Consider the following 72,089-nt stretch of genomic DNA (forward strand, 5'->3'; position numbering starts at 1 on the left):
GCAGAAATTCAAGAAATGCTGTGAGTTGTGGTTCTCTCCAAAGGCAAAAGGATTGTAGTCAACCACATGTGACATAAATGGCCCCTATGGGATCTTCAAGGGTTTGTTCAGCGCCGCTTACTTCCATACTGGGAGGTGACATCACGTCTACAGATACATGATGGGACGGTGTAAGTGTGGCCGCCATCATGCCTGTGACTTGGTAGGTTCCTCAGACGGCAGCTCACTCACCTCCCAATGTGGAAGGAAGCGGCCGGAGAACACTTTTAATCTATAAAAGAAATCAAGATTCCACCAAATCCGTGTAGAATATTTTTTGTTCTTTTCACTACACAAAAAAAAAATGATGAAAACATCTCATGTACCGCGCACTGTTACCCATAAATATTGTAGCTCGTTCCATTAAAAAAAGCTCTTGCCTAAATCTAAGCAGAAAAATGAAAGTTATGGGTCAATGATTAAAAAAGCAAAATAAACTGGATATCTGTGTAATTGTATCAACCTGCAGAATAAAGATAATTTGTCTACAGTGAGCGGCAAAAAAGAAGGAAAATAAAAAAGTGATGGAAGATTTATTTATTTATTCATCGTCACTCATATCATACCATTAAAAAGAAAGAAACTGTAGTGGTGGTGAATTCTGATGTCATAATAGCGGTGATGTCATCATGGAATCTTGTGAGGGAATCATATATGGAGCTTCTCACCTTATAAGGAAGTTGCCTAGCAACAGTGAAGATGGTAAAACCATAGGGTGAGCATCAGTGCTTGCATGTAAGAAGGAGCTGTGGGCACCGGGCTCTTCTCATCAGTGAGGGGATTTATAAATATATTTATTAATATCTGTATACACAATAAAAATCATAATTACGTATTTATAAGAAATCCGGATTCAGGATCTAAAAGAAGTATCTTTATCTGGGGGGTCCAGGGACTGAAAGTCAGAAGCCCACGCCTCACCACCCCCCAATCTCCCAAGATGGGGGTCTCTATTACGAATATGACCCTGCCTGCACTCCTTATTAAAGAAATAGAAGAACTGGGAGGACTATTGAGTTACACCTTAGATATAGACAAAACTGAGACCTTATTATTAAGAAGCCCTTCAAAGCCACTATGGACAAAGAGATTCCAGTTCTGCTGGATTGAAACAGCGCTGAAATATTTGGGGATATACAGTGACATGTTAAAGTTTGGGCACCCCTGGTCAAAATTAATGTTATAGTGAACAGCTAAGCAAGTTGAAGATGAATTGATCTCTAAAAGGCCTAAAGTTAAAGATGACGCATTTCCTTTGTATTTTAGGCAATATATATATATATATATATATATATATATATACAGTGCCTACAAGTAGTATTCAACCCCCTGCAGATTTAGCTGGTTGACACATGCGGAATTAACTTGGCATTGTGACATTTGTACTGTAGATCAGCCTGGAAGTGGGAAATGCACTGCAGCAAATTTTGTTTTTGTTTTTTTTTTTTGTTTTTTTTTAAAACGTTAAAAGTTAATTCAGAGTGTCATTTATTATTCAACCCCTCAAACCACAAGAATTCTGTTTGGTCCCCCTAAAGTATTAAGAAGTAGTTCAGGCACCAAGAATAATGAGCTTCACATGTGTGGATTAAAGATCTCTTTTGCCAGCCTTTTCTGACTATTTAAGACCCTCCCCAAACTTGTGAACAGCACTCAGACATGGTCAACATGGGAAAGACAAAGGAGCATTCCAAGGCCATCAGAGACAAGATCGTGGAGGGTCACAAGGCTGGCAAGGGGTACAAAACCCTTTCCAAGGAGTTGGGCCTACCTGTCTCCACTGTTGGGAGCATCATCCGTAAGTGGAAGGCTTATGGAACTACTGTTAGCCTTCCACAGCCTGGACAGCCTTTGAAAGTGTCCTCCCGTGCCGAGGCCAGGCTTGTCCGAAGAGTCAAGGCTAACCCAAGGACAACAAGGAAGGAGCTCCGGGAAGATCTCATGGCAGTGGGGACATTGGTTTCAGTCAATACCATAAGTAACGTACTCCACCGCAATGGTCTCCGTTCCAGACGAGCCCGTAAGGTACCTTTACTTTCAAAGCGTCATGTTAAAGGCTCGTCTACAGTTTGCTCATGATCACTTGGAGGACTCTGAGACAGACTGGTTCAAGGTTCTATGGTCTGATGAGACCAAGATCGAGATCTTTGGTGCCAACCACACACATGACGTTTGGAGACTGGATGGCACTGCATACGACCCCAAGAATACCATCCCTACAGTCAAGCATAGTGGTGGCAGCATCATGCTGTGGGGCTGTTTCTCTGCCAAGGGGCCTGGCCATCTGCTCCGCATCCATGGGAAGATGGATAGCACGGCCTACCTGGAGATTTTGGCCAAGAACCTCCGCTCCTCCATCAAGGATCTTAAGATGGGTCGTAATTTAATCTTCCAACAAGACAACGACCCAAAGCACACAGCCAAGAAAACCAAGGCCTGGTTCAAGAGGGAAAAAGTCAAGGTGTTGGAGTGGCCTAGTCAGTCTCCTGACCTTAACCCAATTGAAAACTTGTGGAAGGAGCTCAAGAATAAAGTCCACATGAGACACCCAAAGAACCTAGATAACTTGGAGAAGATCTGCATGGAGGAGTGGGCCAAGATAACTCCACAGACCTGTGCCGGCCTGATCAGGTCTTATAAAAGACGATTATTAGCTGTAATTGCAAACAAGGGTTATTCCACAAAATATTAAACATAGGGGTTGAATAATAATTGACCCACACTTTTATGTTTAAAATTTAATAAAATTCAACTGAGCAACATAACTTTTTGGTTTGTAAGATTTATGCTTCTGTTCATAAATCCTACTCTCGTTTGCAGTTTGAAGGCTCTAACTTATTTGCATCTTATCAAACCAGCTAAATCTACAGGGGGTTGAATACTACTTGTAGGCACTGTATATATATATATATATATATATAGTCAGTTTTTACTTTTTAAAAATTACAAAAAGGAAAATGGGCCGATGCAAAACTTTGGGCACCCTTGGAGATTTGTGTGCTCAGATACCTTTGTTGACCAAGATTTCAGACCTTAATTAGCCTGTTAGGGTTATGGCTTGTTCATTATCATGGTTAGGAAAGTCCAGGTGATGCAAATTTCCCAGCTTTATAAAAACCCAACCTCCTCTAAGCTTGTGACAAAAACCAGCAGCCATGGGTTCTTCTAAGAAGCTGCCTAGCACTCTGAAAATGAAAATGGTGGAGGCCCACAAAGCAGGAGAAGGCTATAAGAAGATAGCAAAGCGTTTTCAAGTTGCCCTTTCCTCAGTTTGAATTGTAATTAAAAAATGGCAGCTACCAGGAACATTGGAGGTCAAGATAAAGTCTGGAAAACCAAACAAAATTTCAGTAAGAGCCACTCGTACGGTTGCTAGAGAGGCAAATCAGAACCCTGACTGACTGCAAAAAAACTTCAGAAAGATTTAGCAGACTTTGGAGTTGTGATACATTGTTCTACTGATTAGAGACACCTGCACAAATATGGCCTTCATGGAAGAGTCATCAGAAGAAAACCTCTCCTGCGTCCGACTTCTCACCATAAAATTCAGCATCAAAAGTATGCAAAAGAGCATCTAAACAAGCCTGATGCATTTTGGAAACAAGTCCTGTGGACCGATGAGGTTAAAATAGAACTCTTTGGCCACAATGATCAAAGGTCTGTGTGGAGAAAAAAGGGCACGGAATTTCAGGAAAAGAACATCTTGCCAACCCTTAAGCATGGGGGTGGATCAATCATGCTTTGGGGCTGTGTTACAGCCAATGGCACGGGGATCATTTCACGGGTAGAGGGAAGAATGAATTAAATGAAATTTCAACAAATTCTTGATGCCAACATAACATCATCTGTAAAAAAGCTGAAGTTGAAAAGAGGATGGCTTCTACAAATTGATAATGATCCTAAGCACATGTCACAATCCACAATAGACTTCAACAGGAGCAAGCTGAAGGTTTTACAATGGCCCTCACAGTCCCCTGATCTGAACATCATTGAAAATCTTTGGCTCGACCTCAAAATAGCAGTGCATGCAAGACAACCCAGGAATCTCACAGAGCTGGAGTAAGGCTATTTGCCCACGATGCAGAAATGCTCCGGATTTTTTCCTGAGCATTTCTGTATCTCCCTGGCAGAAAAAACGCATGCGGATTGTACATGCGGATTGTACATGCGTTTTTTCTGCCAGGGACAAGCGTATGTCCCGCGTTTTTCACATGCGATTTGGCATGCGGGTTGTCAAGCGCTTTTCCAAGCAATTTTAGCATCACTTGGAAAAGTGCTTGACAACTTGTTCACACTTTATAAATCCATGTAACCGGCTTGGATTTATATAGTGTGACCAAGATAATAGTTAAAAAGAATGTTAAGGAGACCGGGGGCCATCAGAAGGTGAGTATAATGTTTATTTTTTATTTTAAATTCTTTTGCAGGTACCATGGTACCCGGGTCTGGATGAGAGTCTCCTCTTCTCCAGACCCGGGTACCATCCGCACATTGAGTCGCTTAATATCCTCATGTGCACATGTAGTCATGTGGATATTATGCGATTCAATGCAAGTCAATGGCGGTACGCAAAATTAATGGTAGTGCTGTGGATTTTTCCGCAATGATAATCCGCAGCGGTAATTTCCACAGCACGTGCATAGCACATGCGGATTATCATTGGGAACATTGCAGACCTTCTACCAAGCGTTTGTTAAGCGTTTTGCGGTGGAATTGCTGCTGCGGAAACGCTTAAAAAACGCATCGTGGGCACACAGCCTTATAATCCAAGGAAGAATGGATGAAAATCCCTCAAACAAGAATTGAAAGACTTTTGTCTGGTTACAAAAATTTACGAAATTATGGCAAAATATCCAAATATAAGCCAGTTATATCACATCTGTCATCATCACTAATCTAACAAAACAAGACTGGGACCCCAAATCATTCAATGGCTTTCCAAAGTGAATATAATGAAAGGACAAGTATCCTTGAATGATACATTTCTCCATGCCCTTATAGACAATACTAAACACAAACTCCAATGACAAAATATGGAATATGGATGATCCAAATCTAACTCATTCAAACATATTGGATTCTTTAGTTCAAGCACAAAAATATCTTCAATCATCCAGGTATCTAGAAAAGAGGCTAAAAGTTTGTCCCAGGTCGTACCGGACCCCCTCAAGGGGATATAGAATGGGACTATACACAACAAATAACTCCAAAAGCAAATCTTTATCATTGCTTATGGGGATGTCCAAGTATCCAAACTTTCATTTGCAATGACACACTTAACTAATTTTGTAGCACAAGGTCATCTATGGTTCTATCTTTTGTTACATGAACCCAGAAATGTATCAATATAAGAAAGGGGCGAATAAATTGTTACAGGAGTGAAATCTATTATTCACACCTAGGTCCAGAAACAACCACAGCCCTTCAAACTGTTTCTGTAAAAAATGTCATCATATCTATTCAAAACGGTCTGGGTAGAAGCTTCATTATCATTACATAAGGAAAATAAGCTTAAATATTAGAACAAATTCATAGACTGCACAAATGTTATTCAGTTTGTTTCTGTTGAAAACTGTTTTTGCTCCCACTTACTGCATAGTGCATTGCATGTTTACAATTTATTGACGCTTTTTTTATTTTAATGTTGTATTCCAATAAAAATATTTCAGGTTCTATAAAAAGAGCTTGATTATTGTATCATAATGATGATTAAAAGCCTGATGTTACCATTTTACTACAGTAAATTTATTACTTAAACATGAGCTATGTATGAGGGAGTTGGACCCAGGGAAATTGAGGAGTCGGACATTTCTCTTCTCGACTCCACAGCCCTGCTATAAACACTGGTATAAGTAATGATGGTAAATTCATGGAATCTTGTAGTAATGTCATCATGGAATCTTGAGATGTTACCTTATATAGAGCACCTCACCTTATAAAGAGGTTGCCTAGCAAGAAATAAGGCAGCAGTACTACAGGCTGAGCATCAGTACCAGATGCAGACATGGAGGAAAGAGCTGTGGGGGCTTTACTCCTCTGACCAGTGGGGGGATTTTTATGTTCTAAGATAAATCATTTATATCTGTTATACACAGTAAAATGTATATTATTACTAGTGATGATCAAGCACTAAAGTGCATGGGAGCTCGTTGCTCAAGTCAAGAAAATCATAATGCTTGGGTGCTCAACCCAAGTAGTGAGCCCAATGTGAGCCAATGGGAAACTTCAGCATTTTTTCGGCACCCCCCCCTCCCCGGGGTCTGGAGGGGGCCTATAAATTGGCCATGATATGGGAACAGCATGGGGAAGACCCCTGGAAGCATCTCTGTCTCCCAGGCCACTGCTGTGAACAATATTGTCAGAGTATTATGCCACTTTTTTACGGACTCACAATAAATCATACAATTACGAAACCAAAATGGATTTTCCTGCAAAACATGTTAAGGAACATCCTTTCCAGGGTAATGACTTATATATAAGGCAAAATAAATAACCAAAAACAAAAATGGCTCCTCCACACCTTGGGCTATGTTCACAAGTAGCGTTTTTGATGCATTTTTGCACTTTTGCATTGCTTTCAATGGTGGAAAATACATTTACTAGTAAAAGAAATTTTAACATTTTACTACCTTATCTTGTCATGTGGTGTGTGAGACATGATCGGACAAATCCTGTTATATTTATGAAGGAGGGACTGTCAAAAGTCACAAAGCCTATATTTACAAGGCCATTAGGCGGCTCTTACTATTGTTAGAGGGCCAGCAGTCGATCCTCACTATTGTTAGACAGCCATCAGCCGGCTATGCTTTGTTGTTCCCATTATAAAGGAGTGGGTCTCCTATACTGTTATTGCATATGCAGTGACTGCAATGGCTGCCAAAAATTAGGACACACTTCAATACCCCTTTGAAGAGACGTAGAGGAGGGCCTCATTAAAAAAATGTTCCCATTATAAAGTAGTGGGTCTCCTATACTGTTAATGCATGAGCAGTGACTGCAAGGGCTTACAAAAATTTGGACGCACTCCAATACCCCCTTTGAACAGACGTAGAAGAGGGCCACATTAAAAAAAAATTCCCATTATTAAGGAGCGGGTCTCCAATACTGGTAATGCCTATGCACTAAGTGCAAAGGCTGTCAAAATTTAGGACGCAACCAAATACCCCTTTGAAGAGACGTAGAGGAAGTCCTCATTAAAAAAATTGTTCCCATTATTAAGGAGTGGGTCTCCTACAGTGGTAATGCCCATGCACTAAGCGCATGGGCTGAAAAACATTTACCCATGGGGGGTATACATGACAATACTGTATAACATACAGAATGTTAGAGGTAGGCCTAAAAATATTTCCTACGGGCAACTTAAACACCTTTTAAAAAAATTATGTGGGTGTTGCATGATGGTCACCCTGTTGATATGGTGATGGATGATGAGGAGAAGGAGAAGGAGGAGGGTGACATAAAACAGACAAAATCAGGAAGCGTATACCCATGTCTGGGTGTGAAGAGGCGCATGGGAATAGACCCCCCCAACAAAAAACACTGAATTTGACTTTATGTTCTGCTGCTATCATCCAGTGGTGTTGAGAAGTCTGGCCTAATCCAGCCCTTGTTCATTTTGATAAGAGTCAACCCGCTCTGATAAAATGCTGGCGGCAGGGTAGGCCAGGACCTCCAAGGCGTAGAGAGACAGTTCATGCCTCATGTCCAGCTTGGATACCCAATAGTTATAAGGCACAGAGGAATCACAGAAGACGTTGGTACAGTTGGCAAGGTACTCCTTCAGCATCTTTCAAAACTTTCTCCTCCTTGTCAGAGTACCCCACGCATCAGGGCAGGGGCACTGGGAGTGTCTGAGAAAACTGTCCCAGACCTTTGACAGTGTTCCCCTACCTCTGCTACATCGTATTTGTGTCTCCCTCACCTGTACTCTTTGGTTGTCCAACAAACTGTGACCTTTGCTGCCAGCATTTTCAGATGGGAATTTTTTTAATAATTCTACAAGGGCCTTCAGGTACTGCAACATTTTATTAGACCGCTCTGCCCCGAGAAGGAGAGATAGAAAGATGTCCTTGTAGCGTGGATCCAGAAATGTGACAAACCAGTAATTATTGGTGGCCAAAATGCGTGGGTCACGGGAAAGGCAGTGGAACATAAAGTCAGCTATGTGTGCCAGACTGCCAACAGCCAAGACTTCCCTGTCCTGACCCAGAGGACCACTGTCCATGCTCTCCTCGTCCTCCTCCTTGTTCTCCCTCTCCTCAGGCCATCCACATTGAACAAACGGTATGACTGTTGTGTGCGTAGTACCGTCTGTAGTGCAGGAAAACAGCTCCTGTTCCTCCTCCTCTTCCTCATTATCACCCAATCCATGTTGAGATGAGATGAGGCTGGGCTTTGTGACATCACCTTGTATAGTTCCTTGCTCCATCTCATCGTGCTCCGCCTACAATGCCTCCTCTTTAATTGTGAGCACAGAGCATTTCAGTAGACAGAGAGGCAGGATGGTGATACTAATTATGGCGTCATCGCCGCTCATCATCTTGGTGGAGTCCTCAAAGTTTTAGAGTACGGCACAGATGTCAGACATCCAGGCCCACTCATCAGCTCTAATTTGCGGAGGCTGACCTGAATACCGATGGGGATGTTGAAGCTAGAACTCAACAACTGCCATCTGCTGCTCACAAATCCTTCCCAACATATGAAACATTGAGTTCCATCGTGTGGTGACATCGCACACGAGTCAGTGAGTTGGTATGGCTAGGGTGGGGGAAGCTGTAAGTGACTTCCTGAAATGGGCACACACGTGGCGTTCTTTCACAAGCAGGTCATGCAGATCCGTGTAGGTTTTGAGAAACCGCTGAACCATTAGATTGATCACATGGGCCAGGCACGGCATGTGTGCGAGTTTGCCAAGCCTCAGAGTCACAACCATGTTCCGGTCATTGTCAAACATGATCTTGCCTGGCTGTAAGTTTAACAGTGACAGCCACAGATCTGCCTGCTCTATTCCAGATGTCAACAACTTTGCAGCGGTGTGCAGTTTGTCACCTAAGCATATCAGCTTCAGCAGTGCCTGTTGACACTTGGCCGAAGCAGTGCTATAGTGCTTCCAGTCTCCGACTGAAGTGGTCATTTCGGAGATGGAGGCTGATGAGGAGGAGTTTCAGAAGCTGTAGAATCTGAGGGCAACCCTGGTTGACCCTGGGCCCGCAATCCGTTCTGGCCACAAGCACTTGTCCACGTGCCCGTGGTTAGGTGGACCTTCCCAGTGACTGTGTTGGTAAGGGCAGGTGAAATGTTCTGGGACACGTGCTTGTGTAAGGCGGGGACGGCACACTGGGAGAAATAGTGGTGGCTGGGGACCGAGTACCGAGGGGCACCCGCCGCCATGAATTTGCCGAAAGATTCTGTCTCCACGAGCCTAAAAGGCAACATTTCAAGTGCAAGCATTTGAAAAATGTGGCAGTTTAGTATTGTGGCCTGTGGGGCGTTAGCTGCATATTTGCCCTTGCATTCAAAGGACTGGGGTAGGGACAACTGAACACTGCGTTGTGACAAGGACGTGGACGTGGTTACTGATGGTGGTTGTTGCAAGTGTGCAAAAGAGGCATCTTTGCCTGCGCCATGGACAGGGGATTGGTGTGCACGCACAACAGCAGAACAGGCAGTGGTGTCCCCCGCAGAAACTGTTTCTGGACCCTAGCGTTTGGTCCAATTAGTCAGGTGCTTTGCTGTCATGTGCCTGATCATGCTGGTGGTCGTCAGGCTGGTAGTTTTGCAGCCCCTGCTGATGCTGGCATGGCAGATGTTGCAAATGGCCTGTTTGGAATTAACTTGACAGTCTTTAAAAAAGTGCCAGACTATGGAAGACCTAACAGTTGGACTGGCAACTTCCCTCGTGTTGGTGTTCCGGAGAACTGTTGCCCGCCTTGTGTCTGTGGCCACCCCACTGCTTGTTCCTGCCTGTTGTGGTGCTACACCTCCCTCCCCCTGTGTGCTGCTGTCCTCGCTATGCATGTCACCTTGCCAGGTTGGTCAGTGACTTCATTGTCCACCACCTTGTCTTCCAAGTACGCACCCTGGGCCTCCTGATGACTTGCTGGCAATTGTGTCTCATCATCATCCACCTCTTGCGACAGTAATTGCATTTTCCCACCATCGCCTTCATGTGACTGTAGCTGCTCAAATACATGGGCATCGCTACATGTGATCTCCTCTTGCCCCGCTTGAAGCGCGCCGGGCGAGAGTCCTGAATCCCTAAATGGAAATGTGAACAGCTCTTCAGAGTGTCCAAGTGTGGGATCAGTTGTCTCCAGGCACTCGGCATGGGGGGAGAAAGGAGGATCAGAGTGAGGAATATGCGGTCCAGGCTCACAGCTACTGAAACTGGACCATATGGAAGACAGGGTGGTGGTGGTGGCAAACTGACTGGAAACATTATCTGCTATCCAACCAACAACCTTTTCACACTGCTTTGGCTTCAATAGTGGTGTTTCGCGGCCCCCTTCAAAGTAGGGCAGGAAGGTAGGTCGACATGATATGGGTGCTTTAGTGCTCCCTCAGCAGGCATAATTTCAGCTTGCCCATGACCTCGGCCTCTGCGTGCACCATCAGCATCATGTCCTCTTTCCAGTCCCTTGCCACGTGCCTTGCCCATTTTAAATGGAGTATAATATTTGTCACGTTCCCAAAAATGTCAGGATTATTACAGCAGTAATATCGGATCAAGTCTGATGACCACGGTTTTAAGCAGTGGCCTTATAGTATGGTATTGGTTAGCGTCCAAGTGTGAATAGGTTTGAACAGCACACAACTGACAGACTTTAAATGGAGTATAATATTTGTCACATTTCCAAAAATGTCAGGATTATTACCGCAGTAACATCGTATCACCTGAGATGGACAAGTTTCTCTGCTTCCACAATACAGCAATGCTATTAAAATCAAACAAATCTGGCTGTATGCTGCTAACAAGCAAATGGAGCAGTAAAAGTGGTGTATTATATCGCTTTTCAACCAAATAATTAGGATTAAGCGCAAAAAGAATATTAAACCTGTTATCTAAGGCTGTGGATATGAGTAACAGCAGCAGACAGAACGTTCAATGGATTTATTGTGCTGTATACACTCTCCACAAACTCTGCCTAACTCCTGCTATCACCAGTAATATATGCATCTGGATTAGTCCTTAGCAGGACTGTTAGTATAGATGTATATTGCTGTGGAATACCTGACTAAATCAACCGCCAATTCTCTCCCTCGCTCAGCAGCAGCTCTCCCTACTCTGCCTGTCTGAAGGGTAGACTGTGACGAGCATAGGGTCCCGGGTCTGATATAGACCTGATGATGCTGTGTGGCCAGCCAATCACTGTAATGCCACAACCAACATGGCTGCAGCATTACAGTGACGAGTGGCGAGTACCGAGCAGTTGCGAGCACGCTCGCTCATCGCTAATTATTACTCACCACCACACCCAGGTCTCTATTATAAATAACCCTGCCTGACATTAGAGAAATTCTACATTTTAAGTTAATTCTTTTTAATTCTTTCTACAAAACAGAAAAAAGAGTCGAAATCAGTGGAGCTCAGGGATGTTTAGATATTTAGCTAATTTTTTTTGAGCAGGTGACAGATCCTCTATAATCTTGGGGAATGAAACACTTGTCCTAATAAATCTCCTCCTACGTTCTCCGATCACCACCATATTTGTATTCCAAGAGCCTCAAAGCACCGGAAAGAGAAAGTAAGTGAAGAATCAGGCGCATTCTAATCTGTAACCATGGAGACACATAGGCTGCATAAGAGCTGTATACACTACACAAGATTTACAAATTTGTTTCATTTTTTATTTTAAGGAACCAAGTAAAAAAAAATACTGTAAAAGATCTTCTAACAGCTAGAAATGATTCCAGGATTGTCTTTCCACTATATATACTGTATATACTCACAACACAAAGGTTAACTAATAGTTTTAATGATTTTCTGTAATAAATATTTGTATAAATATGAGAAACATTTATATAAAAATACAACAAATGATAATAAATATTTCAATTATAAAACAAGAAATACGTCTTATAATAATATTACTCAGCGATTTATAAAAGTAACAAAGTTCTTGTCGCTGCTGCTGCTGACGACCAATCAGATTTCTGCCGTTTTGCCTCTTGCAGTGCGGAATCGATGGCTGGAATCTGACTGGTTGCTACGGGCAACACTTTCATTATTCTCTACACTGTTTGTATAAATAATCCTTGAACTCTCGTTGCCGATAGCAACCGATTAGAATTCAGCTTTTACATTTGTAATTTACACGAGATAAATAAACGTGATTTCTGATTGGTCGCTAGGGCTAACAAAGACGCTACATGACAGCTGAGGCTCCGTGACAATGGCGTCTGTTACTCCAGGTACTGGATGATGGGCCGGACACAGGTGCAGCCCACCGTCACCAGCTGCTTCTCCAGCCTATAGGTGGGACACATCCTCTCATCTCACCACGCAGGACCAGGATCTCCTGTCTGATGGGGACTGAGTTCATGCTGAGGTCCACATGACCCTCCGGGTCCAAACATCCGCGGTGGAGACATCGGGCCTCGCTGATGACCGCAGGGAATCTGTTATTGTCCACATTAGAGCTGGTGGAAGGAGATGAGAGAAATCAGGACACAGCAGTAACCATGTTTAGTCCCCCATACTCCGGCCTGCTGACCCCCATATATCATTATTATTATTTCTGCCATTACTCCATGTACATTCACCTGTATTCCCATGGAGAGATGGAGCGGCTCCTCACACTGTCCGCCATTACTTGTGCAGAACTCCGACTTCCGACCTTCATATCCACCTTCACACGTGGAGGAAATGTGGTGTCCGGTGTGAAGAGACATCCCCCTCCGGACACTAGAGGGGCCTCCCAGCCATCAGCGCCAGGGACCTGCCCTTCTCTTCCATGGACACAAGAGATGAAGATCAGAAGAAGCAAAGTGGAGAAAACCTGAGGACAGAAGATGTCACACATGTGATAGGGGACATTGTGGAAGTGTCAACATTATGTAGTGATATAAGTAAGGGTTAAATAATGGATCAATAATATACACTAATAATATTCATACTCGTATGGACCTATCCCAAAGATATGCAACAGCGCTCAAGCCAAGAGCAACCAGATATGACTATATAACACATATAAGAAAGTCCAACATTCTAAGTGGAATTCATTCAACAATATATTATATTGTCATTGTATCATAACAGAGGATAACAAATAAAATGGTGGTGGCCCCATGCAAGTGCTGCACTCACTATTCTGCTGGTGCAGTCACTGTGTACATACATTACATTACTGATCCTGAGTTACATCCTGTATTATACTCCAGAGCTGAACTCACTATTCTGCTGGTGCAGTCACTATGTACATACATTACATTACTGATCCTGTACTGATTCTGAGTTACATCCTGTATTATACTCCAGAGCTGCACTCACTTTTCTGCAGGTGCAGTCACTGTGTACATACATTACATTACTGATCCTGAGTTCCATCCTGTATTATACTCCAGAGCTGCACTCACTTTTCTGCAGGTGCAGTCACTGTGTACATACATTACATTACTGATCCTGTACTGATCCTGAGTTATATCCTGAATTATACTCCAGAGCTGCACTCACTATTCTGCTGGTGCAGTCACTATGTACATACATTACATTACTGATCCTGTACTGATCCTGAGTTACATCCTGTATTATACTCCAGAGCTGCACTCACTATTCTGCAGGTGTAGACACTGTGTACATACATTACATTACTGATCCTGAGTTACATCCTGTATTATACTCCTGAGCTGCACTCACTATTCTGCTGGTGCAGTCACTGTGTACATACATTACATTACTGATCTTGAGTTACATCCTGTATTATACTCCAGAGCTGCACTCACTATTCTGCTGGCGCAGTCACAGTGTACATACATTACATTACTGATCTTGAGTTACATCCTGTATTATACTCCAGAGCTGCACTCACTATTCTGCTGGTGCAGTTACTGTGTACATACATTACATTACTGATCCTGTGTTACATCCTGTATTATACAGTCAGTCACTGTGTACATATATTACATTATTGATCCTGCACTGATCCTGAGTTACATCCTGTATTATACTCCAGAGCTGCACTCACTTTTCTGCAGGTGTAGACACTGTGTACATACATTACATTACTGATCCTGCACTGATCCTGTGTTACATCCTGTATTATACTCCATAGCTGCACTCACTATTCTGCTGGTGCAGTCACTGTGTACATACATTACATTGCTGATCCTGAGTTCCATCCTGTATTATACTCCAGAGATGCACTCACTTTTCTGCAGGTGCAGTCACTGTGTACATATATTACATTATTGATCCTGCACTGATCCTGAGTTCCATCCTGTATTATACTCCAGAGCTGCACTCACTATTCTGCTGGTGCAGTCACTGTGTACATACATTACATTACTGATCTTGAGTTACATCCTGTATTATACTCCAGAGCTGCACTCACTATTCTGCTGGCGCAGTCACTATGTACATGCATTACATTACTGATCCTGAGTTACATCCTGTATTATACTCCAGAGCTGCACTCACTATTCTGCTGGTGCAGTCACTGTGTACATACATTACATTGCTGATCCTGAGTTCCATCCTGTATTATACTCCAGAGCTGCACTCACTTTTCTGCAGGTGTAGACACTGTGTACATACATTGCATTACTGATCCTGAGTTCCATCCTGTATTATACTCCAGAGCTGCACTCACTATTCTGCTGGTGCAGTCACTGTGTACATATATTCCATTACTGATCCTGCACTGATCCTGAGTTACATCCTGTATTATACTCCAGAGCTGCACTCACTATTCTGCTGGTGCAGTCACTGTGTACTTACATTACATTACTGATCCTGTACTGATCCTGAGTTACATCCTGTATTATACTCCAGAGCTGCATTCACTATTCTGCTGGTGCAGTCACTGTGTACATACTTTACATTACTGATCCTGTACTGATCCTGAGTTACATCCTGTATTATACTCCAGAGCTGCGCTCACTATTCTGCTGGTGCAGTCACTGTGTACATACATTACATTACTGATCCTGAGCTACATCATGTATTATACCCCAGAGCTGCGCTCACTATTCTGCTGGTGCAGTCACTGTGTACATACATTACATTACTGATCCTATACTGATCCTGAGTTACATCCTGTATTATACTCCAGAGCTGCACTCACTTTTCTGCAGGTGTAGACACTGTGTACATACATTACATTACTGATCCTGAGTTCCATCCTGTATTATACTCCAGAGCTGCACTCACTATTCTGCTGGTGCAGTCACTGTGTACATATATTCCATTACTGATCCTGCACTGATCCTGAGTTACATCCTGTATTATACTCCAGAGCTGCACTCACTATTCTGCTGGTGCAGTCACTGTGTACTTACATTACATTACTGATCCTGTACTGATCCTGAGTTACATCCTGTATTATACTCCAGAGCTGCATTCACTATTCTGCTGGTGCAGTCACTGTGTACAGACATTACATTGCTGATCCTGTACTGATCCGGAGTTACATCCTGTATTATACTCCAGAGCTGCACTCACTATTCTGCTGGTGCAGTCACTGTGTACATACATTACATTACTGATCCTGAGTTACATCCTGTAGTATACCCCAGAGCTGCACTCACTATTCTGCTGGTGCAGCCACTGTGTACATATTTTACATTACTGATCCTGTACTCATCCTGAGTTATATCCTGTATTATACTCCAGAGCTGCACTCACTATTCTGCAGGTGTAGACACTGTGTACATCCATTACATTACTGATCCTGAGTTCCATCCTGTATTATACTCCAGAGCTGCACTCACTATTCTGCTGGTCCAGTCACTGTGTACATACATTACATTACTGATCCTGTGTTACATCCTGTATTATACTCCAGAGCTGCACTCACTATTCTGCTAGTGCAGTCACTGTGTACATACATTACTGATCCGGTGTTACATCCTGTATTATACTCCAGAGCTGCACTCGCTATTCTGCTGGTGCAGTCACTGTGTACATACATTACATTGCTGATCCTGAGTTCCATCCTATATTATACTCCAGAGCTGCACTCACTTTTCTGCAGGTGCAGTCACTGTGTACATATATTACATTATTGATCCTGTACTGATCCTGAGTTACATCTTGTATTATACTGCAGAGCTGCACTCACTATTCTGCTGGTACAGTCACTGTGTACATACATTACATTACTGATCCTTTACTGATCCTGAGTTACATCCTGTATTACACTGCAGAGCTGCAGTCACTATTCTGCTGCTGCAGTCACTGTGTTCATACATTACATTGCTGATCCTTAGTTCCATCCTGTATTATACTCCAGAGCTGCACTCACTTTTCTGCAGGTGCAGTCACTGTGTACATATATTACATTATTGATCCTGAGTTCCATCCTGTATTATACTCCAGAGCTGCACTCACTATTCTGCTGGTCCAGTCACTGTGTACATACATTGCATTACTGATCCTGAGTTCCATCCTGTATTATACTCCAGAGCTGCACTCACTATTCTGCTGGTGCAGTCACTGTGTACATACATTACATTACTGATCTTGAGTTACATCCTGTATTATACTCCAGAGCTGCACTCACTATTCTGCTGGTGCAGTCACTTTGTACATACATTACATTACTGATCCTGTGTTACATCCTGTATTATACTCCAGAGCTGCACTCACTATTCTGCTGGTGCAGTCACTGTGTACATACATTACATTACTGATCCTGAGTTCCATCCTGTATTATACTCCAGAGCTGCACTCACTTTTCTGCAGGTGCAGTCACTGTGTACATATATTACATTATTGATCCTGTACTGATCCTGATTTAGATCTTGTATTATACTGCTGAGCTGCACTCACTATTCTGCTGGTGCAGTCACTGTGTACATACATTACATTACTGATCCTTTACTGATCCTGAGTTACATCCTGTATTACACTGCAGAGCTGCACTCACTATTCTGCTGCTGCAGTCACTGTGTTCATACATTACATTGCTGATCCTCAGTTCCATCCTGTATTATACTCCAGAGCTGCACTCACTTTTCTGCAGGTGCAGTCACTGTGTACATATATTACATTATTGATCCTGCACTGATACTGAGTTACATCCTTTATTATACTCCAGAGCTGCACTCACTTTTCTGCTGGAGCAGTCACTGTGTACATACATTACATTACTAATCCTGCACTGATCCTGAGTTACATCCTGTATTATACTCCAGAGCTGCACTCACTATTCTACTGGTGAAGTCACTGTGTACATACATTACATTACTGATCCTGAGTTACATCCTGTATTATACTCCAGAGCTGCACTCACTATTCTACTGGTACAGTCACTGTGTACATACATTACATTACTGATCCTGAGTTACATCCTGTATTATACTCCAGAGCTGCACTAACTATTCTGCCAGTGCAGTCACTGTGCACATGCATTACATTACTGATCCTGAGTTACATCCAGTATTATACTCCAGAGCTGCACTCACTTTTCTGCAGGTGCAGTCACTGTGTACATATATTACATTACTGATCCTGCACTGATCCTGAGTTCCATCCTGTATTATACTCCAGAGCAGCACTCACTTTTCTGCAGGTGCAGTCACTGTGTACTTACATTACATTACTGATCCTGTACTGATCCTGAGTTACATCCTGTATTATACTCCAGAGCTGCATTCACTATTCTGCTGGTGCAGTCACTGTGTACATACATTACATTACTGATCCTGTACTGATCCTGAGTTACATCCTGTATTATACTCCAGAGCTGCACTCACTATTCTGCTGGTGCAGTCACTGTGCACATACATTACATTACTGATCCTGAGTTCCATCCTGTATTATACTCCAGAGCAGCACTCACTTTTCTGCAGGTGCAGTCACTGTGTACATACATTACATTACTGATCCTGAGCTACATCATGTATTATACCCCAGAGCTGCGCTCACTATTCTGCTGGTGCAGTCACTGTGTACATACATTACATTACTGATCCTTTACTGATCCTGAGTTACATCCTGTATTATACTCCAGAGCTGCACTCACTATTCTGCTGGTGCATTCACTGTGTACATACATTACATTACTGATCCTGAGTTACATCCTGTATTATACTCCAGAGCTGCACTCACTATTCTGCTGGTGCAGTCACTGTGTACATACATTACATTACTGATCCTGAGTTACATCCTGTATTATACTCCAGAGCTGCACTCACTTTTCTGCAGGTGCAGTCACTGTGTACATACATTACATTACTGATCCTGAGCTACATCATGTATTATACCCCAGAGCTGCGCTCACTATTCTGCTGGTGCAGTCACTGTGTACATACATTACATTACTGATCCTTTACTGATCCTGAGTTACATCCTGTATTATACTCCAGAGCTGCACTCACTATTCTGCTGGTGCATTCACTGTGTACATACATTACATTACTGATCCTGAGTTACATCCTGTATTATACTCCAGAGCTGCACTCACTATTCTGCTGGTGCAGTCACTGTGTACATACATTACATTACTGATCCTGAGTTACATCCTGTATTATACTCCAGAGCTGCACTCACTTTTCTGCAGGTGCAGTCACTGTGTACATATATTACATTACTGATCCTGCACTGATCCTGAGTTACATCCTGTATTATACTCCAGAGCTGCACTCACTTTTCTGCTGGTGCAGTCACTGTGCACATACATTACATTACTGATCCTGAGTTCCATCCTGTATTATACTCCAGAGCAGCACTCACTTTTCTGCAGGTGCAGTCACTGTGTACTTACATTACATTACTGATCCTGTATTGATCCTGAGTTACATCCTGTATTATACTCCAGAGCTGCATTCACTATTCTGCTGGTGCAGTCACTGTGTACATACATTACATTACTGATCCTGTACTGATCCTGAGTTACATCCTGTATTATACTCCAGAGCTGCGCTCACTATTCTGCTGGTGCATTCACTGTGTACATACATTACATTACTGATCCTGAGCTACATCATGTATTATACCCCAGAGCTGCGCTCACTATTCTGCTGGTGCAGTCACTGTGTACATACATTACATTACTGATCCTGTACTGATCCTGAGTTAGATCCTGTATTATACTCCAGAGCTGCACTCACTATTCTGCTGGTGTAGTCACTGTGTACATACATTACATTACTGATCCTGAGCTACATCATGTATTATACCCCAGAGCTGCACTCACTATTCTGCTGGTGCAGTCATTGTGTACATATATTGCATTACTGATCCTGTACTGATCCTGAGTTACATCCTGTATTATACCCCAGAGCTGCGCTCACTATTCTGCTGGTGCAGTCACTGTGTACAGACATTACATTGCTGATCCTGTACTGATCCTGAGTTACAGCCTGTATTATGCTGCAGAGCTGCACTCACTTTTCTGCAGGTGCAGTCACTGTGTACATACACTACATTACAGATCCTGTACTTATCCTGAGTTACCTCCTGTATTATACTCCTGAGCTGCACTCACTATTCTGCTGGTGGAGTCACTGTGTTCATACATTACATTACTGATCCTGTACTGATCCTGAGTTACATCCTGTATTATACTCCAGAGCTGCACTCACTATTCTGCTGGTGCAGTCACTGTGTACATACATTACTTTATTGATCCTGTACTGATCCTGAGTTACATCCTGTATTATACTCCAGAGCTGCACTCACTATTCTGCTGGTGCAGTCACTGTGTACATACATTACATTACTGATCCTGAGTTGCATTCTGTATTATACTCCAGAGCTGCATTCACTATTCTGCTTGTGCAGTCACTGTGTACATACATTATATTTCTGATCCTGTACTGATCCTGAGTTACATCCTGTATTATACTCCAGTGCTGCGCTCACTATTCTGCTGGTGCAGTCACTGTGTACAGACATTACATTGCTGATCCTGTACTGATCCTGAGTTACATCCTGTATTATACTCCAGAGCTGCACTCACTATTCTGCTGGTGCAGTCACTGTGTACATACATTACATTACTGATCCTGTACTGATCCTGAGTTACATCCTGTATTATACTCCAGAGCTGCGCTCACTATTCTGCTGGTGCATTCACTGTGTACATACATTACATTACTGATCCTGAGCTACATCATGTATTATACCCCAGAGCTGCGCTCACTATTCTGCTGGTGCAGTCATTGTGTACATATATTACATTACTGATCCGGTACTGATCCTGAGTTACATCCTGTATTTTACTCCAGAGCTGCACTCACTATTCTGCTGGTGTAGTCACTGTGTACATACATTACATTACTGATCCTGAGCTACATCATGTATTATACCCCAGAGCTGCACTCACTATTCTGCTGGTGCAGTCATTGTGTACATATATTACATTACTGATCCTGTACTGATCCTGAGTTACATCCTGTATTATACCCCAGAGCTGCGCTCACTATTCTGCTGGTGCAGTCACTGTGTACAGACATTACATTGCTGATCCTGTACTGATCCTGAGTTACAGCCTGTATTATACTCCAGAGCTCCACTCACTTTTCTGCAGGTGCAGTCACTGTGTACATACATTACATTACAGATCCTGTACTTATCCTGAGTTACCTCCTGTATTATACTCCTGAGCTGCACTCACTATTCTGCTGGTGCATTCACTGTGTACATACATTACATTACTGATCCTGCGCTACATCATGTATTATACCCCAGAGCTGCGCTCACTATTCTGCTGGTGCAGTCACTGTGTACATACATTACATTACTGATCCTGTACTGATCCTGAGTTACATCCTGTATTATACTCCAGAGCTGCACTCACTATTCTGCTGGTGTAGTCAATGTGTACATACATTATATTACTGATCCTGAGCTACATCATGTATTATACCCCAGAGCTGAACTCACTATTCTGCTGGTGCAGTCATTGTGTACATATATTACATTACTGATCCTGTACTGATCCTGAGTTACATCCTGTATTATACCCCAGAGCTGCGCTCACTATTCTGCTGGTGCAGTCACTGTGTACATACATTATATTTCTGATCCTGTACTGATCCTGAGTTACATTCTGTATTATACTCCAGAGCTGCATTCACTATTCTGCTTGTGCAGTCACTGTGTACATACATTATATTTCTGATCCTGTACTGATCCTGAGTTACATTCTGTATTATACTCCAGAGCTGCGCTCACTATTCTGCTGGTGCAGTCACTGTGTACAGACATTACATTGCTGATCCTGTACTGATCCTGAGTTACATCCAGTATTATACTCCAGAGCTGCACTCACTATTCTGCTGGTGCAGTCACTGTGTACATACATTACATTACTGATCCTGTACTGATCCTGAGTTACATCCTGTATTATACTCCAGAGCTGCGCTCACTATTCTGCTGGTGCATTCACTGTGTACATACATTACATTATTGATCCTGCGCTACATCATGTATTATACCCCAGTGCTGCGCTCACTATTCTGCTGGTGCAGTCACTGTGTACATACATTACATTACTGATCCTGTACTGATCCTGAGTTACATCCTGTATTATACTCCAGAGCTGCACTCACTATTCTGCTGGTGTAGTCAATGTGTACATACATTATATTACTGATCCTGAGCTACATCATGTATTATACCCCAGAGCTGAACTCACTATTCTGCTGGTGCAGTCATTGTGTACATATATTACATTACTGATCCTGTACTGATCCTGAGTTACATCCTGTATTATACCCCAGAGCTGCGCTCACTATTCTGCTGGTGCAGTCACTGTGTACAGACATTACATTGCTGATCCTGTACTGATCCTGAGTTACAGCCTGTATTATGCTGCAGAGCTGCACTCACTTTTCTGCAGGTGCAGTCACTGTGTACATACATTACATTACAGATCCTGTACTTATCCTGAGTTACCTCCTGTATTATACTCCTGAGCTGCACTCACTATTCTGCTGGTGGAGTCACTGTGTACATACATTACATTACTGATCCTGTACTGATCCTGAGTTACATCCTGTATTATACTCCAGAGCTGCACTCACTATTCTGCTGGTGCAGTCACTGTGTACATACATTACTTTATTGATCCTGTACTGATCCTGAGTTACATCCTGTATTATACTCCAGAGCTGCACTCACTTTTCTGCTGGTGCAGTCACTGTGTACATACATTACATTACTGATCCTGAGTTACATTCTGTATTATACTCCAGAGCTGCGCTCACTATTCTGCTGGTGCAGTCACTGTGTACAGACATTACATTGCTGATCCTGTACTGATCCTGAGTTACATCCTGTATTATACTCCAGAGCTGCACTCACTATTCTGCTGGTGCAGTCACTGTGTACATACATTACATTACTGATCCTGACTTACATCCTGTATTATACTCCAGAGCTGCATTCACTATTCTGCTGGTGCAGTCACTGTGTACAGACATTACATTACTGATCCTGTACTGATCCTGAGTTACATCCTGTATTATACTCCAGAGCTGCACTCACTATTCTGCTGGTGCAGTCACTGTGTACATACATTACATTACTGATCCTGACTTACATCCTGTAGTATACCCCAGAGCTGCACTCACTATTCTGCTGGTGCAGTCACTGTGTACATATTTTACATTACTGATCCTGTACTGATCCTGAGTTACATCTTGTATTATACTCCAGAGCTGCACTCACTATTCTGCTGGTGTAGTCAATGTGTACATACATTATATTACTGATCCTGAGCTACATCATGTATTATACCCCAGAGCTGAACTCACTATTCTGCTGGTGCAGTCATTGTGTACATATATTACATTACTGATCCTGTACTGATCCTGAGTTACATCCTGTATTATACCCCAGAGCTGCGCTCACTATTCTGCTGGTGCAGTCACTGTGTACATACATTATATTTCTGATCCTGTACTGATCCTGAGTTACATTCTGTATTATACTCCAGAGCTGCATTCACTATTCTGCTTGTGCAGTCACTGTGTACATACATTATATTTCTGATCCTGTACTGATCCTGAGTTACATTCTGTATTATACTCCAGAGCTGCGCTCACTATTCTGCTGGTGCAGTCACTGTGTACAGACATTACATTGCTGATCCTGTACTGATCCTGAGTTACATCCAGTATTATACTCCAGAGCTGCACTCACTATTCTGCTGGTGCAGTCACTGTGTACATACATTACATTACTGATCCTGTACTGATCCTGAGTTACATCCTGTATTATACTCCAGAGCTGCGCTCACTATTCTGCTGGTGCATTCACTGTGTACATACATTACATTACTGATCCTGCGCTACATCATGTATTATACCCCAGTGCTGCGCTCACTATTCTGCTGGTGCAGTCACTGTGTACATACATTACATTACTGATCCTGTACTGATCCTGAGTTACATCCTGTATTATACTCCAGAGCTGCACTCACTATTCTGCTGGTGTAGTCAATGTGTACATACATTATATTACTGATCCTGAGCTACATCATGTATTATACCCCAGAGCTGAACTCACTATTCTGCTGGTGCAGTCATTGTGTACATATATTACATTACTGATCCTGTACTGATCCTGAGTTACATCCTGTATTATACCCCAGAGCTGCGCTCACTATTCTGCTGGTGCAGTCACTGTGTACAGACATTACATTGCTGATCCTGTACTGATCCTGAGTTACAGCCTGTATTATGCTGCAGAGCTGCACTCACTTTTCTGCAGGTGCAGTCACTGTGTACATACATTACATTACAGATCCTGTACTTATCCTGAGTTACCTCCTGTATTATACTCCTGAGCTGCACTCACTATTCTGCTGGTGGAGTCACTGTGTACATACATTACATTACTGATCCTGTACTGATCCTGAGTTACATCCTGTATTATACTCCAGAGCTGCACTCACTATTCTGCTGGTGCAGTCACTGTGTACATACATTACTTTATTGATCCTGTACTGATCCTGAGTTACATCCTGTATTATACTCCAGAGCTGCACTCACTTTTCTGCTGGTGCAGTCACTGTGTACATATTTTACATTACTGATCCTGTACTGATCCTGGGTTACATCCTGTATTATACTCCAGAGCTGCATTCACTATTCTGCTGGTGCAGTCACTGTGTACAGACATTACATTACTGATCCTGTACTGATCCTGAGTTACATCCTGTATTATACTACAGAGCTGCACTCACTATTCTGCTGGTGCAGTCACTGTGTACATACATTACATTACTGATCCTGACTTACATCCTGTAGTATACCCCAGAGCTGCACTCACTATTCTGCTGGTGCAGTCACTGTGTACATATTTTACATTACTGATCCTGTACTGATCCTGAGTTACATCCTGTATTATACTCCAGAGCTGCATTCACTATTCTGCTGGTGCAGTCTCTGTGTACATACATTACATTTCTGATCCTGTACTGATCCTGAGTTACATCCTGTATTATACTCCAGAGCTGCGCTCACTATTCTGCTGGTGCAGTCACTGTGTACAGACATTACATTGCTGATCCTGTACTGATCCTGAGTTACATCCTGTATTATACTCCAGAGCTGCACTCACTATTCTGCTGGTGCAGTCACTGTGTACATACATTACATTACTGATCCTGACTTACATCCTGTAGTATACCCCAGAGCTGCACTCACTATTCTGCTGGTGCAGTCACTGTGTACATATTTTACATTACTGATCCTGTACTGATCCTGAGTTACATCCTGTATTATACTCCAGAGCTGCATTCACTATTCTGCTGGTGCAGTCTCTGTGTACATACATTACATTACTGATCCTGTACTGATCCTGCGTTACATCCTGTATTATACTCCAGAGCTGCACTCACTATTCTGCTGGTGCAGTCACTGTGTACATACATTACACTACTGATCCTGAGTTACATCCTGTATTATACTGCAGAGCTGCACTCACTATTCTGCTGGTACAGTCACTGTGTACATACATTACATTACTGATCCTGAGTTACATCCTGTATTATACTGCAGAGCTGCACTCACTATTCTGCTGCTGCAGTCACTGTGTACATACATTACATTACTGATCCTGAGCTACATCCTGTATTATACTCCAGAGCTGCACTCACTATTCTGCTGGTTCAGTCACTGTGTACATATATTACATTACTGATCCAGAGTTCCATCCTGTATTATACTCCAGAGCTGCACTCACTTTTCTGCAGGTGCAGTCACTGTGTACATACATTACATTACTGATCCTGAGTTACATCCTGTACTATAGTCCAGAGCTGCACTCACTTTTCTGCAGGTGCAGTCACTGTGTACATACATTACATTACTGATCCTGAGTTACATCCTGTATTATACTCCAGAGCTGCACTCACTATTCTGCTGGTCCAGCCGCTCCCTCTCTCCTCACACACATATTATACATATACACACAATAATAACTACCTACACCATGACATCTGGTCCGGTTACCAAACAAATATAACAATATAATAAACAATAACCGACAAATTATATACAAACTAATATATACATTCTTCTTTTTTTTTTTTTTTTTTAAATAAATAAAATAAAATAAATACTAACTATACAAATATATACAAGACAAAACAAAACCCCCCACACTCAAGCCCACCAGTCCCTCCCCGGCACTGACCTGAGAGCTGGTCCTGCGCCTCATGCCTCAGTCCAACGTCCATAGGCCAGATCAGGCAGTGCCAGTTTTTCACCCAAATAACCAGTGTCCCACAAGATGAACCCACCTCCCCCCTTTTCCCTCCACCCAACCTAATACCTACACCCAAACCCATATATACAATATATACAGAAACAAACAATACAATAACCACAACTGACAAAGCCCAAGTTCGGCGCCTGCAGCCCTACATCACTGTCTACTGATCAATAAAACAAAAATCTATGGTGTCAGCAGCAGCCCACCACCAGGAGAGGCGATGACCAGACTAGGGCACACTAAAAGAAAAGCCCCTCCAGAGGAGAGCTGCCCTCCGTGTACCCAGTCTCTCATACTCCAGAGAACGCACCTTCACCAGGTCACCGAGTATGGTCCTAAACACATCGTCCACTGGGAGGATTTTCCGCTGCGTCGATACTAAGCACCGTGCGTTCCACGTGTGATACCTAACCACTGCGCTAACTAGAAATAAGGTGCAGCGGTCCCGACCACCCAGGTCCCCGAATGCTCCATAGGCCCATTCCGCATAAGAGAGACCGACCAGCCGGGGCCAGCCAATGGAGGCGCCCACCCTGTTGTACACTTCTGTGTTAAAGGGACAACGAAGCAGGAAGTGGTCCATGCTTTCAAGCATGGTACCACAATGCTCCCGAGGACAGTTCCTGTCCTCAGAGCTCCTACACTTCAGATTGTTCCTCACACACAGTTTCCCATGGAAGCAGCGCCAAGCCAAGTCCCAAACCTTCGAGGGGATCCTGATAGAATTCAAAAGATGCAGACCCACCCCAAGATTCCGACTTGGGCAATCCCTGAGCGCCAGAGGCCTCTGAAAATAGGTCAACAGAACCCTTTTGTCAAGGAGCTTCCTTGGCAGAGTCCTGACCTCCCACATTCCCAGACCCCACCAGCGAATTACCTTCAGAACCACGGTAGCGTAAGCCGGGAGATGTTCATGCGGTGTGCAGAGATCCTTCACTTGCCCTCCTGTCTCCCATTCCTGGAAGAAAGGCTGAAACCATCCCTTACAGGAGAATACCCACGGAGTAGCCCTCTCTTTCCAGAGGTTTGCAATATTGATCTTAATGAAGGTATTCACAAGGAATACCACAGGGTTGACCATACCCAACCCTCCTAGTCTCCTCGTACGGTAAGTAACCTCCCTCTTGACCAGGTTCAGTCTATTCCCCCATAACAGTTGAAAGAACAAACTGTAGACCCGAGTCCAGAGAGGCTCTGGCAAGATGCACACACTGCCCAGATAGATCAGCAAAGGGAGCAGGTAAGTTTTGATCAGGTTTACCCTCTCCCTTAGGGTCAAAGACCAACCCTTCCATTGGTTCACCTTCTGAGTGGCGATCTCTAGCCTGCTGTCCCAATTTTGTTTGGGGTAATCCCCCTGGCCAAATTCGATGCCAAGAACTTTTGCAGAGACTTTGGGTTCTGGAAGGGTGTCCGGGAGATCAAAACCAGGATCTCCTCCTCCCAGCCAGAGACTCTCACACTTATCCCGGTTGATCTTAGACCCGGATGCCTCCGAGTAGCGATTTACCTCTGACATCAGCCATTCTGCCTCCCCATCAGAGGAAACAAAAACGGTGACGTCATCGGCATACGCCACCACTCTCAGAGTGGCTTCCGGTGCTGCCCGGTCCATCCCGATCCCAGCCAACGGTCCACGCTCCACCCTCCTAAGAAGTGGGTCAATCGCAAACACGTACAGTAGCGGGCTCAAGGGACAACCCTGGCGAACACCACACCCAACCTCAAAAGAGCTGCCAATCCAACCGTTCACAAGCGGGAAACTCTCTGCCCCAGAGTACAAGGTCTTAAGCCAATCAACAAACCCCCCCCGGCAGGCCATACCTCAGAAGGACAGACCAGAGGTACTCATGATTAACCCGATCAAACGCTTTTGCCTGGTCCAATGACAGCATGTACCCCTTCCAGTGGCCAGCCCTACCCTGCTCCACCGCCTCTCGGACACAGAGTACAGCACTAATTGCACTGCGGCCCGGAACAGAGCAATGCTGGGCCCCCAAAAGGAGCTGGGGTGCAAATTTCACCAGCCGATTAAACAGCACCTTTGCCAAAACCTTCCTGTCTGCATTCAGAAGCGCTATGGGAGGCCAATTCTCAATGCAAGATGGGTCCTTACCCTTTGACAAGATGATCAGGGCAGACCTCCTCATTGACTTTGGCATAGTGCCCGAGGAAAGACACTCATTGAATACCTCAGTCAAGAGGGGAACCAAGGCGTCCTTAAAGGTCTTATAGAATTCAGATGTTAAGCCATCCGGACCGGGAGATTTCTTCAGGGCAAGCCCTTCAATCGCCAACTTAACTTCCTCTTCCCTGATCATCTCTGTCAAAACGCCAAGAGAGGGGTCTACCCCTGGTTCGGGGACGGCTTCAGCCAGAAAAGCCGACATCTCATCCCAATCCAGATCCCTCTTCCCCAAGAGGTGCGAGTAGAAGGATCTGACGACCTCCAGGATCCCTGATCTGGATCTTTTCAAGGACCCCGCAGTGTCAACCAGTCCTGTAACAACTTTACTATTCACTGACATCTTGCAGTTTCTATAAGGGTCGGGCGAGCGGTACTTCCCGTAATCCCTCTCAAAAACCAAAGATGCGTGTCTATCATACTGACACCTCATTAGCAAAGATTTCACTCTGGAGATCTCCTCGCGGCTACCTCCAGTTGAGACAAGATGCTCGAGTTTCCTCCTCAGGCCCTGATACAGGCGGTACCTGTCCAGGCTCCTGAGGCTCGAGAGCTGGCGGAAGAATCTCGCCACCCTTTTCTTAAACATCTCCCACCACTCTGAATTACTACTACAAAGATCCAGTAAGGGTACCTGGCTCTGAAGAAAATCCTCAAAGGACTGTCTTATCTCCGCTTCTTCCAAGAGAGACGAATTGAGCCTCCAAAAGCCTCTTCCCATCCGGGGGGTCTCTGTAACATTCAGGGAAAACAAAATCAAACAGTGATCGGAGAACTCCACCTCAACAACAGATACTGCTGAAGAGACGGCTTCCTCCTTTAAATAAAACCTGTCTATCCTGGACCTACAGTTACCTCTATGATAGGTGAACCCCTCGTGGCCTGCGGTGTGCCGGATGTGGACATCCACCAGGCGAGCCTCACTAGCTATACTATTAAGGGCGACGCTATCATGTCAGCTTGTCTCTGGAACCTCCTCTATCCCGGGGCCTCGTGACAGTGTTGAAGTCCCCTCCAAAGACGACCTGCCGACTTGTAAAAAGGTAGGGCTTGATCCTCATAAAGAGACACTTCCGGTCCCATTTAGATTGGGGACCATAGATGTTAATGAGCCGAAGCTCTTGTCCCTTCATGAGGACATCTAATATCAGGCACCTCCCCATTTCTAACTCAATAACCCGTCGGCATTCTACCGGTGCGGTTAAAAGGACCGCCACTCCGCTATACGGCTCGGCCGCAAGAGACCAATAGGAGGGCCCGAGTCTCCACTCCCTCTTAGCTATAAAAACCTCTGCCATATTTGGCAGCCTGGTCTCTTGCAAAAAGAAAATGTCAGCTTCAACCCGGCTGAGAAAATCAAAGGCCGCAAATCTAGCCATGTTTGACTTAATGCTGGCGACATTAATGGACGCCAGCGTCAACGGAGTGGGTACCGCCATCATTGGTGATTGAATTAGATGGCTTTCTTCTTCCCACTCCCCTTATCCTCTGCCTCAGAGGAGGAATCCTTCCACCACACAGAGGTGTCCATTCCCACATTTTTCCTTCTTTTTTCGTCCTCGTCTCTGGACTATGGGCCAGTCCCTCCCCCCAAGGACCTTGCATCCCCAGGAGGAGGAGACTCGGCGCCCCCTGTAAGCTCCGCTGAAGCCGGAACCTCAGCCTCCTCCTCAGAGGAAGAGATGTTATCAAGGGCTTGGAACCGGTTAGAAAGACCAACTAGAGGGGAGTCGGTTTTACCTTCCTTAGGTACCTTGGTCAGAGCGGGAGAAGATGTTTTATCTCCCTTCTTTTTCTTCTTTTTGGTGCCGAGCTTACGCTTGTGCTCTAGCCACCGCTTATTATCCTCATCCATACTTTCATAATGGGAGGATTCTGAAGCAGAGGCAGTTTCCTCCCTGTGGATCCTCCTGACCTCCTCATCCAACTCATCATCCCTCGGGGCCTCAGCAGCAACACTGGCATCCAGGACAGGGGCTGCCCCGGTAGTCTGGGGCTCGCCCCTCTCCGTCTCCTGTCTGCGCTTGTCTAGACGCCTCAGCTGGGCAGGCGTCTTTTTATTGCTTTTCTTCCCTCGCCCCTCAGCTCCCCCACCCCTGCTAGTCCCCTCTCCAGCAGAATCGGCCTCACGGCTTACTCCCACCGGGGTCTCGACTGCATTAGCAAAGGAGCGAGGACAACGGCTGAATGGGTGGCCTAACTCACCACAAAGGTGGCACCTAATCTCCACACAAGAGGCGGCAAGATGGCCAACACCCCCACACAACGCGCATTTCTGCACAGTGCAGTTTGCACTGAAGTGTGTGGGGTCGCCGCACCTGTGACAGAGCTTCGGTTGCCCCAGGTAGAAGACCAGGATACGATCCCTACCTAGGAAGGCAGACGATGGAATGTGGGCAACCGTACCACCTGAACGCTTAAGTTTTACCATAAACGTCCAGGCCCCTGACCAGATACTAAACTCGTCGCGGTTTTTCTTTGGCATCTCCACCACCTCTCCATACCGTCCAAGCCACGTCATGATGTCATAGCAAGAAAACGACTCGTTACGAGTCATCATGGTCACTTTCTTGATCTGGTTTTGGCGAGACACTGCCTGAACGGCAAAGTCTCGCCAGCCGGGCTCATTTTTTGCCAACTCATAATTCACCCAGAAGAGCTCAAGCCCCTCCGGCCGAACAAAGCTGACATCAAACTCAGGCATGGAATAGGGATGTATCAAGGCGTAGATGTCAATCGCCTTGAAGCCCATCCTCAGCAGGAGCTCCACAACTTTAGACCTTGGCGGACATGCATCACTGCCCCTCCACCGAAGACGGACCACATTCCTACGCACACTGCCTGGCCCGGCTGTTGGGAGGGACCACACTGTTTCTCCCCCTTTTTGCTCTCGGAAGGCCCCGAGGCCATGCCTCTCTATCCAGAAGGATAGATCAACCTCTCGACCCTCTACCATTAGTGATCTCTCCCCCTTCTTTAGAGCCTCCAGAAGGCACCTTTGCAACATGCCGTCCCCAAAGCCCGGAGACGAGGAGGATGCCCTATTTGCCCCGGAGGTGACACTGGCATAACTCTGGACAGGTGTTGCCACCCCCGGGGGGGCAACCGGACCAGTGACCACATCAGCCCCAACAGTATCACCATTACCCACCTCCATCTCACCCTCCACCAAACCAGCAACCACACCACTAGACAATGAATTATCCTCATTCACCTCCACCACCACATTCATTCCTGCTGGACGAGTAACAATGGTGGATGACCTTTTGACCTCCGCATCAGGCACAAGGGACTCAGTCACCTCCATAGAACTGGAGGCGACCTAACCCCCGGTCTTATGTGTGCCCTCCACATCATCGGTCGGTAATTTCCGCTGTTTGGCATTTGGTATAATGTGCAGCTGATCTCTAGCTGCAGTTAGGCGCCGCTGATCTTTAGCATCAGGATCTTCCGGACCAGCGACGCCAACACAAAATAGCACTTTCGTGGGAGGACCGGAACGCTCAGCCCCAACTGCCCCCTCACACTGCCGCCGCTTCTCAACTAAGTGATCAGCGGCAACAGCATTCAGAGGCACCGAGGCTACCGGAGCTGCCCCCGACACCGGGCTGCTCCCTCCTCCCACTGAGGAGCGCACCACAGCATCGTGGCCTGATGGAACGCCCGCCGCCGGGCCGCCCTCACTGTCCAGCCTCTCGGCTGATGCACCTCCTGCTACGTCCCCACTACTACAAGCAGAGACGGAGCTCTGCGCCTCACTACCGCGCTCTGTAATCTCCCCGCGCCTTTGCACCGGATCCACAGCAGAACCCGGGCTGGGCTGGGCAACGGGGCTTATACAGCGAGCTGAGCCTGCCGCCGACTCAGGGGGTACAGGGAGGGGGGCATATACGTATCTTACCGCTTCCTGCAGCTTTGGCTTGGTCTTCTTTGCCTTTTTGTGGCCCCCAGGTGCCTCTTCTGGTAGATCATCACCAAGATGGAAGTTTTGGAGGCACACTGGGGACTCCAGGAGCTTAATCTCCGCCATTAGCGCCCCTCCCTGGCCGCTGCTGTCACTGTCCTCCCCAGAGCCGGCAGAACTGCGACCGGATGTCACTGTCGCCTGTCCTGCAGGGAGCTCGCTGCACGTGGCCTGCGGGTGACTTTGCAGGCTGCCAGGTGGGGCTTGCTGCTGGTCATCATCACTCTCATCATCCACCTGGCTCTCAGGCTGCAGCCCTATCTGCCTTTGCTCTCTGGTATCAGCCATTTCTCTAAAGCGGTCTTCATTTATAAGTTTTTCTTTGAAAGGACCACTCTGCTCCCTGATGGTGGCTTTCCTAAGTTCCAGGCGTTGAATTTCACTGCTCAGTCTTTTTACCTCGGCTTGGAGTTTTGCCTTCCTTGGTTTGGAGGCCCCCACAGCTTTGGCACTTGTGCAGCGCAGCTCCTCCCGGAGCCTCCTGATGAGCTTGCTGGCATCTTCATACTCACGGAGGCGGATCATGACCCGGGAGGCATAGGTGGACACAGACTCCCGGGGTCCCTGCAGCACCCATTCCCCCTCAGGGAGGTCAGCCTCACCTCCGTGAGCACTCAGCTTTCCTCCGGAAGGAGCGCCATCTTGCACGCCGCTGTCAGGCTTTTCCTCCATGCTGGAAGCCTTGCGGCTTCTGGGGGTCTCCACAATCCCGGGGGGAGTAGGAGCCACATTGCTGCGACTCCTGGTGCAGCGTCTCACCCCCGAGTCCTCTGATGTGCAGGCCGGTTGCTGGTTTCTTCTGCCCCCCGCCGGCCTGGTTCGGGAAGCAGAAGCCTGGGACTTGGCTCCATCACTCATCCCAGAAACCCGTTCCCTCCCTGGGAAAGAGAGAGAGCAGGTCCCCAGGTGGAGAGGTGTTGGTTTCTCAGAGATCAGGAGCTCACAGCAGGATCTGCAGCCACCACACCCGCAATCACCACACTGACTAGCAGCTGATCAGAGCTGCACCCAGTATGCTGCTGGTGGAGTCACTGTGTGCATACATTACATTACTGATCCTGAGTTACATCCTGTATTATACTTACTCCAGAGCTGCACTCAATATTCTGCTGGAGCAGTCACTGTGTACATACATTACATTACTGATCCTGAGTTACATCCTGTATTTTACCCCAGAGCTGCACTCACTATTCTGCTGGTGCAGTCACTGTGTACAAACATTACATTACATTACTGATCCTGTACTGATCCTGAGATACATCCTGTATTATACTCCGGAGCTGCACTCACTATTCTGCCAGTGCAGTCACTATGTACATACATTACATTACTGATCCTGAGTTACATCCTGTATTATACTCCAGAGCTGCACTCACTATTCTGCTTGTGCAGTCACTGTGTCCATATATTACATTACTGATCCTGCATTGATCCTGAGTTACATCCTGTGTTATACTCCAGAGCTGCACTCACTATTCTGCTGGTGCAGTCACTGTGTACATACATTACATTACTGATCCTGAGTTACATCCTGTATTATACCCCAGAGCTGCACTCACTATTCTGCTGGTGTAGTCACTGTGCACATATATTACATTACTGATCCTGCACTGATCCTGAGTTACATCATGTATTATACTCCAGAGCTGCACTCACTATTCTGCCAGTGCAGTCACTATGGACATACATTACATTACTGATCCTGCACTGATCCTGAGTTACATCCTGTATTATACTCCAGAGCTGCACTCACTATTCTGCTGGTGCAGTCACTGTGTACATACATTACATTACTGATCCTGAGTTACATCCTGTATTATACTGCAGAGCTGCACTCACTATTCTGCTGCTGCAGTCACTGTGTACATATATTACATTACTGATCCTGAGTTACATCCTGTATTATAGTCCAGAGCTGCACTCACTATTCTGCTGGTGCAGTCACTGTGTTCATATATTACATTACTGATCCTGAGTTACTTCCTGTATTATACTCCAGAGCTACACTCACTATTCTGCTGCTGCAGTCACTGTGTACATACATTATATTACTGATCCTGAGTTACATCCTGTATTTTACCCCAGAGCTGCACTCACTATTCTGCCAGTGCAGTCACTATGTACATACATTACATTACTGATCCTGCACTGATCCTGAGTTACATCCTGTATTATACTCCAGAGCTGCACTCACTAATCGGCTGGAGCAGTCACTGTGTACATACATTGCATTACTGATCCTGAGTTACATCCTGTATTATACCCCAGAGCTGCACTCACTATTCTGCTGGTGTAGTCACTGGGTACATACACTACATTACTGATCCTGAGTTACATCCTGTAATATACTCCAGAGCTGCACACACTATTCTGCTGGTGCAGTCACTGTGTACATACATTACATTACTGATCCTGAGTTACATCCTGTGTTATACTCCAGAGCTGCACTCACTATTCTGCCAGTGCAGTCACTGTGTACATACATTACTGATCCTGAGTTACATCCTGTATTATACCCCAGAGCTGCACTCACTATTCTGCTGGTGTAGTCACTGTGTACATGCATTACATTACTGATCCTGACTTACATCCTGTATTATACTGCAGAGCTGCACTCACTATTCTGCCAGTGCAGTCACTATGTACATACATTACATTACTGATCCTGCACTGATCCTGAGTTACATCCTGTATTATACTCCAGAGCTGCACTCACTATTCTGCCAGTGCAGTCACTATGTACATACATTACATTACTGATCCTGAGTTACATCCTGTATTATACTCCAGAGCTGCACTCACTATTCTGCTGGTACAGTCACTGTGTACATACATTACATTACTAATCGGAGAGAATTATGAATACAGCTCTGGAGTATTATACTGGTTGTAATGATAAGTAATACAATATATTTAAGCAGTAATATGCGTCTCACAATTCGACAAACCCTTTCTAACAACATTCCCTCTTGAACATTGGAGAAACCTCACTGTCCTGTAATATTGCAGTATATTATATATAACGCTCTGGATTCATTGTAGCGTTTGTTCTGTTAGTAAATAACAATGTAACATTAATAGACCCCAGATGTGGTGATCAGAGAGGGGCCGCTGCTCTTACCAGGGATGGTGCGGCCATTGTTCTCCTGGATGTGCTCTGCTGCGGTTCTGCTGCTGGACTGGGCTGTGACCCCGACTCCAGGACACATTATATAAGGGTCACACTTGTTTCTGGCCTTTCCTGGAAAGTTCATTACCGGATATTCAGGCTTCAATAACTTTGTGTATTTTTTATGATTTATTTTTCCTAATCTTTAGTAATGGGAAACACTGGGAGAATGGAAAGGTCCGGATCATCTCCGCTGTGGAATCCCTTAATCACTAATTAACCTGCAGAGCGGACACAGAAATAATATTCCCTGATGAAGATAAGAAGAGTCATAAACCCGAGCGCGGACTTGTAATAACAGGTGTGAGAAGCAGAAGACGTTCTGTCACTCCATATACTCAGAGGGGCATCTGCGGACTGCGGGGGATGTCAGATGTAGTAGACTGCCTTATAGGCGTGTGAGTGGTGTGACGGGGGTAATTCTGGGTATAATTAATTGGGGAAACAATATATAAAACACCATAAATGAGGGGTGTCAGTGCTTTATGTATGATTGTATGAATGCTCGGCGGTCTTTCCCCGCTCCACCCCGACTCATGGAGAAAGCCTGACAGTCCTGCTGCTTCCACCTAATTAAACAGAAAGCCCATAAAGCCAATTCATCATTGCCTTGGGTCTGTTTTTTGTTTGTGCCATATTCATCTTTTCATTTGCCCTTTTTTATCGCCACTGTTTTATTTCTTCATCTGTTGGTTTTTATGTTCTCCGTTGCCGGTGAGGTTTTGCCTTTCCAGATGTTTTCATCCGGTTCATCATTTACGACTTTCTGAAAAGTTACAAAAGTTTTGCAGATATGCACTTGTGGCGCCCCTGCGGGTGGTTCAGTCTCCACAGGGGTACTGCATCTCAGCCAGAAGTGTGGTACCCCACTCTCAGGTAAGGAGGGAGCACTACCCGGGACCCACACACTCACATCCAACACTACACCACCTCATTAGGGAAGGGCAAGATTGCTCCTGAGGGAGAGCACAGCCCCTGTCCCTGTGTAGAGGTACACAGGGGGTCCATTCAAGTGCACCCAAATTAACTGAGAGTCTGCTGGATCACTTCCCCGGAGGACACAGGACGACGTGGGCGGTTATAATTCGGCGGTTGTAACCTGGAGCATCTTGACAACTGTGAGTAAAACCTGAAGACTGCACCCGCTGTGTCCTTGACTAATTGCTGCACCACCTGCCTTGCACTACACCAACATCAACCTCATCAAACACTATATCCTGCCCTGGAGCTGAGCTCTGCCGGTGGAGAGCTGCACTATCTCTGCTGCGTCACCATCAGCTCCAGAGGATCTGCACCGCAGCGGCGCCCCCTATAGCCACATACCACGGGTGGCGTCACAAATTTTATCCCCCTTTTCTTTATTCCCAAATTGACTTTCACTGTTCTTCATTTGACCGCCCTGGGCCATGGACCGGGTCACCGCCACCGTGACAATACAGGACCGGCCCGGCTACCGAGTACCCCACGGCCCATGGGGCGCGTCACTCCTCTCTCCTCTCCCTCCCTTGAGTGATTTTATGTATGCTAGTTTATTTTTTATTTTGGGCGGGGGGGGGGTGCAAAATGTGCAACTTATTGTGCTGAAGAAAGGCAAAAAAAAGTTTTAATAAAAATAAAGGAAATGTTTTTCTTTAGTGCAGAGTTCATGAATCATTGATATAAAGTTACTAGAGATGATGGAATCTGCCAGGATTTCTATTTGTCAAAATGTGAGAATTTTACAGGGAAATTTGATTTGCCGCAAAGTTATTCTCTGCTAATTGAATCTTCCTCATTATGGGGTCTCTATTGTAATATCTTTAATCTATTGTAACCGTTTGCCCTCTATGGTTCAGCAAGATGGCGGCTGCAGCCGGCTGTCGTTATGTTGAATATGCAATAAAACTTATATTCTGGAGAAAACGGAGTTTTGTACAATTCAAAATTCAATGAGAATTCCAGTCGAATACATTTCATCATCTTTAATAGTTACATTACAGGAAAGCAATGATGGGGGGATAGTTATATTAGGAAACCCCGAGGTCCGTCACTGCTGTGAGTTATTATCTCTGAGGCCCCAGATAAGCGGAGAGTTCAGATAAACGATGGCCGTGATTTAGGGAAGTGCTGGGATCTGACGCTGGTTTCTCTCTTTTATAATCGGACATTATAGGGCAGAGTCGGACAGTCCACAGTGACGGCCTCCATTCCTCACCGGTCACAGACACTGCGGGAACTTACAGAAACTTTTAGGAAAACTCTGATTCCTGATATGGAGACTCCAACTGGAGCAAAAAGTGGTATAAATAGCGAGAGGGACGGGGATGGAAGGATCAGACAGGAGATCCACCGGAATATAGAGCGACCAGAAGAAGCAGGATGGTCCTTACAAGAACATCTCTCATCCTTGTGAGCAGGGGTGGATTAAGAGTAGCAAGGGCCCCGGGCAGTTTAGACGGCATGGGCCCCCCACACACACACACCTGATGTATCACATGACTTGTGACATGATCTCCCTTTGATAGATCATGTAATAGTTCATGTGAAAATAATTCTGCACAATATTAATATATTAACCCCTTCGCAACCTTGGGTTTTGTCGTTTTTGCTTTTTCGTTTTTTGCTCCCCTTGTTCCCAGAGCCATAGCGTCTTTATTTTTTAGACAATATGGCCGTGTGAGGGCTTATTTTTTGCGGGACAAGCTGTACTTTTCAACGGCATTACTAGTTTTACCATAGCATGTAGGGGAAAACGGTAAAAAAATTCCAAGTGCGGTAAAATTGCAAAAAAAGTGCAATACCACAGTTGTTTTTTATTTATTTTTTTTACCACGCTCACTGAATGCTAAAACTGACTTGCCATTCTTATTCTCCAGGTCATTACGAGTTCGTAGACACCAAACATGTATAGGTTATTTTATATTTAAGTGGTTAAAAAAAACTCCAAAATTTGGTAAAAAATTTTTTTAAAAAATAGCGCCATTTTCCGAGACCTGTAGCGTCTCCATTTTTCGGGATCTGGGGCTGGGTGAGGGCTTATTTTTTGCGCGTCGGGCTTATGTTTTTATTGATAACATTTTGGGGTAGATCCGATGTTTTGATCGCCCGTTATTGCATTTTATTGCAATTTTGCGGCGACCAAAAAACGTAATTCTGGCGTTTAGAATTTTTTTCTCATTACACCGTTTACCGATAGGATTAATTCTTTTTTTATTTTGATAGATCGGGCGATTCTGAACGCGGCGATACCAAATATGTGTATGTGGGTTTTTTTTTTTTATATTTTATTTTGAATGGGGTGAAAGGGGGGTGATTTAAACTTTTATATTTTTTTTATTTTTTTTATATTTTTAAAAACATTTTTTTTTCACTTACTGCATGCTTCAATAGTCTCCATAGGAGACTAGAAGCAGCAGTTGTCTGATCGTCTCTGCTAGATACAGGGGACCAGCAGATCCCCTGCATATAGCAGAAATGGTCCTGTGCTATGAGCGCCGACCACTAGGTGGCGCTCATAGTGACGAGATCATGACAACCACAGGCGTCTGCTGCAGAACCTGGGTTGTCATGCACGCCCATCGGTTACCCGCGATCACGTGACGGGGTCGCCGGTGGGCGGGGCTTATGACGCGCAACCCAGAAGCGCGCGTTAAATGTCGCTGTCGGAGATTGACAGCGGCATTTAACATGTTAACATCGCGATCCACCCGCGGCTGTTGCGGGCACATGTCAGCTGTAAGAATCAGCTGACATGTGCTCGGTTCAGTGCGGGCTCAGCGCCGGAGCCCTCACTGAACCGGGGGTACGCAAATGTGCGTACTAATACGGCAAGGGTTGGAAAGGGGTTAATTATAATTATTTTTTTATATTAATTGTATGACTTAATATTGAGCACAATTAAGTATGCTGACATCCCCCTATGTATGTAGGGTCTCATACTGTATAATATGAGCTTTCACATAATCCTCCTATACACAGCAGGAGGCCGCACGGCGCTCCCCCCCCAGATACAGCGGGAGGCAATACGGCGCTCCCCCGATACAGCCGGAGGCTGCAAGGCACCCATCGAGATACAGCCGGAGACCGCACGGCCCCCCCCCCCCAGATACAGCAGGAGGCCGCCCGACGCCCTCCCCAGATACAGCAGGAGGCCGCACGGCGCCCCCCCCAGATACAGCCAGAGGCCGCACGGCGCTCCCCCCCCAGATACAGCCGGAGGCCGCACGGCGCCCCCCCCCCCAGATACAGCCGGAGGCCGCACGGCGCCCCCCCCAGATACAGCCGGAGTCCGCACGGCGCCCCCCCCCAGATACAGCTGGAGGCCGCACGGCGCCCCCCCCCAGATACAGCTGGAGGCCGCACGGCGCCCCCCCCCAGATACAGCAGGAGGCCGCACGGTGCCCCCTCCAGATACAGCAGGAGGCCGCACGGCGCCCCCCCTAGATACAGCAGGAGGCTGCAAGGCGCCCATCGAGATACAGCCGGAGGCCGCACGGCGCCCCCCCCAGATATAGCAGGAGGCCGCACGGCGCCCCCCCTAGATACAGCAGGAGGCCGCACGGTGCCCCCCCCCAGATACAGCAGGAGGCCGCACGGCACCCCCCCCAGATACAGCAGGAGGCCGCACGGTGCCCCCCCAGATACAGCAGGAGGCCGCATGGTGCCCCCCTCCCAGATAGAGCAGGAGGCCGCAAGGTGCCCCCCCCAGATACAGCAGGAGGCCGCATGGTGCCCCCCCAGATACAGGCGGAGGCCGCACGGTGTCCCCCCCAGATACAGCCGGAGGCCGCACGGTGCCCCCCCCAGATACAGCAGGAGGCCGCATGGTGCCCCCCTCCCAGATACAGCAGGAGGCCGCAAGGTGCCCCCCCCAGATACAGCAGGAGGCCGCATGGTGCCCCCCCAGATACAGCAGGAGGCTGCACGGTGCCCCCCCCAGATACAGCAGGAGGCCGCACGGTGCCCCCCCCAGATACAGCAGGAGGCCGCACGGTGCCCCCCCCAGATACAGCAGGAGGCCGCATACACACAAACAAACATATACAGACATATACAAAGACAAATATATACACGCATAGGCTGCGTTCCCACTGTGCGTTTTTCAAGCGTTTTTGCCACGGAATTTCCGCAGCGAAAACGCTGAAAAAACTCTTGGTAATACGTGCCCCATGGTCCCTAATGATAATCCTAATCCTAATGATAATGCGGATTATCATTGCGGAAAAATCCGCAGCATGTCCATTCATTTTGCGGACATGCAGTGTAATTGCCGCCATTGACTTGCATTGAATCGCTTAATATCCGTATGACTACATGTGCACATGCGGATATTAAGTGACTCAATGTGCGGATGGTACCCGGGTTTTGAGAAGAGGAGACTCTCATCCAGACCCGGGTACCATAGAACCTGTAAAAAAAAGAATTTAAATAAATAAAATAAAGATTATACTTACCTTCCGTTGGCCCCCGGTCTCCTCAGCGATACGTCCAGTCTGTTGTATGCGTCGCGGTGGTGTGAAAGGACCTGCCATGATGTCATTTAGTCATGTGACAGGTCACACGACAGCTGACATCGGCTGTCGCGTGACCTGTCACATGACTAAATGACGTCATGAAAGGTCCTTTCACACCACCGTGATCCGCCGAAGACACCGGACGCACCGCTGAGGAGACCGGGGGCCATCGGAAGCTAAGTATAATCTTTATTTTTTACCATTCTCATTCTTTTTTATAACTATTACTTGGTCACACTATATATGCCGGTTGCCGGTTGCATGGATTTATATAGTGTGACCAAGTTGTCAAGCACTTTTCCAAGTGATGCTGAAATCTCTAGGAAAGTGCTTGATAACCCGCATGCATGAATGCTGCAAAAACGCTTGACAAACGCTTCTACCTGGCGGGAAAAGCGCATGCACAATAAGCACGTACAATCCGCATGCGTTTTTCCTGCCAGGGAGAAGCGGAAAAAATCTGCAGCATTTCTGCATGGTGGGCACATAGCCATAAACACATTTGAAACAGAAAAATACATATAAAGAGACATATCACACAATGATATCGGCACACACTGACACATCACTCACCGTCCCCCTGCTCGGCTCCAGTCGTCCAGCTCCTCTCTGGTGGTAAGAAGCAGTGCAGGGCGCACTGCATGACGTCATGCTAGCAGACACTGCCGCGCACAGGGCCGTGTCTTCTAGCTGTGATGCGGCCGGGCCAGCACACGTGCGCACGCACGATATGCAGATATGCGCACACATGCACATGGTACGCAGATATGCGCACAGACACATGCATACAGGCATACGTACATATCTTACAAACACATAAAACTGTCCTGTCCAGCAGCTCCTCAGGCATGTCTCAGTGCAGGGCCACCAGCGTGTCACAGACATGGCCCTGCTTTCAGAGGGGCCCACTCGCCGTTGGGGCCTGGGCTGCTTCTACAGCATCTGTGTAGGACCTCTAGCGCTGCTTGATTGCCGACACTTCACCTGACATGGCCGTGCGCTGTGCGGTTGAGTCTGGTAGTAATGGCGCGGCAGGGGCAATACACAAGCACAATTATAGGCGCAGTGTCGCCCCAGCCGTGTCATTAATACCAGACACAGCCACACAGCTCATGGCCATGTCAGGTGACGTGCCAGTGGTCCTGCACGGGGGAAGCAGCCCGGGCCACAACAGAGAGTGAGCCCCCCTGATGGTCCACAAATACATACACATAGATACATACACACACACATATACATACATACACATATATATATATATATATATATATATATATATATATAACACACACACACTGCACATGGACTTACCCTTTCTGTACATTATGCAGGTTCTTTCATCTTCCCTGTGAGGCAGCCTCCCCTCCTCTTGGGGCCCGACTGCAGAGTTCTCGGTGTAATTGCTGGGCAGGAGGGGGAGAGCGGAGAGGTAACATTCAGACCCGGGTAGGGGGCAGGGGGAGCAGTGGCCATGCTGTAAGCTGTCTCTGTGCTCTGCTGGAGGCTGGAGCAGGTGGGCGGAGCCTCCTCTACTGCACTTACACAGTCAGCACCTGGTGAGTCATCCTCGCAGCGCCGCGGGACACAGCAGAGCAGATTCCATCTTCCGGCTCCCGGGCCCTCCTGTCACACATTATAATGAGGTCAATCCGGCCACAGGCCCCTGGGAGCCCCAGGCCCCGGGCGGTAGCCCGGATTGACCTCATTATAATCCGCCTATGCTTCTGAGTATTATAGGGACCATGTTATACTATTGTGTTCAGTAAGGGAGATGATATCCAGAATTCAAATGTTAATTCCAATAGTCTGGAAAAAGTTCCATGATTTATAGCACTTGCAAGTATTTGATAAAATAATAGTTAAAGGAATTTTTCTATGAAGAGGTAAGATTATATTGAATGCTTTTATGAAATCAGAAGAGGAGAAAGGCAGGACTCTGATCCTAAATAGTTATTTTAAAATGATTTTTCAGCTCGGGGTTAATAAAACAGTTTATAAATGAAAAGTTCTATATCTTTCTATTATACTTTGGAGCCGATTCTTTGCTGATTGTTTTTTTTGCCGAGTTTTTGGTGTTCGGCACCTTTTATTTTTGTTTGTGGCGTATTCATCTTAACATTTACACCTTTTTGTTTCAGTCCCTTTTTTATGTTTTCGTCCTTTTTTTGTTTGTTCGCTTCTTTTTTTCGCTACATTGCGGAGTTTAGGGTTTCCAGATGTTTTCATCTGATTTATCATTTGTGACTTTTCAAAAAATCTTGCCCATATTTTGCAACATTTTAGCAGAACATTCAACTTTTTAAGCTAAAAAGTTGCAAGACAGGTTAAAGTAAAAAGCATTTTTTGATTTTAGCGCAAAGTTGATGAAACGTTTGGGCCATTTTGATGACTTTGGCACATTGAAAACCAAAGGACAAAAAAAAGAAAAAAAAATGCAAATGATAAACTGGACCCTTTATGTTTCAATTGCTCCCTATTTTAATGATATTAGTTTGCTGTCAGTGAATGAGAACACTGCTGTTTCCATTCAGAGGCAGTAAACCTGTCTGTATCTAGTCGAGAAGCGGATACAATTGTATCCAGTGCAGACAATGCTCTGTGAGCAAAACTCCAGACTGATACATTGTAACAAGCTATTAGATTGTGGCTGATATATATTGTGCTCAGGAGCATTTTCTAGACTGGATACAATGTATCCGCTGAGAGCAGGAGCAGCAATGTGCAGGATTACGGCCTCCGAATGGAAACAGAACCGTCCTCATTCACTGACATCAAGCAGAGATCCTGAAGATGGTGAGAGATGAAACACAAAGTGTAATAACACAAAGATGGAGAAGATTTCATTTATTCACTGATTTACCGCTGCTCCCATCACTAGTGGTGACGTTACATTTCTTAAAGAGACAGGACACATAATATTTGTAATTCTCCCTCTAAAGGTAGATAATAGACTCAGCCTTGTTAAAGGGGTTGTAAGAAATTGTTTTATATATATATATATATATATATATATATATAAAAGAAAACAAACCAAGTATTGCTCACCCTCCCCAGGTCTAACTCCAGCTTTCCGACACTGCCTGGTCTGTGCTGATTGTCTGCAGTGCTGACATCAAGTTGACAGCATTGCAACCAATCAGTGAGCTGAACACAGCCATGATTGGCTGCAGAGTTGTCGATGTGATGTCAGTGCTGCAGACAATCAGCAGAGATCCGGCAGCAGCGGAGAGCTGGAGTTAGACCCAGGGAGGGGGAGTAATACTCAGTTTGTTTTGTTACAGCCACTGTAGCCCATGATAGTCACTATTCTGAAAGGGGTCAACCCCTTCAAGGCAAACGTCATCTGCACAAGACAAGTTTCCCCTCTTCTGTTTGCAATGATGTGAATCATTCTCCATGTTCTCCCCATCTTTCCCTATCTCTCAGACGGCCATCCTGGTCTCCTTCAGCTCGTCGGCCTTTCTACCAGAGGAGGATTTGCCCCATGATCAGGAAGGATCTAGGGGTGAAGAGCTCCCTCTAGAGGGCAGACAGAGATGTCCTGGAAGAAGGAACCGGCGCCTGCCGACCAGTATGACAGTGGACACCAGTCTGATTGACAGCAGCTCTATGGACGGCTCGGTGCAGATGGAGGACGGTCCCACCCGCTCTCTGTCCCCCTGGGAATACAGGTAATATCACAACCTGTCACATTACAAGCAGCGCTGAATAGTGATACAGTCCGGTGGAGATTCCCGGAGTCTCCTATAGAAGGACGTCTAGTAAAGTATAGAAAGAAAATAATCTTTTCAGTAGAGTTACAATAGCAGGGAATAGCTTGTCGGGATGTTTTTATAACCCCTTTAGTGGAGAATAACGTCTTCCCACCTTCTAGCCGCCTCTCGTTCTTCTTTTCCTGCCTACAAGCTCCCAGTAACCGTTCAGAAATCTCCCCTGTCCCCAAATAGACTTCAGGGGAGGAGGGAGATGCAGCTGCAGTTATTAGGAATTAAACATGAAGGAGAGAAGCTGAGAGCGCGCGGCGCGGCTCTGACATCACCCGGAATAACCTTGTATGGAGGGAGAAACTGGAGATTTATAGAAGACTGAAGAAAAAGCCTCGAGAATCTGCAGGATGAGAACAAGGAGCGCGGACATGGACCAGGTGTTACACAGCTTCTCTCACTGTGTATTTTTATTCCCAGTCTCAGCACAGATCCCAACAGGTTCCCTGTCGTCATTGCCGAGGCCGATTGTCTGACTTTTGCTTGTGTAGACGCTGATGGCCATGAAAGTCCAGACCTGATCTCCTTCCCCATCCAGCAGGAGGTGATGGTCCTACGACGGGAGCAGAAAGGCTGCAGCTTCTCCTACAGACTGGAGGGCGAGGTGGTGACTCTGGGCTGCACATGTGTCAGATCAACCATCAGCTATTACTGAATACGTGGAAATATGGATGGTGGACGCCCGATTGTCAACTTTTAAGATTTCTTGGGAATTTTTTATTTAAATAATAAAATAAAAGCAACTTTAATTTTTTTATAGTGTTATCTCTGGTTACAATAGATTTTGGGGTTTGGTAGTAGCTACTTGTCCATTACACAGGTCCATGTTATGGTGGAAAATACTGGTATCATCAGAGGACACATGCCGTATATTCTCATTGTATAGGGCCATGCTGCTCCTTCAGGTGTCCTCAAGTTCATATGGAGGCGTCTTTTCTTCTTTAGATTCCAATACAATGTTTCTAGGGAAAGTTCCTCCATAAAAAGAAATCTAACATGGCAGAACGTCTGCAGCTCCGTAATATGAGGGAATCTGTGTGACGCTCTACAGGCGATGTGCAAATGGGCCTTCACCTTAAAGGTTTGGAACAAGATGGTGAGTTATCACTTATCCATAGGACAGGGGTTAATTACTGATCGCTTGGGGCCCAATCACTAAAGACCCCACTAATCCCAAATGTGGGCTCCATAATGAATGGAGTGGAGGTCAAGTATGCGGACCCCTCATTGTGTATGGGATTGTTGGATTGCCCAGACTAGCGCTCATTCTCAGGATTCCAAGACACGGACAAGATGGCGGATGAGACTATAAATTATCTTGAAAGTTTCTGACATGGCTGAAAATCAGTTTTTTTGGCCATTATAAAATACTGTGAGGCCGATATATTAAGACTAAAGTTGTGCACGGACTGAAGTAGCATTACTGGCAGAAGAAACGCCAACGCTCTTGCAGAATTTGACAGGTGGACATAGCCATGTCCCATCCAGTCCCGGCTCCTCTCTAGCTCTGCCCAATTTGGCGGAGTTTCTTCAAACTGCCGAAAAAAAATTTAAAAGTCGGAATATTTCTGTACAACTCCTCTTTGCTCAATTTTTTTAAATACCTTTCAAAGCAGATTACGCCAGTTTTCTGACAAAAAAAGCTATGATGAAAGTTTTTGGTAAGTCCATTACTACACACCACCAAAAACCCACCTCTCCCAGGGGCTTGCCTATAATAAGTGCAGGGTTTACTGTCTCCTTCGTGCCCTAGAGACTAGGGGAGCCAAAAAGGTCCCTTTGTCCCATATGTAAAGAGTCTAGATTATTACTACTAAAGACCTGTGTCAGTTGGAGGAACTGATGGAGATTTAGCATCTGGGCCCTCGAGCTTCTGGATACATCACTGATCACCCTTATACTAAAATAAGGATATGGCAGCATCATGTTCTGTCTCAGGCTCTGGAAGACGCGTGAAGGTAAGGAGTAAAATGGGTTCTGAGGAAAACAGGAAATCCTGGAGAAAACCTTCTGCAGGTGACGACTCGTGAGCAGATTTATCTTCCAGCAAAGCGAGAACTCAGACCGTAAAACCAAAACTACACAGAATGGACTGAAAAACAACAATGTGGTGGGGTCACTGACCAAATCAACCCATTAAAGGACGCGTGGATAAACCTGAAGCTTAAGTGAGGATTGGGGAACATGGCAGGGATTGTCCAGACCTATAGACTTATCCAGGACTCAAGACAATGACTGCCAAAAAGTCCACCAATGTCTTCACTTACGTGTGTCTATGTTATGACTCTTTTCAGGGTCATCTGTTTGGTCTCCGACATGTCACCTGGTTCATGTATTGTCCGTATTGTGTTATTATATAAAACGCTGGGTCATTGAGAGGAAGAGGAGCCGGAGCTATAATGTGCACCAGGGCTAAGGGACATTTAGGCCACGTGAGCGCAACATGCAGCCCGGGCTCCACAGTATGTAGATGGCCGTGCCACACTCTCTGCCCTGAAGACCTTGTGAGATCCAGGTCAGCACCCGCTATCGACTGCTCCCATGTATCTTCTCTGGCTTGTGGCTTAAAGTGATGCCCAGAATGGACAAGACAGCGCTAATGGCACACAATGTGGCTAGCATGGCATCAACGGCAATGTTAGGGAGGCACTGTGTGGCTGACACTGTTATGGGGGCATTGTGTATGAACTGGTCAGTCATCAACACTGGAGGTCCTATGTAAGTAGATCCCACCATTCACCAGGCACCTAAATCAGAGGAACGTACCGCCCCCTACTCCAGGTAGAAAAATGTAAAACCGTCCATGTTGTTAATATTGTGTAATATAAATGATTTTCCGGCATAAGTTGCTGAATATTCTTTATTATTTGCTGTTATAAATTTGTTATTAGTCATTATTACAGGTGGAGATTGTCTTACTGACCCCACAGCCCTAGTGAGAAGGGTGGTCTCAGAAGTGATCACTAGAATACAGAAGGTTATGTGACAGTGGAGATGTGACCCCTGGGCTCCCCAGGATGCCCAGCACCGAATCCAACTGGTCCCTGTGCATAACACTTATGTAGAGCCATATTAGGTAAAAAGGTCCAAGTCTATGGATAAAATCTATAGATCAGAACATGTTTTTTCTACATTGACCGTCATTCTTAGGTGTAACAGAATCACTGGTCCTCGCCTACACTTTTGGTTGAGGTTTAGAGGATTAATGGGAGACATGTAACAGATATTCTCCTGTTTGGAGCCCACCCATCAAACATGTATAACGTATAGTACTGACGCCCCATAAATGTCTATTAAATCCAAAGGGACATTAATCAATTTGAAAGTTTTATTTTTAAATTAAGAATTGCATGGAAGGACGAGGAGATGTTCTTGGAGGAACCTCCTTCTTCAGCAGATGTTCTTTGCTGGTCAGGAGGCCACATGTAGATGGTGCCAGTCCTTCCATACAGGTACAGCATTGATGGTGGACGCGCTGTACTTTCCTCAGGGTGCTAGACGTGGCGGTTTTCTGCCCTCGCGATGTTTATGGAGCCGCGGTGACAGACACCAAATAAGCAGCTTTCTCGGATGGAGTGAGCAGCCCTGGATAGTCCACGCCGGCAGGATGAGATCACCCGGCGGAAGAGAGAACCTATGAGAAGAGACGTAACACTGATGTCAGTAACAGGACTCCATATCAGAGGACACGGCTGTGCGGTCACTGTGGCCGGACGGCAGAGGAATCATCCATACACAGGTGACCCTTATTAACATGACATTACTTGTAATGTGCCGCAGTGTTGCCTTATAATCAGTTATATAAACCTCAGCGTAACATTGAGGCCATAAAGGGGTCAGTATGGGTCATATGGGGCCGTGGGCGCAGGATTCGGGTCAGTTTGGCAGAAGACTAAAAGGCTCCTTATAACTTTTAATGAATAAAAGAATGAAGATTTTTACAGAATGAACTGCTCACTGCTTTATAGAGAGAAAAAAGTAGTAATTTTCTGATACTTTATGTGCACGTTCACATTACACGTTTTGATCATAGGCTGTAATAGGATGTCATATAGACCTGTACACACCTGACAATGGGGAGGACTCGCTGTCCTTAGCAGTAAAACACTGCTTGTCTCCATCAGGTTTGGAAGGGGAAGATTCTTGCTGCCTGTTTGGTAGAAGAAAAACATATAAATTACAAGTAAAAACAATAAGAACACCCGTCTGCAAAACCGGTTAGGACATTTGGATAACATGGAGGAGGCACCCTGCTCAGGACCCACTTCTATCACTAAGAATGGAGAATCGCTAGTAAGATTGGCCTGTAATGAGCTAGAAATGATTGACTGGTCGCAATGATCGGCTGTTATCGCCAGCGTTATCACAAGCCAGAACCACAGTGATCATCAATCATGGGGTGGTGGCGCTGGATATAGTGCTGAGTTACACTTATCTTACAGTTCATCTTCTGATATATCAGATCCAAACCCAATAATAATAATTTACTCACATTTCTGAGTGTTTTGCACTCTCTGGGGAATACACTGGAGGTGGCTTCAGTTCTTCATCGTTCATCACCCTGGTATTGGTGGAACAGAGCTAAAACATAGAGAAAAATAAAATAAATATATATTTAAACTTTATTTTAATTATAAGTTTTATAGATCTTACCGGTCACACTTACTTTAGAAAGCCTTTGAGACGATGATATAAAGTTCAGGCTTTCTGGCCAGTCATTATCCTCGCTTGTGTCCCCCTCATCTGAATCAATAAGTTCGTAATTGCTACATTGAGCTGAAAAGCACAAGTGTTATTAGAGATTATTAGTATGAGACCGGATCACGGAAAGTTACCATTTGATCACTAATAATGATTAGGACTGATTGTCACAAAATATGAAAGACAAGACACACAAAAGCTTTCTGCAGATGACGTCTCCTTCTACTTACGGTCAAAGTAGCCAGTGTCCTCTTCTGACTCAAAGTTAGGAATGAAATGTGGCTCCTTACTTAGAAGACTGTCAAAGTCTATGCCACATAGGAATGGATGCATTTTGATCTCTTTAGCTCCTCCTGGGAAAGGAAGACAATAAAAAGTGATATAGACATTATCAGACAGACAGCTCCATATCTGAACAGTTTATGTTACTCTGAACTGAAGACGTAACAGAGCTGATGTGAAGAAAAGTTGCTGAAAGTCAGAGCATGAAGTAAGGGAATGGAAAAGCAGGTAAAGCAGAGAACCTCAGTGCTGATCCTCAGGGGCGTGATCATTTATCTGGTCACAGATGTGTAATAATTCATTATTAATACTATTATATACATTACCTGTCCCAAGTCTATGTGCCGGATCTTTTCTGAGCAGCTCAGTGATGATGTCCTGAGCATCAGGTGGAGGAGTGCGATTATCAAATGTCCAAGTTATGTCATCTGTTATATTAAAAGAAAATGTTACAGAAAATAAAACCTCCTCATTTACTTTATTAACACAAAAATCTTTTGTATTAACACAACAAGTAACTAAACCACAGAACCAATCTAAGCAAATAACAATGACACCACACCGCATTCAGATTATTTTACTTACCCCTTAATATACTGCAGTAAGTGTCATATTTGGAATCCCCATGAAATGGTACACGGAATAGAAGGAATTCGTGTAGGATGATCCCTACCGACCACCAGTCCACAGGCCGCCCATAGCCTTCCTGTAAGATGACTTCAGGGGCGATGTATTCAGGGGAGCCAGCAATCTGGAAAGCAACAGAAGAAGGAGATGAGGAGCTGAGAAAATAATTGTGACGAATAACATCAGAGGAAAACGTTTTCTAGATGAGAAGATATCAGAGAAGAAGAAATAGATGAGAAGAGTAAAGAACAAGATCCTGTAAGTAAAGCCGACCTCATCATCACGGAACTCTCTGGTGACGTCCTCGGTTGGAGCCTTGTAGGTTTCTGATGTTGGTCTCATGAGGCCGAGTTTGGAAAGTCCGAAGTCCGTGACTTTAATATGACCAGATGCCGATACCAGGAGGCTGTGAAAAAACAGACGGTGTCAGCCCCAAGTAATAACCCATAGACTTTATGACAATCTCTAACTTTCTTCCTCCTAGAGGGGGCACTTACTTCTCAGGCTTCAGGTCTCGGTGCACCACACCAAAGCTGTGCAGGTATTCCATAGCCAGGACTGTTTCTGCAATGTACTTTCGGGCCAAGGGGACAGGTAAAGGTCCATAGATGTTCATAAGACTGCCACAGTCTCCTCCTACAGGAGAAAGCAAATATGACAGGAGAGGGTTTGTTACAATGTAAATGACACATGATGCGTGTGAATGAGAAATAAGCGGAGACATTGGGGCAGGATGTCACACATAGAGATATACTGTGTAATAATGCAAAAGAAAAACAATGGAGCATACCCTAATAGTAACTAGGACTGCGCTGAATGTCTATGAAGCAAAACCACAAATGTGCAAAAGCTGCAGAAATAAGTGCAAGGAAACAACGTTCCATATAAAAATGTGAAGCTATACTATGTATATTACAATAAATAACCTAAATAAATCTATAATTGATAGAAGGTGTCAGCCGTCTCATAGTATGGTGTAATATAATCTGACGGAGTATGAAACGCTTGTTGCAGCGCGGTACTCATACTTTTTTTCTTAAATATAGCTATCCACTCTCCTTCATGGCTGGATATTACCATCAACAAGAATATATTATATATACTACCCCATGCTATGAGATTGCTGACATCTTCTATGATTTATAGATTTATCTCACTTATTTATTGTAAGACACTATACTTTTTCGGCCGTATTAGTATCCCTTTTTTCTATGAGTTACCTTGTTAGTTTAAGTTATTTATTCCATGGGACTAATAAAGATTCATATTTTTATATAGGGGGTTGTTTTATTGCATTTATTTGTACAGCTTTTGCTCATTTGTGGCTTTGCTTTATGTACTGTACTATGTAGAGCGTATACTATATACTGCAGAGCGACCCTATACATAAAGACAGAGCTGGGCTTCATCTACGAGCCTCTGGTTCATTTCTCTATGAAATGCTCATCTACCGTGGTTCCCCGAAAATAACACCTACCCCGAAAATAAGCTCTAGCAAGGTTTTACAGGATTTTTGGAGTATGCTTGAAATATAAGTCCTACTCCAAAAATAAGCCCTAGTTACAGTCAGGGCCAGCATTAGGAGGGGGGGGGACACTTGGCAGTTGCCCAGGGCCCGCACTCTTTTAGGGGCTCCCAGCATTTCTATTCCGAGGTTAAGACTGCTTAAGGACCTTTGGTGACATCATGGTCATGTGACCATGATGTGTCCATAGGTCCTTTAACTACAAGAGAGTCTAGATGAACTGAAGGGGAGGCCGGCAACTGTGTATCATTTATGCTGTGTGTGTATAGGCATGTGTATGTATGTGCTGTGTGCATGTACGTATCTATGTATGTGCTGTGTGTGTATAGGCATGTGTATGTATGTGCTGTGTGTGCATGTACATATCTATGTATGTGCTGTGTGTGTATATACATCTGTATGTGCAGTATATGTGTGTATAAACATGTGTATGTATGTGCTGTGTGTGCATGTACATATATATCTATGTATTTGCTGTGTGTGTATATACATGTGTATGTATGTGATGTGTGTATGTGCAGTGTTTCTGTGTATACAGTTGTGCTCAAAAGTTTACATACCCCGGCAGAATTTTTCTTTCTTGGTTTTGTTTCAGTGAGTATGAATGATAACAAAAAAAAATTTCTCCACTCATGGTTATTGGTTGGGCGAAGCCATTTATTGTCAAACTCAGCAAATACTGGAGGAAAATTTGCACTCATCAGCCCGGAAGCTGCGGATGGGACGTACTTGGACGTTCCAACATGAAAACGATCCAAAACACAAGGCCAAGTCGACCTGTCATTGGCTACAGCAGAACAAAGTGAAGGTTCTGGAGTGGCCATCTCAGTCTCCTGACCTCAATATCATTGAGCCACTCTGGGGAAATCTCAAGCGCGCAGTTCATGCAAGACAGCCCAGGAATTTACAGGAACTGGAGGCTTTTTGCCAAGAAGAATGGGCAGCTTTACCATCTGAGAAAATAGAGAACCTCATCCACAACTACCACAAAAGACTCCAAGCTGTCATTGATGTTAGAGGGGGCAATACACGGTATTAAGAACTGGGGTATGTGAACTTTTGATCAGGGTCATTTGGATGTTTTTGGTTGTCATTAAGATTTAAAAAGAGAAAACACAGTAGTTTGACAATAAATGGCTTCACCCAACCAATAACCATGAGTGGAGAAAAAGTTATCATTCATATTCTCTGAAACAAGGCCAAGAAAGGAAAAATTCTGCCGGGGTATGTAAACTTTTGAGCACAACTGTACATGTGAATATGTAGTGTGTGTATGTGCAGTGTGTGTGTTTGATGACATAGTTATATTTGAAAAAATGTTTATTTTTTTCAAGAATAAATGTGGATTGTTGTGCATGAGGAAAACAATAAGACATCCCCTGAAAAACAACGAACCCATCTCTCACAGCAAAAAACTATAGACCCTGTGTTATTTTTGAGGAAACATGGTGCAAACTGTTAAAATTCAGTCAAATCCTCCTTTCTCCATAGTGGAGATTTCTGCCATGCTCAGTGAGGACATACCCTGAAGACTTTCACAGACAAATTCATTTTTCTGGCATGTTGCTAACAGATAACTTATAGTAAAAGCAGTGTGGACATGTAACCATCTATGTGGTCACATTCTGCTTATGGAGAAGGTCCTAGAGATGAGCAGACCAGCGCTGGATATAGATACGATGGAGATGTCCTACCTGGTACATACTCCATGACCATGCACAGATGACGTGTAGTTGGAAAGGAGCACAACATGGAGGCCACGAAGGGACAATCTGCGAATGTTAGGATGTCCCTCTCTAGAAAGGCCCGTTCAAGTCTTACTGGATCTTTCAGCTTCTGCTTGTCCAGTTTCTTCATGGCGTATAACTGTTTGAAGTCTTTTTGGCGCACTAAGTGGACGGTTCTGTAGAGGAAGAAAATCGGTGGTTTATAATGTATTCTTACTAACAGTCTGTCTATAGACCTCATCACATCTCCTGTACTAATGGTGAATACTAGATATGCTGCCATCGCTACATAGATGATCTCCACTGGGAGGTCCTCATCCATGCCCCATCGTAAATGAACTGAATAATGACAATTAGATGTGCACAGAAGAGATGAGAGAATTAATTACAGTGAAATAGAATTCTACTCATATTTTACAAAGATCTGTATTCACCAAAATGGCGATTTTATTTTGTAATTTGCTTCCTCATGGATTCAGCAAAATGATGAGCAAGTGGACACTATTTTCTAAGCCTTAAAAGGCCTTCAAAATGTTAAAAAAAAAACACATTCTTATCCTCACCTCTCCGGCCCCTCTGCCTCAACTGCCTGGTCCGCACTTTCAAATCTCTGCTGCCAGTGCAGAAGTCCAAACATGTCTAAGGCTGAGACAGGACTTCTGGCATTGAGGAGGTCTAGGAGGATTCTGCACAAACGCATAAAAGGTCACGGTGTCGTGGAGTTGGGAACCTTCATGCTCTTGCATAGAATCCTCCTGAAGCTCCTCAAAACTAGAAGTTCTGGCCCAGCATGAGCAGCGGCAATCTGAAGATGTGGTGAGGACTGGACGGATGTTGGTAAAAAGCAGAGGGGTCGGAGAGGTGAACAGTGAGGTCAGTATAAGTCTATTGTCCACTTTTTACATCTTACATTTATTAGGCTCTGGGGTCTGGAGAGAACCCAGACCATAACAAAAGACATTCAATTCGTGAATCACATTTCCCAGGAAAGTCTGCATGAACAGGCGAATGTGAATTATGCCAGATCCGCTCTTCTCTAGAGAACGGGGATGTGGACCCCAATAATTCCTCTATGGTAACACTGTACGGGCACAGAGACAGAGGGATCGTCATAAGGAGCCCTAGAAAACATATATTATGCCGACATCAAGCTCACCCAAAAGCTCCACAGCTGAACTGTTTGATCTGTTCGTAGTCGCTCTTACAAGGATTTCTCCCTGGGTTCAATGATCCGATCAAGGCCTAGAAATAATAAGAAATGGCATTAAAGCATAAAATCTGCAGAAAGATAAAATCTGTGGATGCAGGAACTTCTCCTGTATATTATGTGGACGTGATACAAGCCAGACCCCCACAGACACCATTATATATAGGGGATATCCCCCATACACAGACATCACTGTACTGCAGGGGAGGAGACGGGAGATCACACAGCGGGGGCAGGAATAATAATGCCGCCATCACACACAATAGATCTGATCTACAAGAAGAATAGGGATATCCCCTCGTCATATGGGGGATAATATTATATGTGTAATTCACCCCCGTTACCTGATGGTACACAGATGTCTCCGCTGATACTTACACTGACAGATTCCTGGACCTCGGGGGTCTCACATATTCCACCGTCATTAATTGGTGGCACAGATATTCCTATAATAATGAGGAAACGTTTTGTATTAGACGATATCAGTACATAATATATAACATCCATATTAAGAAGGAGATGAGACGGGCTCTGTAAACGGTGTAATACTGGTATATGGGATTCTGCACACAACGTTTATATTTATGGCTCCTCCATAGATGGATATTCTGGACCATAAATGGCCATTGTTCAGGATCTGATTCATCCTAGAACAATTACATGATTGGGGACCTAGGAGCCTCCTTGTACATGATAAAGAAGAGCACAGAGGAGAGAAGCAGAATTACCTGCGCCCCCTCCATTATAGTCTATAAGGGGCTCCGGAGCCGTCACCGGCCTCATACAGAGGTTGGAGAGTAAATCTACATGTTCTCTGCCGTTCTCTATAATATCTCGATATGTGAATGTAAGAATATTAGATGATTGCTCACCTTCCATCAGATCAGTGTTCAGCCCCTGCTGACTGGTATTAGGGTCCGGGATAGTCAGGTTTTCCCCCTCTTCGGAGTCACCTTCTGATGTTTCCTGATGGGTTTAATATGTGCAATTAATATAACATTTCACAAATACTAAATTACCGTACACAGTCCATCCTCGACTTATGAACTTCTGACTTACAAACGACTCCAAGATACAAAGGGTTGATGTTGAAAAAAAAGCTAATATTCACCCTCCAGTCCTTTCCACTGTCATGTGCCATTTCTCTGGTCTCTTTACTATTGTCTAGGACTTCCGGCCGCATTCAGGACCCAGAGGTCACTGTTCATCATAAGGTCATAAGGATGAGGCTGGAAGTCCTGCCCCATAGTGAAGAGGCTGGAAATGTGGTGCACTATGATGGAAAAAGGAGGACCGGGTGGCGGGCAGCGAGCAAAAAATTATTGTTTTTTGTTACCCTGTTTTAACTTATATACAAATTTGGGTTACAAACAAACCTATAGGATTTATCTAGTTTGTGACAAGGGGACGACCTGTACATAAGTCAGGAAGTACTAAACTAGGACCTAGGGAATAAGCTCAGTATTGGACGGACTATGCATAAGGGAGGAAGTACTAAACCTGGATCTACGGGACAATCTCAGTATTGGATGGACCATACACGGCCGCTCCCTCCAGAAAATCCACATGAATTTGTAAGGGACTTGTATCTACAGCTGTTTTCTAATAACTTCTATTATCAGAACTGCAGCATTTACAAGATGGAAGATTGTGATGATGGAGTGAGACAGAGACGGAAACACAACCTCTGCAGCCGTAGAGACAGGCGGCCATAGAATATCCTGCACCTCTGACATCATAAATCTGCCCCTCTGCTGTATGACGGCTAATCTGGAGAAGATCAGACCAGGACGTGTGATATAGAAGGTGATGGATCCTTACCAGACGCTCCAGTGAGCCGGCCGGACGCTCCAGTACATACAGGACATTTTGGGCCAGTTGTATAATAAAGGCCAATTCTCCACTTGAGGATTTTTCTTCAGACTATAAAGATGGAAATAAATAGAAAGGGAAAATCATGAGAGAACATGGAGGAGGCCGGTTATGCCACCACTTTACTCCTGCGATCTACTTTACAATTACTACATATCTGGTGACTTGGTGCCAGTTGTCTATAATATAATCAGGGATGTGTCCGTCTGTCCGAAGCCTCTATAGACTGCGCCTGCACAGTCTGGCCCCAGACAGAAGAATGCATCCAGCCATTACAGGTGACAGATAAGATGAGTATATGGCACTGGAGATCGCAGTATGCGTAGGCACTGAAGGCATACGCATACCTAGGCCAGGGGAGGAATGCAACGTCGGAATCGGCGCTTGTGCATAGCGCGCTATCTGGCGCCATTTTAGTGAAAGCAGATTTGCAGTGTGTCTTCAATAAAATGACACTGGACAGCGCTGTATGCGCACGCGAGTACTCTGGCGCCTTTTTGTTGAATACATGCGGTAAATGTGTCTTCACTAAAATGGAGCCAGATTCCGATTGTCATTTCAGTAAAATAACACAGGCGACGCGCTTCCGGGGAGCGATGGAAAGGTGAGTAGGATGGGTAGCACATAACAGGATGGGGGAGCAAGATGGGGGAGCACAAAACAGGATGGGGGAGCACATAACAGGATTGTGGAGCACATAACAGGATGGGGTGCACATAATAGGATGGAAGAGCACATAACAGGATGGGGGCAGCACATAGTATAAGGGCAGCACATAACAGGATGGGGAGCACATAACAGGATGGGGGAGCACATAACAGGATGGGGAGCACTTAACAGGATGGGGGCAGCACATAGGATAGGGGCAGCACATAACAGGATGGGGAGCACATAACAGGATGGGGGAGCACATAACAGGATGGGGGCAGCACATAACAGGATGGGGGAGCACATAACAGGATGGGGAGCACATAACAGGATGGGGGGGCAGGATGGTGGAGCACATAACAGGATGGCAGAGCACATAACAGGATGGGGAGCACATAACAGGATGGGGGAGCACATAACAGGATGGGGGAGCATGGACCAGAATGGGGGCAGCACATAACAGGATGGAGGAGCACATAACAGGATGGGGGAGCACATAACAGGATAGGGAAGCATATACCAGGATGGGGGAGCATATACCAGGATGGGGAAGCAGGATGGGGGAGCATAGACCAGGATGGGGGAGCATGGACGAGGATGGGGGAGCATGGACCAGGATGGGGGATCATGAACCAGGATAGGGGACCATATACCAGTAACAAATGCTCCCCACCCGGGCGTAGAATGGGTTCAATAGCTAGTATACTATATTACTGTCGGCCTAAAGAACAATTTTATGTGAATAAACTTATATTCCATCATTATTACTTTTATATGTTTTGTGCAGATTTCTGCTACTTACCTGTTGCACCAATGTCCTGATGTTCTTCTGTAAATGCTCAAGATATGCTGAGCTCATACGACCTTGCTGGTATTTGGTCAGGCAGTCTCTCACTAGCTCCATAACCAGCCGGTAAGTGAAGCTGAGGACGCCATTGGGTAGTGGTAGCACAATGTCAGGGGCATAGGTGGTAAGAATCCCCTGCAGCAGTGCTAACACCTGAAAATTGTCTGAAGGAATTTCAGACATTTCAAATAAATCCAAATCGCAGTCAGTAAATCACTAGCTATGTAGTTAATCACCAACAACAATGACACCGGAATGTCAAAGTGACACTGTAGCTGTAAACACTGGCACAAGTATTGTTGGTGCATTATGATGTCATAATAGCAGTGATATCATCATGGAATGTTGAGATGTTACCTTATATGGAGCTTCTCTCCATAAAAGTAAGTTGCCTAGCAACACAAGCAGCATCATCACAGGCTGAGCATCAGTACCAGGTGCAGGCATGGAGGAAAGACCTGTGGGGGCTTTACTCCTCTGACCAGCGGGGGTGATTTTTATGTTTTAAATTCAATCATTTACATCTGTTCTACATAATAAAAAATATATAATTTCTATAAGAAATCCAGATTCAGATGCTAAAAGAAGTATATTTACTGGTGGATCAGAGACTGCAGCTCAGAGGCCCACACCTCCCCCCACATCCGCTTCCCAAGATAGGGGTCTGTGCACAGCTCTCCGCAGCAGCCAGCAGCCAGGCAGCATTATGTGGTGAGTATGGCAGCGCTGCAGTGCTGAAATCAGCAGGTCTGCGGCAGCACGGTATGGCATAGTGCACCTGGGACCTATGGGATCTTCAAGGGTTTGTTCAGCGCCGCGTACTTCCATACTGGGAAGTGAACAGCGCTGATGACATCACATCTACAGATACATGATGGGACGGTGTAAGTGTGGCCGCCATCATGCCTGTGACTTGGTAGGTTTCCTCAGACGGCAGCTCACTCACCTCCCAATGTGGAAGGAAGCGGCCGGAAAATCCTTTTAGTCTATAAAAAAAATTAAGATTCCACCAATTCTTGCAGACAATTTTTTTTGTTCTTCTCACCTCACAAAAAAAAACAAATGATGAAAACATCTCATGTACCGCGCACTGTTACCCATAAATATTGTAGCTCGTTCCATTGAGCTCTTGGTCAAATCTAAACAGAAAAATGAAAGTTATGGGTCAATGATTAAAAAAGCAAAATAAACTGGATATCTGTGTAATTGTATCAACCTGCAGAATAAAGATAATTTGTCTACAGTGAGCGGCAAAAAAGAAGGAAAATAAAAAAGTGATGGAAGATTTATTTATTTATTCATCGTCACTCATATCATACCATTAAAAAGAAAGAAACTGTAGTGGTGGTGAATTCTGATGTCATAATAGGGGTGATGTCATCATGGAATCTTGTGAGGGAATCATATATGGAGCTTCTCACCTTATAAGGAAGTTGCCTAGCAACAGTGAAGATGGTAAAACCATAGGGTGAGCATCAGTGCTTGTATGTAAGAGGGAGCTGTGGGCACCGGGCTCTTCTCATCAGTGAGGGGATTTATAAATATATTTATTAATATCTGTATACACAATAAAAATCATAATTACGTATTTAGAAGAAATCCGGATTCAGGATCTAAAAGAAGTATCTTTATCTGGGGGGTCCAGGGAATGAAGATCAGAAGCCCACGCCTCACCACCCCCCAACTTCCCAAGATGGGGGTCTCTATTACAAATATAACCCTGCCTGACATTTGAGAAAATCTAAATTTTGTTAATTATTACTAATTTTTATTACGAAACAGAAAAAAGAGTCGGAATCAGGAGAATTCAGGGATGTTTAGATATTTAGCTCAAATTTTGAGTAGGTGACAGATCCTCTATAATCTTGGTGAATAAAACACTAGTCCTAATAAATCTCCTCCTACGTTCTCCGATCACCACCATATTTGTATTCCAAGAGCCTCAAAGCACCGGAAAGAGCAAGTAACTGAGGAATCAGGCGCATTCTAATCTGTAACCATGGAGACACATAGGCTGCATAAGAGCTGTATATGACACGCCCCCTGGGCCATGTTCAAGGGATTACCCGGAGCCGGATCTGGATAGGGGTAGTAGTCCTTGTGGCGGTGACCCGGTCCGTGCACAGGGTGTCAAACTAAGTGGCAGTCTATGGCAGTAGATGTTAATTTGATCGACTACGCCACCCGTTGAGTACGCCGCCGCTGCAGAGCAGTCCGCTGAGGCCGGTGGTATATGTGCAGCAGTGATGGTATAACCCCCAACGGGAGGGGTATGGCCTCAGGGCAGCAGGTGTGGATGATGGGTGTAGTTATGTTGTAGAAAGGAGAGTCAGAGACTTGAGGTGCAGTTTCAGGGTTTTTACTCACGGTTGTTCTCTCAGTCACTCTGGCCTTGAGTGACCACCCGAGCCGTGCTGCGTCCACCAGGTCCTGGACTCGGCTAACCCCCAGGCAGTTCTGGAGCGTGGCCCTGAGCTCCCTTTCTCTCTCTCTGTCTCTGGCCATTCCCACCAGGGATCCACCTTTGGCCGGCTCCCTCGGGTCTCTTGGTGGTCAAACCTCCTCTGGGTTCCCTGACCCTATGCTTGGTGTGCCTTTCTGGTGGATTTGGTGAGGGTCGTGGCAAATCTTGACCACGACCTCCGGTTCCTGGCTGAGGATAAGTGGCCTCCACCAGTTCGGGTTCCGGTACCCGTGTCCGCCAACCCTTCACCCTTTTTGGTCTGATTCTGGGTTCTTAGGGTTCCTTCTGACTCTGCTTCTCTGGGCCTTTCTTCCTCCTCTCTCTCTTCAATGCAGGCTTGGCCCTGGAGCTGGGCCCAGCCGGAGCCACAGCTCCCTGTCAGCCCTCCTGGCTGAGCTCCCCTGCTAAAAAGACCCTGTCCTAAGATGGTGCCCACCTTATATACTCCCTCTATGTGTGAGCCCAGGTGACTAGCACCCAATGAGCTCCTAGCTTTACCCAGAGTACTCCCCCTATCTGCCCCTACACTACTGGGATGTTCCACCCCCCTCCCACTCCAGCCAGGGACAGACGCTGTAGTACCTGCACATATACTTGGTGGGAGTACCATTGTTCTGTCCCCCGGAAATGGGATGTATGTAGTGCATGCAGCCTACTGAGCTCAGTTCCACACTCCATCCTTACCCGGGAGTGGAATACCACACCTCTGGCTTGAGGTGTAATACCCCTGTAGCAGCCGAGTCCTCAGGGTGCTACATATACACTACACAAGATTTACAAATTTGTTTCATTTTTTATTTTAAGGAACCAAGAAAAAAAAATACTGTAAAAGATCTTCTAACAACGAGAAATGATTCCAGGATTGTCTTTCCACTATATATACAGTATATACTCACAACACAAAGGTTAACTAATAGTTTTAATTTGTAATAAATATTTGTATAAATATGAGAAACATTTATATAAAAATACAACAAATAATAATAAAAATTTCAATTATAAAACAAGAAATACGTCTTATAATAATATTACTCAGCGATTTATAAAAATAACAAAATTCTTGTCGCTGCTGCTCCTGACGACCAATCAGATTTCTGCCGTTTTGCCTCTTGCAGTGCGGAATCGATGGCTGGAATCTGACTGGTTGCTACGGGCAACACTTTCATTATTCTCTACACTGTTTGTATAAATAATCCTTAAACTCTCGTTGCCGATAGCAACTGATTAGAATTCAGCTTTTACATTTGTAATTTACAGAAGAAAAATAAACGTGATTTCTGATTGGTCGCTAGGGGTAACAAAGACGCTACATGACAGCTGAGGCTCCGTGACAATGGCGTCTGTTACTCCAGGTACTGGATGATGGGCCGGACACAGGTGCAGCCCACCGTCACCAGCTGCTTCTCCAGCCTATAGGTGGGGACACATCCTCTCATCTCACCACGCAGGACCAGGATCTCCTGTCTGATGGGGACTGAGTTCATGCTGAGGTCCACATGACCCTCCGGGTCCAAACATCCGCGGTGGAGACATCGGGCCTCGCTGATGACCGCAGGGAATCTGTTATTGTCCACATTAGAGCTGGTGGAAGGAGATGAGAGAAATCAGGACACAGCAGTAACCATGTTTAGTCCCCCATACTCCGGCCTGCTGACCCCCATATATCATTATTATTATTTCTGCCATTACTCCATGTACATTCACCTGTATTCCCATGGAGAGATGGAGCGGCTCCTCACACTGTCCGCCATTACTTGTGCAGAACTCCGACTGCCGACCTTCATATCCACCTTCACACGTGGAGGAAATGTGGTGTCCGGTGTGAAGAGACATCCCCCGCCGGACACTAGAGGGGCCTCCCAGCCATCAGCGCCAGGGACCTGCCCTTCTCTTCCATGGACACAAGAGATGAAGATCAGAAGAAGCAAAGTGGAGAAAACCTGAGGACAGAAGATGTCACACATGTGATAGGGGACATTGTGGAAGTGTCAACATTATGTAGTGATATAAGTAAGGGTTAAATAATGGATCAATAATATACACTAATAATATTCATACTCGTATGGACCTATCCCAAAGATATGCAACAGCGCTCAAGCCAAGAGCAACCAGATATGACTATATAACACATATAAGAAAGTCCAACATTTTAAGTGGAATTCATTCAACAATCTATTATACTAGCTATTGAACCCGTTCTACGCCCGGGTGGCGAGCATTTTTATTGATATATGGTCTCCCATATATCGTATGAGTATGTGTTCCCCCCTCCTGGTATTTGTGCTGCCCCCATCCTGTCCCCACGATCCTATCCTGGTATGCATGGCACACCTCAACCCCAATCCTGGTATGCATGGCACCCCTCATCCCCAATCCTGGTATGCATGGCACTCCTCACCCCCAATCCTGGTATGCATGACACCGCTTACCCCAATCCTGGTATGCGTGGCTCTCCTCATCCCCCATTCTGGTATGCATGGCACCCCTCATCCCCAATCCTGGTATGCATGGCCCCCTCATCCCCAATCCTGGTATGCATGGCCCCCCTCATCCCCAATCCTGGTGTGCATGGCACCCCTCATCCCCAATCCTGCTATGCATGGCACCCCTCATCCCCCAATACTGGTATGCATGGCAACCCTCATCCCCCAATCCTGGTATGCATGGTACCCCTCATCCAGCTATCCTGGTATGCATGGCACCCCTCAACCCCAATCCTGGTATGCATAGTACCCCTCACCCCCCAATCCTGGTATGCATGGCACCCCTCATGCCCAATCCTGGTATGCATGGCCCCCCTCATCCCCAATCCTGGTATGCCTGGCCCCCCTCTTCCCCAATCCTGGTATGCATGGCACCCCTCATCCACAATCCTGGTATGCATGGCCCCCCTCATCCCCCAATCCTGGTATGCATGGCAACCCTCATCCCCCAATCCTGGTATGCATGGTACCCCTCATCCCCCTATCCTGGTATGCATGGCACCCCTCAACCCCAATCCTGGTATGCATAGTACCCCTCACTCCCCAATCCTGGTATGCATGGCACCCCTCAACCCCAATCCCGGTATGCATCGCACCCCTCATGCCCAATCTTGGTATGCATGGCACCCCTCATGCCCAATCCTGGTATGCATGGCACCCCTCATGCCCAATCCTGGTATGCATGGCACCCCTCATCCCCAATCCCGAGATGCATGGCACCCCTCATCCCCAATCCCGGTATGCATGGCACCCCTCATCCCCAATCTCGGTATGTATGGCACCCCTCATTCCCAATCCTGGTATGAATGCCACTCTTCATCCCAATCCTGGTATGCATGGGCCCCTCATCCCCAATAATGTTATACATGGTACACCTTATCCCTATCCTGGCATACATGGTACCCCTCATCCCTCTCCTGGTATGTATGGTACCCCTCATCCTGGTGTGCTTGGTACCCCTCATCCCAATTCAGGTATGTATGGCATCCTCATCCCAGAAACCTGGTATGCATGGCACCCAATCCCTCATTCTAGAATGCATGGTACCCCTCATCCTTATCCTGGTATGCAAGATACCCCTCATCCTGGTACGCATGGCACCCCATACCTCATCCTGGTATGCATGGTACCCCGCATTCCTATCCTAGCATGCTTGGTACCCCTCATCCCTATTCTGGTATGCATGGCACCCCTCACCCACCCAATCCTGGTATGCATGGTCCCCTCACCCCCCAATCCTGGTTTGCATGGTCCCCTCACCCCCCAATCCTAGTATGCATGGTCCCCTCAACCCCCAATCCTGGCATGCATGGACCCCTCACCTCCCAATCCTGGTATGCATGGGCCACTCATCCCCCAATAATGGTATGTGTGGTAGCTCTCATCCTGGTATGCATAGTCCCCTCACCCCCCAATCCTGGTATGTGTGGTACCCCTCACCTCCCAATACTGGTATGTATGGTTTCCTCACCCATCAATCCTGGCATGCATGGTCCCCTCACCCCCCAATCCTGGTATGTGTGGTACCCATCACCCCCCAATCCTGGTATGCATGGTCCCCTCACCCCCCAATCCTGGTATGTGTGGTACCCCTCACCCCCCAATCATGGTATGCATGGTCCCCTCACCACCCAATTCTGGTATGTGTGGTACCCCTCATCCTTGTATGCATGATCCCCTCGCCCCACAATCCTGGAATGCATGGTCCCCTCACCCCCAATCCTGGTATGTGTGGCCCCCTCATCCCTTTCACACTGTACACACATACAAAAAAAAATAAACAGTTATACTCACCTTTCTTCTCTGTGCTCCAGCGCTGCTGCGTCCTGTTTTGCCGGGGGCCTGTGGAGGAGTGCGGCGCTGGAGCACCGCGCTGTCCGGCGCCATTTTGCTGAAGACACACTGCAAATGTGTCTTCAGTAAAATGGCGCCGGATAGCGCTATGCGCATGAGCCGATCCGATGCCTCACTCCTGCCCCGGACTTCGGCGAAAAGAGGCGCCGTGGCAACGCTTCCCCCAGTCAGGTAAGTATGTATGTATGGAGATCGCGGGATGCGTTCAGTTTCTACGCATACCGCAATCTCCGGCGCCATATACTCCTCTTATCTGTAACGGCTGGATGTATGATTCTGTTTGGAGCCAGACTGCGCATCGCGCATGCACAGTCTATCGAGGCTTTAGACAGAGACACGCATCGCAGGTTATATTATAGACTAGATATAGAACCCGTTCTACTCCCGGGTGGCGAGCATTTTTATTGGTATATGGTCTCCCAGGCTGGTATGTGCTGCACCCCTCCTGGTATTTGTGCTGCCCCAATCCTGTCCCCGCCTTTCTATCCTGGTATGCATGGCACCCCTCATCCCTATCTTGGTATGCATGGCACCCCTCATCCCTATCCTGTAATGCATGGCACCCCTCATCCCTATCCTGGTATGCATGGCACCCCTCATCCCTATCATGGTATGCATGGCACCACTCATCCCTATCCTGGTATGCATGGCACCCTTCATCCCTATCCTGTAATAGATGGCACCCTTCACCCCCCATCCTGTAATGTATGGCATCCTTCACCCCCAATCCTGGAAGGCATGGCACCCCTCATCCCCAATAGTGGTATGCCTGGCACCCCTCATCCCCACTCCTGGTATGTGTGGTACTCCTCATCCCTATCCTGGTATGTATGGTATCCCTCATCCTGGTATGCATGGCACCCCTCACCCCCAATCCTGGTATGCAGAGCACCGCTCACCCCCAATCCTGGTATGCATGGCACCCCTCAACTCCAATCCTGGAAGTCATGGCATCCCTCATCCCCAATCCTGGTATGCGTGGCACCCCTCATCCCCAATCCTAGTATGTGTGGTACTCCTCATCCCAATCCTGGTATGCAGGGTACCCCATCCCTCATCCTTATCCTGATACGTATGGTATCCCTCATCCTTGCATGCATGGGCCCCTCACCCACATCCTGGTATGCATGGCACTCCTCACCCACATCCTGGTATGCATGGCATCCCTCACTCCCATCCTGGTATGCATGGCACTCCTCATCCCTATGCTGGTATGCATGGCCCCTCATCCGAATCCTGGTATGCATGGCACACCTCATCCCCAATCCTGGTATGCATGGCATCCCTCATCCCCAATCCTGGTATGCATGGCACCCCTCATCCCCAATCCTGCTATGCATGGCACCCTTCATCCCCAATCCTGGTATGCATGGCACCCCTCACCCCCCAATCCTGGTATGCATGGCTCCCTCATCCCCAATCCTTTTATGCATGGCCCCCTCTTCCCCAATCCTGGTATGCATGGTAACCCTCATGCCCAATCCTGGTATGCATGGCTCCCACATCCCCAGTCCTGGGTATGCATGACTCACTCATCCCCAATCCTGGTATGCATGGCTCCCTCATCCCCAATCCTGGTATGCATGGCATCCCTCATCCCCAATCCTGGGAAGCATGGCACCCCTCATCCCCAATCCTGTTATGCATGTTACCCCTCATCCCCAATCCTGTTATGCATGGCACCACTCATCCCCAATTTGGTATGCATGGCTCCCTCATCCTCAATCCTGGAATGCATGTCATCCCTCATCCCCAATCCTGGTATGCATGGCACCCCTAAGCCCCAATCCTGTTATGCATGGCACCACTCATCCTCAATCCTGGTATGCATGCCATCCCTCATCTCTAATCCTGGTATGCATGGCACCTCTCTTCCCAATCATGGTATGCATGGCACCCTTCATCCCCAATCCTGGTATGCATGGCATCCCTCACCCCCCAATTCTGGTATGCATGGCTCCCTCATCCCCAATCCTGGGAAGCATGGCACCCCTCATCCCCAATCCTGTTATGCATGTTACCCCTCATCCCCAATCCTGTTATGCATGGCACCACTCATCCCCAATTTGGTATGCATGGCTCCCTCATCCTCAATCCTGGAATGCATGTCATCCCTCATCCCCAATCCTGGTATGCATGGCACCCCTAAGCCCCAATCCTGTTATGCATGGCACCACTCATCCTCAATCCTGGTATGCATGGCTCCCTCACCCCCATCCTGGTATGCATGGCACTCCTCATCCCTATCCTGGTATGCATGGCCCCTCATCCGATTCCTGGTAAGCATGGCACCCCTCATCCCCAATCCTGGTATGCATGCCATCCCTCATCCCTAATCCTGATATGCATGGCACCTCTCTTCCCCAATCCTGGTATGCATGGCACCCTTCATCCCCAATCCTGGTATGCATGGCATCCCTCACCCCCCAATTCTGGTATGCATGGCTCCCTCATCCCCAATCCTGGTATGCATGGCCCCCTCTTCCCCAGTCCTGGTATGCATGGCACCCCTCAACCCCAATCCTGGTATGCATGGCTCCCTCATCCCCAATTCTGGTATTCATGGTACCCCTCATCCCCAATCCTGGTATGCATGGCTCCGTCATCCACAATCCTGATATGCAAGGCACTCCTCATCCCTATCCTGGTATGCATGGCACTCCTCATCCCTATCCTGGTAAGCATGGGCCCCTCATCCCCAATCCTGGTATACATGGTACCCCTCATCACTATCCTGGTATGTATTGCACCCCTCATCCTCGTATGCATGGCACTCCATCACTCATCCTGGTATGCATGGTACCCCTCATCCCTATTCTGGTATGCATGGTACCCCTCATCCTGGTGTGCATGGCACCCCTCATCCCAATTCTGCTATGTATGGCCTCCTCATCCCAGAAACCTGGTATGCATGACACCCAATCCCTCATCCTAGTATGCATGGCACCCCTGATCCTTATCCTGGTATGCATGGTACCACTCATCCCTATTCTGGTATGCATGGTACCCCTCATCCTGGTATGCATGGCACCCCATCCCTCATCCTGGTATGCATGGCACCCCGCATTCCTATTCTGGTATGCATGGCACTCCTCATCCCCTAATCCTGGTATGCATGGTCCCCTCAACCCCCAATCCTGGTATGCATGGTCCTCTCACCCCCCAATCTTGGTATACATGGTCCCCTCACCCCCCAATCCTGATATGCATAGTCCCTTCACCCCCCAATCCTGGTATGTATGGTCCCCTCACCTCGCAATCCTGATATGCATTTTCCCTCACCCCCCAATCCTGGTATGCATGGCACCCCTCATCCCCAATCCTGTTATGCATGGCACCCCTCAACCCCACTCCGGTTATGCATGGCAATACTCATCCCCAATTTGGTATGCATGGCTCCCTCATCCTCAATCCTGGTATGCATGGCATCCCTCATCCCCAATCCTGGTATGCATGGCACCCCTAATCCCCAATCCTGTTATGCATGGCACCAATCATCCTCAATCCTGGTATGCATGGCTCCCTCACCACCATCCTGGTATGCATGGCACTCCTCATCCCTATCCTGGTATGCATGGCCCCTCATCCGAATCCTGGTATGCATAGCATCCCTCATCCTCAATCCTGGTAAGCATGGCATCCCTCATCCCCAATCCTGGTCTGCATGGCCCCCTCTTCCCCAATGCTGGTATGCATGGCTCCCCTCAACCCCAATCGTGGTATGCATGGCTCCCACATCCCCAGTCCTGGTATGCGTGGCTCCCTCATCCCCAATCCTGGTATGCATGGCTCCATCATCCCCAATACTGGTATGCATGGCTCCCTCATCCCCAATCCTGGTATGCATGGCTCCCTCATCCCCAATCCTGGTATGCATGGCTCTCTCATCCCTAATTCTGGTATGCGTGGCACCCCTCATCCCCAATCCTGTTATGCATGGCACCACTCATCCCCAGTCCTGGTATGCATGGCTCCCTCATCCCCAATCCTGGTATGCATGGCTCCCTCATCCCCAATCCTGGTATGCATGGCTCCCTCATCCCCAATCCTGGTATGCATGGCACCCCTCATCCCCAATAATGTTATGCATGGCACCACTCATCCCCAATCCTGGTATACATGGCTCCCTTATCCCCAATCCTGGTATGCAAGGCACCCATCATCCCCAATCCTTGTATGCATGGCACCCCTCATCCCCAATCCTATTATGCATAGCACCTCTCATCCTCAATTCTGGTATGCGTGGCCCCCTCATCCCCAATCCTGGTATGCATGGCACCCCTCATCCCCAATCCTGGTATGCATGGTTTCCTCATCCCCAATCCTGGTATTCATGTTACCCCTCATCCCCAATCCTGGTATGTATGGCTCCGTCATCCACAATCCTGATATGCAAGGCACTCCTCATTCCTATCCTGGTATGCATGGCACTCCTCATCCCTATCCTGGTAAGCTTGGTACCCCTCATCCCCCAAATCCTGGTATGTGTGGCCCCCTCACCCCCAATCCTGGTATGTGTGGCCCCCTCACCTCCCAATCCTGGTATGTGTGGGCCCCTCACCCCCCAGTCATGGTATGTTTGGCCACCTCATCCCTTTCACGCTGTACACACATGCAAAAAAATAATCACTTATACTCACCTTTCTTCCCTGTGCTCCAGCGCTGCTGTGCCCTGTTCTGTTGGAGGCTGGGGGAGGAGTGTGGCGCCGGGGTACGTGCATGCCCATACCACACTGTCCGGTGCCATTTTGCTGAAGACAAACTGCAAATGTGTCTTCAGTAAAATGGCGCCAGATAGCACTATGCACATGCGCCTATCCGACGCCTCACTCCTGCCCCGGTCTCTGGTGAAGAGCAACGCTCCTCCTGGTCAGGTAAGTATGTAAGTATGGCACCAGAGATCGCGGTATGCATTCAGTGTCTACGCATACCGCGATCTCCGGCGCCATACACACTCCTCTTACCTGTAACAGCTGGATGCGGCCTTCTGTCTGAAGCCAGACTGTGCGTCGCGCATGCACAGTCTATAAAGGCATCAGACAGAGACACGCATCTCCCGTTATATTATAGATTGTCATGTCATTGACCAAAAACCCAAGCTCAGGACAACAGTATCTATAATATAAAGGCGGATGCGTGTCTCTGTCCGAAGCCTCGATAGACTGCGCATGCGTGACGCGCCTGCAGAGTCTATACCCCCCACAGAGGCACGCATCCCCATCCTAAACGAGGATGTGGATTGTGGCGCCAGAAATCGCGGTACGCATAAGCACTGAACGCATACCGCGATTTCCGGCACCATAACAACTTACCTATCCGGGAGGTCAGTTGCCACGGCATCTCTTCAGGCAGAAGGCCGGGATCCACCGTCGGTACCGGCGCATGCGCATAGCGCACTTCCGGCGCCGTTTTATTGAAGACACATTGCAAGGGTGTCTTCAACAGACACATTGAAGACACACTAGCAGTGTGTCTTCAACAAGATGGCGCCGGAAACCGCGGTCTGCGCAGGCGCTGATCCGGCGTCAGTGCTCTCCCCCGCCCTCTTCTGACATCACTAATCATTTAAATATCTAACGCACCCCCACACTTCGCCGCCATTTTAAAAACAGAAGATTTCTGCGTCACACAGCGCCTCCAGTCTCTAGCTTAAAAAAACAAAAACATTTTGTAGTATATATAGATATATATATTACAAATATATCTATATATAAAGAAGATACTATATACAAATATATATATCTATATATACTATATAGAATAGTTATCAGAGTACTCCAACACAGTCAGCGGAGCAATCCCGCACAAAATACGTCAGCGGAGCAATCCCGCACAAAATACGTCAGCGGAGCAATCCCGCACAAAATACGTCAGTGGAGCAATCCCGCACAAAATACGTCAGCGGAGCAATCCCGCACAAAAAACCTCAGCGGAGCAATCCCGCACAAAATACGTCAGCGGAGCAATCCCGCACAAAAAAACCTCAGCGGAGCAATCCCGCACAAAAAACCTCAGCGGAGCAATCCCGCACAAAATACGTCAGCGGAGCAATCCCGCACAAAAAAACCTCAGCGGAGCAATCCCGCACAAAAAACTTCAGCGGAGCAATCCCGCACAAAATACGTCAGCGGAGCAATCCCGCACAAAATACGTCAGCGGACCAATCCCGCACAGAAAAACGTCAGCGGAGCAATCCCGCACAAAATACGTCAGCCGAGCAATCCCGCACAAAATACGTCAGCGGAGCAATCCCGCACAAAATACGTCAGCGGAGCAATCCCGCACAAAATACGTCAGCGGAGAAATGCAGCCACTTTCTACTGAATATAAAAATCTAATAAGTCAGCGGAGCAATCCAGCCACTTTATACTGAATATATACGTCAGGGGAAAAATCCGGCCACTTTCTACTGAATATAAATATATATAATACGTCAGCAGAACAATCCGGACACTTTTTACTGAATATATATATATACAGTTATATGAAAAAGTTTGGGCACCCCTATTAATCTTAAGCTTAATGTTTTATAAAAATTGGTGTTTTTGCAACAGCTATTTCAGTTTGATATATGTAATAACTGTTGGACACAGTAATGTTTCTGCCTTGAAATGAGGTTTATTGTACTAACAGAAAATGTGCAATCTGCATTCAAACAAAATTTGACAGGTGCATAAGTATGGGCACCTCACCAGAAAAGTGACATTAATATTTAGTAGATCCTCCTTTTGCAAAAATAACAGCCTCTAGTCGCTTCCTGTAGCTTTTAATGATTTCCTGGATCCTGGATGAAGGTATTTTTGACCATTCCTCTTTACAAAACAATTCCAGTTCAGTTAAGTTTGATGGTCGCCGAGCATGGACAGCCCTCTTCAAATGATCCCACAGATGTTCAATGATATTCAGGTCTGGGGACCGGGATGGCCATTCCAGAACATTGTAATTGTTCCTCTGCATGAATGCCTGATTAGATTTGGAGCGGTGTTTTGGATCAATGTCTTGCTGAAAGATCCATCCCCTGCGTAACTTCAACTTTATCACTGATTCTTGAACATTATTGTCAAGAATCTGCTGATACTGAGTGGAATCCATGCGTCCCTCAACTTTAACAAGATTCCCGGTGCCGGCATTGGCCACACAGCCCCAAAGCATGATGGAACCTCCACCAAATTTTACTGTGGGTAGCAAGTGTTTTTCTTGGAATGCTGTGTTTTTTTTGCCGCCATGCATAATGCCTTTTTGTATGATCAAACAACTCAATCTTGGTTTCATCAGTCCACAGTACCTTCTTCCAAAAATAAATTGGCTTCTCCAAATGTGCTTTTGCATACCTCAGCCGACTCTATTTGTGGCG

This window comes from Phyllobates terribilis, unplaced genomic scaffold (genome assembly GCF_046119375.1).
Source record: "Phyllobates terribilis strain yellow unplaced genomic scaffold, ASM4611937v1 Scaffold_81__1_contigs__length_6697587, whole genome shotgun sequence".
NCBI lineage: Eukaryota > Metazoa > Chordata > Amphibia > Anura > Dendrobatidae > Phyllobates > Phyllobates terribilis.